General features: G+C 44.9%; 4 protein-coding genes across 4 annotated transcripts; all 4 read left to right on the top strand.

Annotated features, from left to right (window-relative positions):
• Positions 1 to 16,646: 16,646 nt before the first annotated feature.
• LOC309830019 (keratin, type II cytoskeletal 5) lies at positions 16,647 to 22,778 on the top strand (the record flags this gene model as incomplete). The annotated part of the gene is made up of 9 exons (XM_082666295.1): positions 16,647 to 17,207; positions 17,792 to 18,006; positions 18,766 to 18,826; positions 18,937 to 19,032; positions 20,108 to 20,272; positions 20,637 to 20,762; positions 21,011 to 21,231; positions 22,008 to 22,039; positions 22,501 to 22,778. 9 exons carry the CDS (start codon positions 16,647 to 16,649, stop codon positions 22,776 to 22,778), a joined length of 1,755 nt encoding a protein of 584 aa, XP_082522421.1.
• Positions 22,779 to 44,417: 21,639 nt separating this feature from the next.
• KRT6A (keratin 6A) lies at positions 44,418 to 49,366 on the top strand (the record flags this gene model as incomplete). The annotated part of the gene is made up of 9 exons (XM_082666293.1): positions 44,418 to 44,957; positions 45,922 to 46,136; positions 46,480 to 46,540; positions 46,685 to 46,780; positions 46,905 to 47,069; positions 47,548 to 47,673; positions 48,498 to 48,718; positions 48,938 to 48,972; positions 49,086 to 49,366. 9 exons carry the CDS (start codon positions 44,418 to 44,420, stop codon positions 49,364 to 49,366), a joined length of 1,740 nt encoding a protein of 579 aa, XP_082522419.1.
• Positions 49,367 to 57,631: 8,265 nt separating this feature from the next.
• Positions 57,632 to 62,584, top strand: LOC309830020 (keratin, type II cytoskeletal 6A-like; the record flags this gene model as incomplete). Its single annotated transcript, XM_082666296.1, has 9 exons — positions 57,632 to 58,171; positions 59,139 to 59,353; positions 59,697 to 59,757; positions 59,902 to 59,997; positions 60,122 to 60,286; positions 60,765 to 60,890; positions 61,716 to 61,936; positions 62,156 to 62,190; positions 62,304 to 62,584. 9 exons carry the CDS (start codon positions 57,632 to 57,634, stop codon positions 62,582 to 62,584), a joined length of 1,740 nt encoding a protein of 579 aa, XP_082522422.1.
• A 5,621-nt stretch (positions 62,585 to 68,205) lies between these two features.
• Positions 68,206 to 71,500, top strand: LOC309829898 (keratin, type II cytoskeletal 6A-like; the record flags this gene model as incomplete). The annotated part of the gene is given in 5 exon segments (XM_082666165.1): positions 68,206 to 68,736; positions 69,920 to 70,090; positions 70,094 to 70,134; positions 70,756 to 70,894; positions 71,399 to 71,500. Coding segments are annotated over 5 exon segments (984 nt in total).
• Positions 71,501 to 71,810: the final 310 nt, after the last annotated feature.

Below are 71,810 nucleotides of genomic sequence, written 5' to 3'. Positions count from 1 at the left end.
AAATGCTTTCAATTGATTTTTGTTAAGTTCTTACATCTATCACCAGCCTGTGGTTACAACTGACAAACAAGTATAACTCTGACAGGAACGTTAGTTCATATTTTCATGCTAATGATTAAGACGAAAGTGAAACAATGAAGATGGTAGTTAGAGCTTCCCTTTTTCCTCAGTGATGTGAGTGACTTCATGGCTGAATCAGGTAACAGCTTATGAATCCTGGAAGATTATTTGGTCACTTTTTTTTTTTTTTTTTTGCTGTCCACAATGTAATGGCTACAGACAGGACACACTTTTAAGTTTAATCTGCATAACATTTTCACCATCACTTCATTAAATCTAGGCCAGAGCTGTCCAACAGAAGTGTAATGTAAGCCGGACATACAATTTAAAATTTTCTAGTAGCCACACTAAAAAAAAAAAACAACAACTGAAATTCATTCTAATAATGTACTACACTTAACCCAATATATACAAAATATTATCATTTCAACGTGTAACCAATATAAGCATGATTAATGATATATTTTACATGCTTTTTTCATACTAAGTCTTCAAATTCCAATATGTATTTTACATTTACAGCATGTCTAACTTTGGACCTCCCACATTTCAAGCGCTTAATAGCCACATGGGGCTAGCGGCAACCGTGATAGATAGTGTAGCTCTAGACAACCAACAAAACAGTAAAATATATACATATATACATGTATGTGTATACACATGTATGTGCACACATGTATACACATATATGTATGTGTATATAGAATCATTTTATTGTACACCTAAAACTAATATAATGTTATACGTCACTTATATCTCAATTTAAAAAATACAAAAAGAAAAAAAAGAAAAACAGTAAATTAAGCTCTGATTTGCAGTGTTTGGTGATTCCTTTGGTATAGATGCTCCCATAGTGGTGGTTTCAAGCTACCAACACGATGTCACTGATCTCAGGGTTGCAGAAATGTGCAAGGGCCCATCATTGTGTGGTATTTCCACCCTACAGAGTCCATAGATGCAAATAACCTCAAGAGCTTAGAGAACAGTAAAATAGGAAGTTATCAGTTTTAAACGTTTCTTACCTTTGCGTTTGATTTAATTAATTGTAAGTTGATATAATTTAATTTGAATTGTGGCTATGTTTAAAAACCAGCTCACAAAATTCTTGAAAATTTATCAATTGGCTATTGTAAGCCAGCAGAACTGGGTCCAGCACTACACTAGTCAGAGATCAGAACAAAAGGAGCTTTCAAATGAGACATATGGGTTTGGGGCAGGGATCAAAATGGGACTTTTCTCTGTTAAACTAAACAGACATTTATTGGTTATTTTTATGTGTCAGTTTGTCTGGGCCATAAAGTGCCCATACATTTGGTCAAACATTATTCCAGGTGTTTCTGTGGGGATGCTTCTAGATGAGATTTACATTTGAACCTTTTTGTAGGTTGAGTGAAGCAGTTTGCTCTTCCCACTGTAGGTGGGCCTCATCCAATCAGCTGAAGACCAAAACAGAAGCAAAGTGCTGAGTAAGAAGCAAATTTGCCAACTTGAATATGTGAGCTGGGACATTGGTCTTCTCCTTAGGACTGGAATTTACATTGTTAGTTTTCCTGGTTCTTAGACCTTCAAACACAGACTGGAACTACACCACTGGCTCACCTGGGTCTCCAGCTTGGCCACTGTAGGTCTTGGGACTTCTCAGCCTCCCTATTCATGCGAGCTAATGCCATATATATATATAGATATAAATATAGATATATATATTATATATATATAGAGAGAGAGAGAGAGCGAGAGAGAGCGAGAGAGAGAGAGAGCTGGTGCAGGGCAGGAGTGGAGGTAGGGAATAGAATGAATACAATATGATTCTGGCCCTCAGAGGTCTTGTGATCTAAGGGAGGCATAGAGACCTATAGAAGCAATAATAAGTGCAAGTTATAAGGGTGGCCCTGAGGGTTGTGGACCCAGAGGCGAAGAGGTAAAAAGACATTTGACTCTGTCTCTAGGTCACTGCCTCATTTTGCTCTGTTTCCTTGTCTGTTAAATCAGAGGGTTGGGCTGAGTGAATGGCCAGGTTCCCTTCCAGCTTTCAAGGTGGGTCTTCTCGCAGGATGAGTTGGGGGCGGTGGCCCCCTGGATGAAGTGGCACTTGAGCTAGCCTTGACAAATGCTGTTCTCAATGCATAGAGATGAAGAATATGGGAATCCTAGGCGTCAGAAACAGTGAAGGCAAAAGTAGAGGGGCAGGAACAGAAATGACATTTTGGGAAGAAGATGAGTGCCCCCGTGTGAACGCAGAATAAGGATGGAAGAGCAAAGAGGGTAAGTACCAGAGTTTTAGGGGTGGAAGCGTTCTTAGAGTTTATCCAGAGAGCTACTAGATGAGGAAACCGAGGCTTAGAGAGGTTAACTAACTTGCTCAAGGTCACACAACTAGCAGGTGGGAAAATCAGATCCAAGTGACTCGATATACATAAGGATATACATAATTAACACATGCATGTCCAAACTCACATATTTATATAATTATCCTGCTTAGCTACTTATTTCCACATGTTTGAGTGTAGGATAATCATTGATGAAAACAAACCTAAATTCTTTCACTCTGTATAAAGATGCTTGGGTCCAGGATTCTCAAAAAGGCATCTTCAGAAAAGGGCATGGAAAATGGGGAGAATACTATAAAATGCCTAAGCAAAAACAGTGAAAACATCTGATAAAATAATTAGCTTATACTAGCCTCTGAGAGATGGCCCAGGCATTTGGACACCCCAGCTTTGCATCTGCTATTGTTGGGGGAGACCCCAGCAGCTTCCCTCTGTTTCCCAATCCTTAGCCCAGGGACCTTGACGGATCAAGCTGAATACAGTCAGCAACATCTGCCATCTGGAGATCTCTTGAGAGCCCCAGGCACCCCCCCAGGCAGCCCCCAGTCACCCCCAGACACCCCCCAGGCACCCGCAGGCACCCCCCCAGGCACCCCCAGGCACCCAGGTAACCCCCATCTCCTCCACACACTGAGTCAAAGACTTGATTTCCAAAATGTCTCCAGCATGGTGGCCCAGGACCTGGCAGAGATGGTCTCAACCCTACTGAGATGTCCAGGCTTTGGGTCCCCAACAGGCTAACCGACCAGCCTCAAATGGAGTATTCTTGGACTGCTCAAAGTTCCAGGTCAGAATTGTGGCAGCAGAGAGCACTCCCAGCTCCTGACTGCAGCCTGCCCCTTTCCCTTCCTAGCCCTGGCTCTGCCCTCACTGCAAAGACCCCATGTAAACCCCAGCCTACATCTCCAAACTCCAGATACAACCCACAAGCAGCCTGGAGGAGTGCCCACCAGCAAGGCAGTCTGTGCACTGAGGAAGGCCCTGGGAGGAGGCCTGCACAGGCCTGGATGTGGGCTGGGGGTATGGGACAGGGAATTCTGAGGTCTTAGTTACTTAAACTGGTCTAGAAGGGGAGCGTGGCTTCAGATGAACTTGTCCCTGTGGCCCTGCACACTCCTTGCTTTGTGGGGAGAGGGTCGCTGGGAGGGGCCACAGCAGGGCCCGCTAAAGTGGGGTCCAGGGCAAGAGCCCTTTGTGCCCAAGTATAAGGTGCTCCTGGACGTAGGACTTACATTTGGGACACTGACTGGAGCAGAACTAAGCACCAAGGTCAAGCTCTGGGTGTCGAAGGCCAAGAGGATGAAGTAGGGGTGCTGAGCCCATCAAGGAGATGAGAAATAAGTACAGAGAGAACATCAGAAGGTAAGAATAATGATAATAGCTATTGTCTCTTGAGGGTTTCCCATGTGCCAGATGATGAGCTAGGTTCTTTAAGGATATTTCCTTATTCAATCCTCATCAGCAACTCCATTAGCATCCCTATTTTATATAAATAAAGAAACTTAGGACTGGAGAGACTATGAATTGTGGTTAGAAGGGTCACCAGCCAGAAGTGGCCCCTGTACTCTCTCCTACCCTGATGGGGTACAGTGTGCTGGAGAGGGGTGACAGGAAATTCACTGTCCTCATCTTGTGTCTGCTCCAGGGCCTGGCTCCGTCTCCAGGACGGAGTATTGGGAGAGGTGTTCCAGAGCAGTAGGGGACTCTGTGTGGGACCAATGATATGGATCTGGGAGGGTAAAGGGTAAGGCTGCAGCAAACACTGTGGACTGGGCAGGACCGCCAGACATGGTCAAGTCCATGCAAGGCTCCTAATGCCCACGTGATGAGGCCACACTTAGGGGGTGGCCAGTGTGGTCATGGTCGTGAACCTAGTGCCCTGGGGAGGTGGCAGATGCCTCGAGGTGAGCAGCTTTTTAGGAATTTCTCCCTGAGGCCAGAGGGAGTGCTTCTCAGCATCTCTCTACCTGTCTCAGGTGGGGATGGACTCAGGAGCCTCCGCCACCTCCCTCTTCCCTGAAACACACCTGGGCCAAACTGCCCACAGCTCCGGTTGTTTTGACTGCCTGGTTGGAATCTGCTGCTTGCTACACTCACCCTCTTGCCCTCTAATTTGCCTTTCTAAGTGCTCATTTGTGGTTTCCAGACACTCAGTGGTATCATTACAGAAATGGACTCTCTACCTCCCTGACTCTGGGTCAGGTGTACCTGTTGGCCCAGGTTCACAGCTGGATGTTCTGAGAATATAAAGCAGCCCAGGTTATCGCCCCGGCCCCCATCTCTCCTAAGTGCCCCCGAGGGGGCTCCTTGCTTGGCGAGAGTTGAGGCCCAGGAGCAGAGAGCAAGACCTGGCTATATGGCTGGAGAATGGACAAAGGTAGCCAGGAAACGGAGGGGAGGGTCTATTTCTGTTCCAAAGAAGAGACGGTTAGCAGCTAGCACTGCTGGCACACAAAATCATTTCTGGCCGTTTTGTAGTTCTGGCCTTATTTTGATGTGTATTAGAAGAGATGTCACTCAGTAGTTAACAAAGTTGCCTTATAAAATAAATATATTAGGCAATCCAGTTTAAAGAAAAAATATTAAAGAAAATAACAGTATAACCAGTATAACCAGTTTGGAGACGTGGGCAAAATCCTGACGGCGGCACTTGAATGACTATAGTTTGGGAAACACTTAAGGAGTAGTATCCATATTAGAGAGGAGCAGACAGGCACAGGCTGGAGAGGCCAGAAATCCCAGCCCGGGGCTGGGTTGGCTAAGGGGGCTGTAGCCAGATCCTGAGGCGGTAAGAAGAGCAGGGTCAGGCAGGCTGCCGCAGTGTAGACAGCTTGGGAGATAACCGGATTATTCTCCCTGGGAGTCAGTGTCCTCCAAGTCAGAGAAAGAGGGTGACTGTGAAATGTCCCCCAATACAAAAAAATTTCACCAAAGGGAAAGAGGAATTGATCTCTTGCGTAGTTCATAGTGCAGAGCAGGATGCTGGAAGGAGGCTGATCTCAGCTCACAGTGAGGAAGAACTCTCTTCTAATGAGACAGGTCTGAAATGGGCTGGTGGATTGGCGGAGAAGACAGCCCCCTCACCGACCTCCAGTGCAGGTGGGAAAGGGCGCCCTCTCTGGTCCCTCCTGGCAAGTTCAGTGTGACCCTCCAACGAGGGAAGGCGGGAGGGACATAACTAAGGTTCTCAGAGGCAGGCTGAGGACAGGGTGGGCCGGGTGGCTCCTTGGCCACGTTCCCTGGTGCCTGAGGGGAGATGCTTAATAGGCCAGATAAAGGCCAGTTCTGATTGCTGGGAGCAGATGAAGGAGAACAGGGAGAGGGACACTCTGAAACCTGATAGAATGGGCTCCCTCCCTCAGCCCTCAGGAGATTTTTGGATGCAGACCCTGCATCAGACACATCAGGATTCCTGTCCATGGAAAACAACCACAGCCAGGATCTGAGAGCGTCCGCTTGAAGAATGTGGCCAACATGCCACCCGGCCTGAGGCCCAGCTGGAATTGGGTACCTGAGCAAGGCAGGTAACTGATGGTGCTGGAGGCCTTTGAAGGTGCCTGCCCAGCTGACTCAGCAGATGGGGCCCAATTTGGTACCATGGACCCAACGTTTGGGTGTTGGGATATACATGCTGCATCACTTTCTTCAGGGAGCAAACCCAAGACAACACCTACTTTCCTCCTTCCACTGCCATTGGGGCTGCCCCCAGCCATGGAGGAGCCGTAGCCCAGCTGCTCAGTTATCTGCAGGGACACGGTGGGGGACACAGGCCGTGGGTATCCTCACGAGGGTGTAGGTCAAGGGGAGGGCACAATTCCCGAGTAGCCAGAGCTACTTTAGCTTGTGTTCCCAGCTGAGGTCGTTATGAGATAGACCTATCGGGCACACCCTGGTTCTCCTCCAGGACTAGACCTCTGTCCTAATTCTATCACAAAGGTGCTCTCTGTCCTCGCCAACCAGGAGGGCTGTGAGGCTTTGGGCAGATGGGCAGAGTCCATGCCATTTGAAGAAATCCCTCTGGGGACTGTCTGGGGAAAGGGTGGGGCTAGTGTCCACAGCCTCCCACTCAAGGAGCTGGAACACTGGGAAATGTCAGCATCTGTCCATCAGGCCAACGTCCTCAGGAAGACGGTGATCATGGTGTCATCTTCTAGGGCAGACACATTTTTTACCAGCTGGCAGAGACCCTTTCCCTACGAACTGCCATCTTCCCTTTCTTGGCCTCACCAACATGAAGACCAGGAGCTGGCAGGTGATGGGGGGAGAACCCAAGGTGGACAAAGGCAGCAACGGGCAAAGTTAACTGGCCAGGAAGGGAGCCACTGAGCTGCTGAGAGACCAATCCTCTTAAAAAGACAGGACAGACCCTGGCAAGGTGGGGTGATCTTCACCAAGCAGCCTGTGCTCACTCCAAGAGGCCAGGTCCCAGGGTGGCTCGCTCTCATCAAATAGGAAGCAAAGACTGGGCCTGTTCCAGCCCGAGTTCTCCCTGCCCTCAGCCAGCGGGTGAGCTCCTGTGCCAGTCAGTCCGCACCGGGCACTGGCCCTGCTGAGTCCTGGGCAAGGGGATGTGGACAGGTTGGAGGGAAGGTCAGTACTGAGGAAGGTGGGCTTAGGGACCCAATCCATACTGAACTCCAAGCTGAGAGCAGTGGATGAAATGCATACAGATCCTGGGGCAGAAAAACAAACATCCAAGCAGAGGACTCCCAGCAGATGGTGAGTGTAGCCTATTCGCTGTTGCCCCATAAACCTAGTCCAGCTCCCGGTGGTACAAGTTGTGGGATGGATGAGTAAATGAGGTGACAGGTGAGCCTGGGCAGTGGGCAGATTTTGGAGGGGAGCTGTGAGGAACAGAATTCAGGGAGAAGGAGGGGCAGGCAGGGCTGGGTGGAGAAGGCAAGGAAGACATCTTGAAGTGGGTGGAGGGTAACCTGCATGTGGAGGATGCAGGGTGGATTTCCTTGGTCAAAGCGGAATCTGGATAGCATGGTGTATTTATTTTCTGTTGCTACTGTAACAAATTACCAAAACCACAAATTTATTATCTCATAGTTCTAGAGATCAGAGTCTGAAATGAGTGTCCCTGGGCTAAAATCAGGGTGCCGGCGGGGCTACATGTCTTCTGGAGGTTCTAGAGGAGAATCTGTTTGCTTGCCTTTTCCACCTTCCAGAGGCCACCCACATTCCTTGGTTCACAGCCCCTCTCCTCCCTTCTTCAGAGTTGGCAATGGTAGTCAAGTTCTCACTTGACATCACTCTGACCTCCTCCCCCTCCTGTCTCCTTCCCCCACATTTAAGGGCCTTTGGGCTTACATTGGACCCACCTAGATAATCTAGGATAGTGTCCCAAATTTTTAGGTCAGCTGACTAACAGCCTTAATTCCTTCTGCACCTTAATTTCCCTTTTCCATGTAAAATACCATACTCACAGGTTCTGGGGATTAGGGCATGGACATCTTTGGGTGCCATGGTTCTGCCTACCATAGATGGTAGGAGGGATGGTGAGTAGGGGGACCCAGAGGAATGTGGAGGTGAGTTTAAGGCCAGTAAGAAGCTATTTTATGTTCTTGAGAAAAAGAGGACCGCGCTTCTCAGAGAGACTGGGGCTAACCTACATTCACGGGGTTATCATGAGATCATTTTCCAGTGTCAGAACAATGGAGCCACGTTCTGTCTGAGGGCTTGCAGACCATAACGTGTTACTGTTCTCTGCTGAGGGCAGTGTGCCAACCTGCAGGGGACCTTGGCTGGTGCCAGAGTGAGGGGGCCCAGCCCTCGGGGATGCCCAGGTCAGCTGGAGGCTGTCCAAGAGGCTGGATAGGTCATGACATTCTGGCTGTGAGACATGGAGAGCTGCTGAGTGTCTCTCCAACTCTGAATGGTGAGACTGCCCCTTCCTGGGAGGCCTGGAGGGTGAGGAGACCAATGGGTGGGACAAGTCATTCGGGTAAACTCTGGAACCGGTTGGGACTCCTGGGATGCTGAGGAGGGAAGCGGGGCATGTGGGGGCAGGGGGAGGGTCAACGTGAAAGGAGCTTTTGTTCACTCCTTGGCTCATACACTGCCTGGGAAGTGATGGATCAGTGGAGAACACTCAGGCCTGTAGATCCAGACAGTTGGGAAGTTCCATCTTGCTGGGGCATTGTGGTGTTGATGGCTCTAATGGTGTCTTCAGAATTTTCTTACGGGTCGGACTTAGAGTTTAGGAGCTGTGATCGAGTTAGAGAGAGGCAATTGTATGGCAACCTTGGTCTCAGAGCTAGTTTGCCCGGGAGCACACTGTTTTCATTTAGGTGGTATGTTCTTTTAAAGAGGCTTTGGTGTATGGGCTGCTGATGGAGATCAGGAGTGTTCTGGGCTGCTCAAGGTCCCCTGGACACCACCACTCGTGTGCTGGTTAAGAACACGGGCTCTAGGACCAGCCAGACCTGGGCTCAACTCTCAGGTGTGACACTTATTAGCTGTGTGACCTTAGATAAGACACATTTCCTTTCTGAGGTTCAGAAAATGGGGATAATGATGCTTGATTGTCTATCGGTAACATGAGTAGCAAATATGACAATGTATGTTAAGTCTTAGCTCAATGTCAGGCACAGAGCAAGCCTCCAATGGTCATTTATTTCAAAGAGAGGCTAGAAGAAATCAGGCCTAGTGTCACCCAAAGAAATAAGGCCACCTGTCTGAATGAAATGGGGTTCATTTCTTTTCTGAGTGGGGCAGCCTCACGCAAGGAGTTGGTGTAATACTTGTGAGGCCACTGGCTAGCTCGGCCCATCCCAAAGGATTACAAATGGCAAATGAACATCAGGCTGGGTCATCCCATTTCATCCTTTCCTGTTCATGGCCTCTGCTCATTCAGAGCAAAGTTCTGTGGGGCCCGGTCGGGGAGTCTTGGCCACAGGGACCTTGGAGGATGGGAGAGACAAGACATAGAAGAAAAACTGAAGGTTGAACTAAGGCACCAGTCCACACATGAGGTTGTTAGACACGTCTGGACCTTTGGAAGAGACTACCCCAAAGGCACCTGAACCTTTGCTTTGTGTCTGGTGCTAGGGAAGTGGGCAGAGGAACAGCAGTAGGCCAAGCTTCACTCCCAGGAACATTGTATAGAGTGACCCCAATTCACTGGAACCTTGCCCCAGGGTCCCAGCTGCTTCACCACAGGTTCTGACAGTTCAGAGAGGGGAAGGGTCTCCCCAGGGATACATTCCCCTATCTCCACTCAAGGCTAGAGCTTCTTCTCCCTAAGGGTTGCTGGAAGACGCCGAGAACACTGACTGCCGGGTGGCATCTAAGGCCCTCTGTGTTTACTGCCCTTACAGGTTGACTGGAGACCAGAGCTGCAGCTAAAGGCCTCCTCTTCAGGGTCAAGTCAGGGTCACGGGCCAACAACTTGAGTATCCACAATGGTGAAGACAAGCGCTCTTGGAGCCACACTTACCTGGATTCCTATCTAGGCTCTGTCACTGGCCATCTACTTAACCTCTCTGAGCCTCAGTTTTCTCATCTGTAAAATAGGGATAATGAATAATAGGCCCATCTCCTGGGGTTGTAAGGATTAAATGAATTGATACATCCAGAGCCATGCCTGGCACACAGTCAGTGCTCTATAAGTGTGGCTGTTGTTATTGCCTTTTATCAAACACAGAACACATCCTGGGCACTGACCCAACCCATATATTGAGCTGTTTGGGGATCATGGAAAGTTCAGAGTTTCAGAGAGGTACCCCATCTAGCAATCGTCAGACATGTCTCCCCCATTTGGAAGAGACTGTCTGAGAAAACATCTGGGTCTTTGCTTCATGTCTGTGGGACGTCAGGACAGAGAGAGAGATAGAGAAACACAGAGACAGAGAGACAGAGACGGAGCCAGCACTCAGCTGGCTGCTCCTCTTAGCATGAAAGCAGGGGAGCAGGTAGGTCCTGGGGTGTGGGTGTGGATGGGTCCCTCTGGCTGGGGAGCTGAACAGCCATGGGAACCCAAGGATGGGTGAGTGGAATTGGGACCCCTTGGAACTGTTTCAGAGGATACGATTTGACTAGAGCCAGCAGAGAGCACTGCGGGGCTCTGAACCCTGGCAAACAGAGTGAGGTGTGAATTCTCACTCAGTGGGAGTAGGAGGTGGGGAGAGGGGCAGGGCAGAAAGTGGTTTCCATCAACAACTCCTCTTCCCATCTTTGGTCAGCGTCACAGCCTCTGGGACCTAGAGGCCTGGCACAGGCGAGGGCCCTGGGGAAGGGCCCTGGTGCTGACTTTGGCTGAGGCTGGTCTCGCCCTGAGTCTGGTCTTGCCCGGGAAAGACCGGCTCAGCGTCAGAAGCTGTCAGGGCTCTGGATGGAGGTGAGGTGGGAAGCAGTAAATTTGCATCATCCATAAGTGGCCTCATACACACAGGGCTCCTTCCACACTGGCCTGGGGAAGTGATTCTCTGAAGGGGGCCGACACACGCATCCTCGAGTGAGACACGTGTGGGCTCTTGCTAGGGTGCAGGCGAGGCAGCGCAGGGCAATGGCAGCACGTGGGACGGGCCCTGGCTTTGTCCTGGCTCTGACAGCAGCTTGCTGGGGGATTTGGGGTTAGGTCTTCCCTCTCTGAACTCAGCTTCCTCCTCTGGGAATGGGTTCCTGGTGGACACCTGGGCATGGATGGGCAGGGGGAGAGTGAAGGTAGGAATCAGAGTCAGAAGATTCACATAAGCAAGTATGGCCAAGGCTTGCCTGGAATGGCTTGTGGGAGCTGAGTTTTCCTGAAACCAAGTCAGGCAGGATTCCCTAAGCACACCTTGGCATGACCACCCCCCGTCACCAGGAGAGTGGTGTGGGTAAATCATCCTACTCCTGGCAGGACCCAGGCCTGTCCTCAGACCCTGCATCTCCCCCCGGGCCTGTCTTGTTCATGGCTGTACCCCGACTGTGGCTCAGTGCGTGGCACCCCACAACTGCTCAAAACACACGTGCTGGAAGAAGAAGTGATCAGATGATTGGTACACGTGTTCCCGTGCTCTTTCTTTTCTCAGGTGCCTTTGATGCTGTGTCTCTCTTGGAAAAACTAACCTGGTTCCATGAGCCCTGGACAGTGCCTGGTGGTCCCCAGTGGATGAGGGATGAGGCCAGCGGTCTGTGTACCTGGGGGATGTGCAGGAGCTGAGAGCACGTGCAGAGGGTGCAGCTAGGCTGGGAAGGCGACCATTTGCTTCTGGGACTGTCCAAACTCCAGGTGTGTTTCAGAAACCAGCCCTGGGAGGGATAACATCTCCAGCCTCTGCACTGTCGTCTCTTTCTTTTCTTCCCTATCGTATCATCATTGTCTACACTGAATCATGTCCCAGTGATTGGACCTCACCACCTGGGAGATGGAAACAAGCCTCGGTCCCCGCACCTTGCCCTACCTCGTCTGGATGAGGAAGTGGTACACCAGACACATACTCCAGGAGGGCAGCTCCCATGTCTACCTTCATCTCCTCATCCCTGGATGAGAAGTCACTAGTATGCTGGGGGTAGAGAAAGTACAGGAAGGAAAGAAAAAAAAAAAAACATGGGGGAGGTTAGGGATGTAAAAAAGTTTCCCGGCATGCCTCTGACCCTATAAGGATAGAAGCCTGGTATAAATGAATCATGTCCCTGCCTCTTCATTGTAGAGAAAGTCTGCGAATTCCTGGAGTACCAGCCATGCCCACACCCACGTGTAAGGAAAAAAGAAAAGGCCAAGAAAATGGTAAAAGCCCTTCTTTGCAATTTTAGATTCACAGATGTGGAGTTTGTAGGACAGGGCCTGGTATATGGTAAGTCCTATATGAGTGTTTATTAAAAGAAAAATAAAACCACCCTCCATGAGAAAGCAAAGCACAGAGGTTTTTGCTGTATGTTCCTTTTTTTAGTCCCTCTGACTAATTAAAGTGTTTGTTGATATCCAGTCCACAGTTTCAATCAACTGAGGGAGACTTTCAAAGACTTTGCTATGCCTTTGGCAAAATACCCTTCCGCTGAGGAAAGAACATTCCCCAGACTTGCAGGGACCTGTTGGAGGGAGGCTGAGAGCTCTGCTCTGTGGTTCTCGCACCACCAGTGCCAATCTCCAGCTCAGTCTGAGGGGTGGGGGCCAAGGCTGCTCCCCACAGCCCCCTACATGTTGGCCTCACCCTTCCAGTCAACCCCAGCCAGCTTGAAATTACCATTCCAGCCCCCACGGCCTCCTCCAACGAGCCCAGACCCCTTTCCTGCTGCGTCTCCCAGCCCCAGTGGGGGAAGCTGTGTTGAAAGCTGGGCTTTGTGTCTGGGACCCCAGTAATTCAAGGGCTAGATTAGGACCAAGACATGGCCTGGGGTGGGGGGTGGGCACGGGCTTTTGTACCTCTGCTGGGACCCACGATTTGTGTGAAGCCCTTGCACAAGAGAAGTCAACTCCAAAGGCCCCCTTGTCACCATGACCCAGATAATGGCAGCAGGGGACCCCTCCAAAGCCACTCCAAAGCCAAGACATAGTGGTTCCTTTACTTGTGGACATGTGCATTTCTACCCAGGTCTCTTCTCAGATGTGAGAGTCCTAGAGAGGCAGGTGGTACTTGCATCGACAAGGCAGCCTCTGCCAGATGTGGCTACATGAAGGAAGGGTGGTGGATCCTGCTCTCCCATCCGCAAAGGGGCCCGACTCCTCTCTGCCCCTGCAGTTCTGAGAATCCAGCATCTGAGATAAAAGCTGGGACACAGAGTTCCCTCTGGCTTTGGGTGGAGGTAGGAGAATTCTTCCCTCAATTCCTCCCTGAGGCTAGGGCTTTGTGAGGAGCTGCGAGGGCTGGCTCTGGGCTCCGTCCCCCATTCTGCTGGATCTGGCTCCGTAGCTAACCATCATCCAATGAATAGGTGACTCATGCCCCAACTATTGCTCCCCACTGTCTGTGCTGAACAAGCATGGGGTAGAAGGTCCGCAAAGACAGGGACAGTGCAGCTTTCTTTCTCTCCTGGAGGGGGACGTAGCTGCTGGGGCTGAGGGCTGGGGGAGAGGAATGAAGGGAAGTCCAAGGGATGAAGAGTCATGAACTCTGTCCTCAGAGGGTGCCCAGGCTAAAGGGGACAAGAGATCTGCTCTCTGGACTGGAAGCCAGGGACAGCAGCAGGTGGACAGGACCCTGGGACTTGGCATGGGGCTGGGGAGGGCCTCCCACAAAGACCTAGGGAAGGGAGATGACCTTATTCTGTCAGTTCAAGTCGAAACTGTTTGCTGAGCCCCATCAGTGTGTGCGGCTGGGCTGAGGGTGCGGCAAGGCGAGCCAGGTGTACTCCCTAACCTGGGGGAGTCTACTGTCTGGGGAAACCTAGAGGGCATGTGCCAAACCATCTCCCGTTAAATATGTCCATTCCATCGTCTTCTATGAAAGGCACACATATAGCGCTGGGGGATCCGTGGAGGGAGCTCTAGGCTGGGATCACAGGATTTGCCTAATCCTCGTCCCACGGTCACCTGGACCAATCCTACTCCCTGCCTGGTCTGTGAGGTGCGTCCCTGTGAACAAATGCTGCCCGTGTTCTACGTTCGCACACCTTATGAGGGAGGACAAGGCAGTTGCCCCTGTCCCCCTCTGACACGAAGACCAGCAGGGACAGCTGCTGCAGCTCCTTCAGTCCTGCACTTGCCTCTTGCTGATGAGGAAAATGATGCCTGGAGAAGCTAATTAACGTGTCCTGCCAAGCCTTGGTAACTCTCTCTGTGAGAATGCCTGGCAGAAAAGCTCGGCAAGCTCTGTGTAATCTCTCTTTTCCTGCCACGGTGAAATTCCAGGCTGGGGTGGGACTCTCCCACACCGTAGTGGTGCTGGGGCCTGGTTCCCCAGGGGAGCATCGCCACTATTTGTAGCCATCCGGGTCTGGCATTGTGGGAGGGGCTGCCCTGCCTGCTTGGGGGAGAGTTCCCACAGAGAGAGATGCTTTTCCCCGAGTGAGGAATCCAAATACTCCCAGCCACAGTGACTTGTCCCTGGCATCTGATCTGAGCTTGGCACACTCCAGCCACCCTCAGGCTGGCCAGAACGCATTCCTGTTCCACCGAGTCCTGCTCCTTCCTGAGAGGAGGAGGAATGGGGAGAAGCAAATGTTCTGGTGTCTTAGGAGGGTGGGGCTTCCCAAGGGCAGTGGAGACTAGATCCAGGATGTGTGTGTGTTGGTGTGGGTGGGCAGCGGGGGGACATACCCTGACAGTGACCTTCCATTGGAGAAAGAGGACTCGTGCTAGGAGTCCCCAGATCTGTTCTGTCAGGGGCTGAGAGTCTACCCATACGTCTCAGGGCCCCCAAGACACTCACGTCTGTTCTCTGAGAGGCAAGAAAGTGTTAAATTGACAAGCTCAGTAAAATGCATCTTTGAGTATCTCAGGAATCCTTCAGGGAGGGAGGCAACCAAACCTCACTGCCCAAGACCTGTAAGGCCAGCTCTGGCCATTGACCTGTCTGCCTGGATTTGCTCGTCCACTGCTTTCTCACCACAGCCTCTGATGAGCAATCACCTCTCGGCTGGTCTCCAGCGGCTCCGAGTCATTTTTCCATAGCCAGGGCTGCCTTGTGGCAAGCTGCAGGCCCCGACTAGGGATTCCTAAGCCACGGCTGGGTCCTCACTCCTTTACCCTTGAGGACGTACCTCCTTAGCCTCAAGGTTTCAAACCCACCCTCACCCTACCCCTTCCTCCAGCCCCAGCCCTGGGGTGCCCCCCGGCCCTGCCCACAGCTCTTAATGGCCGAGGCACTGCCTGAGAGTCCTGCTTCTGTTCTGGGGATGAAGAGATGTGAGCCCGCTCAGGTCTGCAGCCAAAAAGACGGGGTGTGATCTAAGACAGACACTTATAGAACCCAACCAGACCACTTGTCCTCCGTCTGGTACCATATAGCCGATCCGGACGAGCTTTGAAGAGGGGTCTTCCTGGGAGGTGGGACATGGGGGCTTTCTAAGACAACTTTAGCAGACTGTTAGGCCAGCTCTCTGGTCGCCCAAACCTGCCCCTTCTAGTCTCTCTGGCAGGACGATCCATAGATTTAGAATTCCTTTTCCATTCTCCAGGCCCTGAAGGAGGGTTCGGGCTGAAGCTCAAGAAAGCCCAGCAATTCCCGTTGCTTGGAACAGGGTGGTTCACTGGTTTAACAGAGCAGCCAACTCTCAACATGTTCCTAATGAGAATAGAAGCTCCTGTAGGTATGTGTTTGTGGTGGCCTTCAGCCTGTACCAACAGATACGATGACTCATTTCTTCCCTAGTGGAATCACTGAGGGCTTGCTGGGACACACCTGGGGTTCTGGGGAGCCGGCAGAGGAACTCCCCATGAAGAGAGACGTGACTGCCAGGCAGAGTCTCAGGACTTCGCAGGGAGGGCTATTGATTGCATGGGACACCTGGGTTTACTTAAACCCACAGGGTCCTGGCCAGGACAAAGAGCAAGGGAAAAGTTCAATGCCACAGAAAAGGCTGAATTAGGAGGCGTTGTGGAGGGATGGGTCTGCCCGTGCAGAGAACAAAGTGGGACAGACCTGGGGCTGGGGGTCTCCCACATACTCTGTTTCTGGAGCTTGGGGCTTGGGGAGTCTTTCTGGCCCGAACCTTGCAGGAGAGTCTGCCCAGTGGGCTCTGGGATAACTGCCTCCTCAAGGAAAGGAAATTTTGCAGTAGAGGACCGGAGTCAATTTTCCCCTCTGGCACAGAGCTGAGATATCAGGCCACACTTGGCTTTCCAAGGGCTGAAATCCCTGAAACAACCTCTCATTGGGGGAGTAAGCAAAGCAGACCACTGCCAGTGGGGGACTCGCTCTGTACCCCTAGTCTCCTGTTCATGGACAGTGTACACCATGCTGGGATGCTTGACATCCCTGGTCCTGGAAGGATCCTTCAGGACATTGGCCAAATGCCCCGTTGCTTCTTTGGGCTACTCACAGCCCTGGGCTCCCACAGTGAAGAGAGGTTTGCTGCCAAGACATCTGGGCTGCAAGGCAAGTTTATCCCTACCTGAGCAGAGCCTGCCAGGAAGAAAGTGTTTGCACCCCACACCGCTGTGCAGGTGTGCCGGTGAGCTCACAGCTGCCCTTCAGGCATGCCCAGCCCACTTAATCATTCACAGCTCAACAACTCTCTCGCCCAGCCCAGGTCTAGAGGATAAAAGGGTGGCTTGCCGCTCCTGGCCAACAGAGCCACCTTCTGCGTGCTCTCCTGCTCTGTTCTTTCTCTGCAGCACCTCCAGACCGCTAGTGCCCACTACTCTTGCTCCACTAGGAACAAGCCATCATGTCTCGCCAGTCGAGTGTGTCCTTCCGGAGCGGGGGCAACCGTAGCTTCAGCACCGCCTCTGCCATCACCCCGTCTGTCTCCCGCACCAGTTTCACCTCCGTGTCCCGGTCCGGGGGTGGGGGTGGAGGTGGCGGCTTTGGCAGGGTCAGCCTTGGGGGTGCTTACGGCACGGGCGGCTATGGCAGCCGGAGCCTCTACAACCTGGGGGGCTCCAAGAGGATCTCCATCAGCAGTAGCGGTGGTGGCTTCAGGAACCGAGGTTGTGCCACCGGTGCCGGAGGCGGCTATGGCTTTGGAGGTGGAGCTGGGGGTGGATTTGGTTTTGGCGGTGGAGCTGGTGGTGGCTTTGGGCTCAGTGGTGGAGCTGGCTTTGGTGGGGGATATGGGGGCTCTGGCTTCTCCGTCTGCCCCCCTGGAGGCATCCAAGAGGTCACCATCAACCAGAGTCTCCTGACTCCCCTCAACCTGCAAATCGACCCCAACATCCAGCGGGTCAGGACCGAGGAGCGGGAGCAGATCAAGACCCTCAACAACAGGTTCGCCTCCTTCATCGACAAGGTGAGCCATGATTTTTTGTGAAAAACCGCTATGAGTGTGGAATAAGTGCCAAAGAAAGTGGAAAGAGGGGCAATTTCCTGACTTTGTGCAAATATCTTCATAGTTTGCAGTTATGTTTTTCTCTTTGTTTCTGTGTCCTGGATTTGTGGCCTGCTTTCTTAATTAGACTGGCAGCTTGGAAGAGAAGGTCTTAATTCTTCCCCTTCAGAGATAAACACACAAGGGATCCTTGCTTACTGTTGGGCAGAGATATAGTCTGTGCTCCAGGTAACAGGGCTGATTGCACAGAAAGGTGGATGAATTCATTGGGCAGCAGCCCGAGTGCTTTTGCAGTCACCCCTACACCAGGCCACTCTCTGCCCAGCCGTGCCCAGTGCTATCTGTGCCCTGGAGAAGTGTCCTGTCTCCCCTAGAAGAGTGAGTTTAGATGCTTCACTCTGGACCTGCCCTCTGGGGCCCAGGTACAAGCACTGCCCATCATGGGAAGGTTTAGGGGGACAGAATGAGATGGGAGGAAAACTGGGAAATTGATCACTGAAACATGAAATCCAAGTTTGTCCATCTTCGAAATCCGTCCCCTCCAGGTGCGGTTCCTGGAGCAGCAGAACAAGGTCCTGGAAACCAAGTGGGCTCTGCTGCAGGAGCAGAGCACCAAGACCGTGAGGCAGAACCTGGAGCCTTTGTTTGAGCAGTACACCAACAATCTCAGGAGACAGCTGGATGGTATCCTGGGGGAGAGAGGCCGCCTGGACTCAGAGCTGAGAAACATGCAGGACTTGGTGGAAGACTTCAAGAACAAGTGAGTTGGGGTGGAGTGGAGACAAGGGCGGGTCTTGGCACCAGATGTACTTTATAACCAGACTACTGCTTATGCCTTTCCCAAGGGGTGAAAACATATACCTTCCATGGACACCTAAAGTACTGGAAAAAATCCAGGTCGGTGTTTAGAAAGTTCTAGCTGCAAGCTCAGTCTCTCTGCAAGGCACTTAGCCTCCAGCCAGAGTAACAAACTCAGCACCCTTGGTACCACCTAGTGGAAAAAGCAGTCATGTAATCCTTACTTTATGGGGCTTTTCTCCCCAATACACTCCAAGTACACAGCATTGGCTTTTTGATGGATTCCCCCCAAAGCAGGAACTGATGACGTAACCTAGTTTGGTGGCTCAAAGTATTTCTTTAGTCCTTATGAACCAGCAGCTGGGTTGCTAATATTTTGGTTTTTTTCAAAGGCTATGAAAGCTGAAAAAAAAAAGCATTAGAGAAATTGACTAGATGTGGAGTTGTAGAGAAACAGCATAGCTTTTCTACAGGAATGTTCTTGAAGCAACTGAATTATAGCAATAAAAGAATAGTTATCTGCTAGGCAATTATAGAGAAAACAGTACCCTAATGGGTAAGGACCTTGCCCAAAGACTCATGCTCCCACTGTCCCTCTCTCTCTGCCTATATGATGTGAGAAGCCCCTTTTGGCGGGAAAGCAGGCTCACAGTTGACTTTATGCAGTACAGACCCCAGGCCTCATCCTCTGATAAGCACTTCTCATCCTTTTTATCACCAGGTATGAAGATGAAATCAACAAGCGTACCACCGCTGAGAATGAGTTTGTGATGCTGAAGAAGGTATGTGGGTAGCAGCGAAACTGTTGCCTGTGGTTATGCTCACTTAAGGTATTGTTCATTTAAGTCAGGGCGGAAATGGGGTGCAGTGCCAACTATCCCTGTTTCTCTAGGATGTGGATGCCGCCTACATGAACAAGGTGGAACTAGAGGCCAAGGTCGAGGCACTGATGGATGAGATCAACTTCTTGAAGATGTTCTTTGAGGCAGTAAGAAATGCCCCCTATTTGGGACCCAGAGAGATGGTCACAGGGATTAGGGTCTCCAGGGTTAAGTGACTTTCAGTGGTTCGTAAGCTATGGGCACATTTTTGTCTTTCCTACTCCTTTAGTACTATTCACATTACTTAGTAAAGCCAATTCTTTTTTTTTAAGTCAAATTTAAAGCAAAAGAACTCTTCAGTAATCATTTTGCAGAGTGAGATTTAGAATGAGTTATTAGAGCCCCAGGTATACCTTTCCCAGCCACCTGCCCTTTCTGGAGTATCATTCCATCTTTGTTTACTCCCAGCATGACAGACCACACAACTAGATTCTTTTTTTTTCTTTCTTTCTTTTTTAACATCTTTATTGGAGTGTAATTGCTTTACATTGTTGAGTTAGTTGCTGCTGTATAACAAAGTAAATCAGCTATACGTATACATATATCCCCATATCCCATCCCTCTTGTGCCTCCCTCCCACCCTCCCTATCCCTCCCCTCTAGGTGGACACAAAGCACCGAGCTGATCTCCCTGTGCTATGCGGCTGCTTCCCACTAGCTATCTATTTTACATTTGGTAGTGTATATAAGTCCATGCCACTCTCTCACTTCGTCCCAGCTGACCCCTCCCCCTCCCCGTGTCCGCAAGTCCATTCTCCACGTCTGCATCTTTATTCCCGTCCTGCCCCTAGGTTCTTCAGAACCATTTTTTTTAGATTCCGTACATCTGTGTTAGCATACCATATTTGTTTTTCTCTTTCTGACTTACTCCACTCTGTATGACAGTCTCTAAGTCCATCCACCTCACTACAAATAACTCAATTTTGTTTAAAATAAGTTATGACCTAAGAAGATTCAAGTCTGAGAGGTTACACGGTAGGGGTTTCTTGATGTCCAGAGTTGTTAAATTAAACAAAAATAGATTTAGTAGTGACTTGGATTATTTCTTAACTGACCTAAGTTTTTTACGTAGGTGGTTATTCTTATCTTTCTCAAGTCGACATAGTACAATGAGTAGAAGATTAGAATGGACCTGTTATTAAATAACATGGACTCACATGACTAACTTGAAATCTCCCTGCAGGAGCTGTCCCAGATACAGACGCACATCTCAGACACGTCTGTGGTCCTGTCCATGGACAACAACCGCTGCCTGGACCTGGACAGCATCATCGCCGAGGTCAAGGCCCAGTACGAGGAGATCGCCAACCGCAGCCGCACAGAAGCCGAGTCCTGGTACCAGACCAAGGTGGGTGCTGTGGCGAATGTGCAAGTGTGTCCTAAGCGAGGGACGGACACGTGTCTAGGATTCCAGGCCATGACCAAATGCTAAGGATGTGGCTCCTGAGATTGGCTGAGGCCTACTGGGAGGAGTTATGGGAACAGTCATGCATGCATTTGCCACAAAAATTCAAGAACATTAAAGAGAATCTCACTGAGTTTCACACCAGTGTCTCTAGAAAAGCAAAGGCAAAAGCAAGTTATTGAAGACCAGCCCCGGGCACCCAGTAACTACACCACTTGCCACCTCTTGGTAGCTCCCACCTGTGAACCTGGGAAAGTGTTTCCATCCTCATATAAATGGACTCTTTCCTCTTTTCTGGTGGCATCAGTACGAGGAGCTGCAGCTGACTGCGGGCCGGCATGGCGACGATCTCCGCAACACCAAGCAAGAGATCTCCGAGATGAACAGGATGATCCAGAGGATGAGATCCGATATTGACAACGTCAAGAAGCAGGTAGGGAAAGAAGGCAGAGAAGGAGCCTGAGCTTTGAAAGGGAGACCTATTTTGTCTTAGTTTATGTTTTCTAAGTATACACACACATACACACACAGAACTGGAGCAAGGACCAGCATTTCAATATTCCACCATCCACCATGAGACCGGGACAAATGTGCTGGTTTCTCTCTGGTCTCTCAGAAAGAGACACTTGAGGCCCAGCTCAACCTCTAAAGTGTCCCTACTCTTCCTTCCTTCCTCTCTAGTGTTCCAACCTGCAGAACGCCGTCGCCGATGCAGAGCAGCGTGGGGAGCTGGCCCTCAAGGACGCCAGGAACAAGCTGTCCGGGCTGGAGGACGCCCTGCAGAAGGCCAAGCAGGACATGGCACGGCTACTGAAGGACTACCAGGAGCTCATGAACACCAAGCTGGCCCTGGACGTGGAGATCGCCACCTACAGGAAGCTGCTGGAGGGCGAGGAGTGCAGGTGCGTGACACGGCTGACATCACGAGCACACGATGGCCTCACATTTGATAAAATGGAGCTGCTTCTTCACTGCAGGGTGTCAAACACACACACAGGTGGCCACTCTCTTGTGCATGATGCTTATCCATCATTAATCAATGATCCAATCCAATCCAATCTGACACCTGGGCATACAGCTGACCTACACAATGTGACCTCAACTCACTTTCTGACCCTATTCCCACCACCAGTATTCTTGAATGCTGCCTCTCCTTCAAACAACCAAGCAACCCAGCAAATGTCTTCCCCATTCTTCAAGTGCTTCTTCCTTCAGGAAGCCTTTCATGATTACTCCATCTGAGTTAAATTCACCTGCCTTTGGATTCTCAAACTACTTGGGTTTTCTTCAATCTTCTGACACTGCCCACCACCTACGTCCTGTCTGAAGTATTTCTGTCCGGGCCAAGTCTTCTCACAGAATGTAAGCTCCTACAAGGCAAAAACTGCTTCCTACGTATTCACAGTTCCCACAGCCTCTTCCTCACGTTTTCCATATAATGGGTAGAGGACAGTGTGAATTATAAGCTTCCTTTGATAACCTGTTTCTAGATCAAGACCTCTTCCTTGGGAAGTCCCTCCAGAGAACTGTCTCTTTCTCTAATTTAAGCAGTTTTTCTGGCATGCGGTCTCCTTGCTCAGAAAACAAGTTCTAAACATGACTATGGGAGTTATCCATGCAGACTAATGCTGTCTTTGGGGGGAGTTTTTAACTCTTATTTCAATTTTTCCCCTTTTAGACTGAGTGAAGGAATTGGACCAGTCAACATCTGTAAGTAACTTTGAACAGGCATTAACAATGACGACAATATGGGGTACTTGACGCCAACTCAGAATCCTGCTATTTCTAGATGCCAGACACTCCCATCCCCAAAATGGTTATTTAATACACTTAGTGAGAAGCAGGTGGTGGAGGAGAAAGAACACAGTTTGAGACAGGAAGCAACGGGGCTCATTTCTTATCTCCTAAAGAGCAGGCCCTGTATCTCACCTGTCTTGGACCCTGTTCCCCTGCCTTGCCCTGACCCCCATCCCCTGATGACTTAGCACTGTCCCTTGCCTACTGTGTTCACCAGCTTTCTGTTAGGGATCTTCACTAAATGACTTAGCTCATCTGCTACTCTGTAAAAGGGGCCAAGTACAGTGCCGACACCAGCAGGATCAAATAAGTTAGATGCCTAGGCTCTAATCTGGCCGACTGGTCTCACCAGGTTCTCCCTCCTTTCTCCACAGCTTTTGTCACGAACACCGTCTCCTCTGCCTACGGCGGTGGCGGCAGCTTTGGCAGCGGCCTTGGCGGTGGTCTTGGCGGCGGCCTTGGCGGAGGCAGCAGCGGCTTCTACTCCAGCAGCAGCGGGGGCGCCGGCCTAGGCAGTGGGCTCGGTGCGGGGGGCTCCAGCTTCAGTGCGGGCAGTGGCCGAAGCCTGGGCTTTGGCAGTGGCGGGGGCAGCAGCTCCAATGTCAAGTTTGTCTCCACCACCTCCTCCTCCCGGAAGAGCTTCAAGAGCTAAGAGCCTGCAGCAGGTCACTATCTCCCAAGTGCAGAAGCCAGCCATGGCAACAGCCTCTTCTAGGTGGTGGTCCCAGCCAAGTTTTCTCTTTTTCTGGAGTCTAGTCGACCAAGTCTATCGCAGACCCACATTCTTTGGTTCATGAAAAGCCCAACCTCCAGTCTCTAGCCTTCTGTGTCCTGATTCTATGCTCTGCTTGCAGTTAGCCTTTGGATCTCTACAGCCTGGTCCTGGGTGACAGAAGAATCCAATGTTTTCCAGTATCAAAACCATCAAAACAGAGTCCCTACCCCAATTCCATCTGGCCTATCTCCAGAGTGTGTTCAATAAAATGCTTTTATAATATAAGCTGTTGGGAAGAATTGTTTTTTCAAGATCTACAGCCAACCTAGAGAACCCCTGCGGGTCCATCTGTCCAGGTGTGATTTGTTCCTTTGATGATTCACAGGGAGACAGAATGGCCTTGGAGGGAAAGTAGTCCTCGTGGGTGGTCTAGAGACTCCAGGAGGCATGAGAGGTGGATGCTAAATCCTCTAGAATGAAGCAGTCTCTAGAGGGCGTGAAGGGTAGGGTTCTTTGTTTCCCAGTTTGGACAGATTATAGAGCTGTTTGTTGGAGGGGGGCCCCAGTGAAGGGGGGCCAACTTGCAAGTAACGACATAATGTGCTTAAGTCAAATTTGTAAATAGGAATATGTTGCCTCAAAACCCCACAAAGGCCTAAAAGATATTGGGCCTGTTCTAATAATGTGGGTGCTGAGAGTGTCAATAGCTTATAGTTTCTTAACAGAGTCAGGGATGAAGTAGCCCTCGGATTAGCAAATAATTTCAAGAATTTAACGGAGGTGACCGGAACTTGCACTATGTGTTGGACAATGGCCCATCCTCTTTTTCTGAACTTCTTTGTGAGTCTTTGTTGGTCCTGAATGGGTATGTTTAATGAATCTTTTTGAAGAGGGACTTATCAATGCAATATCATACCTATGCTCCTGGGGAAAGTCAGATGCATTTAAGATCTTTCCTGCAAAGACTGTGTGTGATGGCAGGGCTGTTGAGGTACCTCACCAGCGTCTGGGTAGAGGTGGATTGTGCCCCTTCCGAGGTGAAAGCAAACTGTGATGGAGAGGCTGTTGCAATGGCTACTGAACAGAACATTATTAGCCAAATCCACAAGAGCAAAATATTTACCAGTTGCTGATTGAACAGAGTCAGCGATTTCAATCATATTGGATAGTGAGCCTTAACGGGAGTGACCATGGCATTAGGGTTGTGGTAATCCACTGCCAGGCACCTTTATTCTTTCCAAGTTTAAAAGTAGGCCAAATTGAGTTGTTGAATGGAGAAACAGTGGGCATAATCACCCCTTCTCTAAATATATTCCCTTTAATGGGTTTGACCTTTGAAGGCCCTGTTTTCATTTACATTGGGACATATTAACAATTTTAACTGGAGGAAGGTCCATGGAGTCCCATTGTGACAAGTCAATTTGTTAGTGTCAAGGATTTAATTTAATTTTAGTTTTGTTACTCACTGGATCAGTGTCCATGACCACTGTGAGATATACTGGCGGCGGGGGGGGGCAATGAATAGTATGCTCATGTGAAATTTAGGCAAGTCAGTAGTTCTGCTAATTAAGGTAAGGCATACTTGTTTGTTTTCTCTTTTGTGTTCAGTAACTCCCTCAAGATTACAGGGGGTACCTTGTTTAAATTTAGTGAGATCCCCAGTATAATATGAGCTCCAGTATGGATTAAGGCCATGAAGATTTGCCAATTGGTGTATTTCAGCAGACATTAAAGTTAATTCAGAACCTATGCAGTAGAGGTGCAAAGCCAATCCATACCCCTTTATATTTTTTTTATGTATAAATTCTTTCAGTAAATTTTGGATTTTCAATTGCATCGAATTGTGTTTAAGTTTCTTTTGTTTCCTCCCCCTGTTTCCAGGTTTCTTTCTTTTCTTGCTGCCTCACTCTGGTTCTCTCTCTCTATTTCTTCTTCCTTCCTCCCTTCTTTCCTTCCTTCCTTCCTTCCTTCCTCCCTCCCTCCCTCCCTTCTTTCCTCCCTTCCTCCCTCCCTCCTTTCCTTCCTTCCTCCCTCCCTCCCTCCCTTCTTTCCTCCCTTCCTCCCTCCCTCCTTTCCTTCCTTCCTCCCTCCCTCCCTCTCCCATGCCCCCTCTCTTTTCTAGGATTACTAGAATTACTTATGAGAGAGGAATTCTTGCTACTCTGCTCATATGTATAAATTTCTTCCTCCAGAAGGCCTCAAATCAGTATCATCAGGGTTTAAGGCCTCCCCCACAGAAATAGTTGAATTAACTCCTTAGTTGTGCCACAAGGGTGCCCTATGTGTCTTCCCCTATAACACTGAAGAAGAGGATCTCTTTTTGGCAACAGAGGCATAGGCAGCAGCAGCAGAAAAGCATTTTGTAGGGTTCTCATACACTATCTGCCTTTAAGAGTGTGACCTCAGTATGCTACAGAATGACTGCTTTTCCTCTCAATGAGTGATCACCCGATAGGACCATATATTGCACAGGTTGTAGTCTTTCCCCTGAGAACTTCATAGAATGGGAGCCAACACCTGCTTAAGACACACACCAATCTTCACAGGGTAACAGTCATTCCCTTGATCTTGGCGTTGGTCATTATTTATGGAGGAATCAAGAAACACAATTCAATACGAGACACACAGATAAGTCTGCGCCAAAACACATGACACTTTAAGGAGGGCTCCAATCCCATAACTGTCTCCAAATGACAAGGATTGAAACTTCTGACATAGATCAGTTAAGTCTATAACAGAGGCCTTGGTAGAACTCAATAAATGTGGCACAAAGCAGCACAGCTCAAGTGCAAGCTTGACAGCAGGCAGCAACACAACTCAAAGAGCTCACTAGCCAGAAAGCAGTGGCTCAAAGTGCATATTGCCATGCTGAAAGCTAAAACAAGAAAAGAAAGATCCCTGTGGTAGCAGTCATCATCCAGACATCCTGCTCACAGAACCAATTATTGTGAACACCCTCACTCAAAATGTGGTTCCACTATTGAGACTGATGACTCCACACACACACACCAAGATGGTATGAAAATGATATTATTCACATAACAGAGCTCTCTGGAAAGAGTAGGGGAGGCCTCCCACGCTGGTCCACATATGGCTTGAAAGAGACTGGAGTGGGTTTATTACGGTGGTTAGGGGTTGGGCCAGGCCGAGGATTCCCGCACATGGTCTGAAGTTCCCACTAGTCATGAATGGGGCGGGGATCACCCAGGCTTTCTAATCAGATGGGGAAGGAAGAGGGGTGGGGATTAGAAGCTGTCAACTGTCAAGCATCATTACAGTAAGAGTGCTTTAATATCCAAAAATTTCAATCACATAATATGCAAATTTACAGAATAAAAAGAGAGGAGTCAAATGGTCATCTCTCCCTCCAAATAGACAGGAAATATTATACTTAATAGTGAATGATAAAAAATTTCCATTGAGATCAGAAAGAAAAGAAAAACCATATCACCACAATTATTCAACATTATACTGGAGCTTTAGCCAGTGCAAGTCAAGACAAAAAAATAAATATCTTTTTTTTTTCACACACACACACTGTATTTTATTTTTACAAGAGATAAACTGACACCAAGCATTGTAAATGGATGACCACAACAAAAGCAACAATGATTGCAATTACCAAACACAAAGCACACTCATACTATGTCATAATATTGACATTCAGTCCAGTAATCCTCCACTGTAACAGCTCCTTTACTTTGCAGTGAAAATTGATTTGTATATTTTTTGCCTCTGAGTCCTTGTGGGATTTTTTTTTTATTCAAACAGGAAGTCACAAAAACTATAATCATCCTCATCAGTTCACTCAGTCCCATGTAATTAATTTTTTTATCTTGATTTTTGTTAGCACTTTTATGAATTCATCAGTTTTCCATTAGAGTTCTGAAAATGCTTATTCATTCAGTTCAAGCAGTATAGTCAGTTACCAGAAACCTGTACTCATCAGAGTCTTTTCCATAAATTCCTTGAAGATGAAATCCTTTTATAGAAACATTTTTGCAAAAGCATCAGAGTACACCCAGAACTGTCTGTAAATGACAAAAGACTTAAAAATGACCACGGTTAAATATTTGATGAAAGTTCATAATAATGCAATTGACAAGGAAATTTAGTTATTTCTGAGATATACATTTTAAAGTAATAACTAGAATTATGACATAACATTACACCAGAACATATAAGATTTTTAGAAATTTCATGTAATGTCTGAAACATTTATATTAACATATTTCCATACAAATAACCCAAAGAAAGATTAGTATTAGTTGGGTTTTTTTGTTTGTTTGTTGTTTATACTGCAGGTTCTTATTAGTCATCAATTTTATACACATCAGTGTATACATGTCAATCCCAATCGCCCAATTCAGCACACCGCCATCCCCACCCCACTGAGGTTTTCCCCCCTTGGTGTCCATACGTTTATTCTCTATATCCGTGTCTCAACTTCTGCCCTGCAAACTGGCTCATCTGTACCATTTTTCTAGGTTCCACATACATGCGTTAATATACGATATTTGTTTTTTCTCTTTCTGACTTACTTCACTCTGTATGACAGTCTCTAGATCCATCCACATCTCAACAATGACTCAATTTCGTTCCTTTTTATGGCTGAGTAATATTCCATTGTATATATGTACCACATCTTCTTTATCCATTCGTCTGTCAATGGGCATTTAGGTTGCTTCCATGACCTGGCTATTGTAAATAGTGCTGCAATGAACATTTGGGTGCATGTGTCTTTTTGAATTACGGTTTTCTCTGGGTATATGCCCAGTAGTGGGATTGCTGGATCATATGGTAATTCTATTTTTAGTTTTTTAAGGAACCTCCATACTGTTCTCCATAGTGGCTGTATCAATTTACATTCCCACCAAGAGTGCAAGAGGGTTCCCTTTTCTCCACACCCTCTCCAGCATTTGTTGTTTGTAGATTTTCTGAAGGAAATAAATATCTTAAGGATTAGAAAGAAAGAAAACCACAATTACTCATGTATGACATAATTCTGTATGTAGAAAATCAAAAGAGTCTCCTAACTATTAGAACTAATAAGTGAATTTATTAAGGTCACTAGAAAATAAATATAAAAATTAATTGTATTTCTATATACCTGCAAGAAACAATTAGAAAATGAAATTTTAAAGATACCATTTTCAGTAGCATCAAAAATATCTGATATCTAGGAATAAACGTAGTCAAAGATATGCAATACTTATACACAGAAAACTACAAAAGTTTATTGAAAATGTAAAGAAACTTAATAAACAGGTATGTATATACTATCTTCATGGATTGGAAAACAATAATGTAAATATGTCAATTTCCTCCAATTGAACTATGGATTCAAAGCAATTTCAATCAAATTTCATTTGGTATTTTATGAAAATTTATAAACCTATTCTAAAATTTGTATGGAAATGAAAAAGATCTAAAATAATCAAAACAATCCTGAAAAAGAAGAATAAAATTCTTATAGTTCCAGATACTGAGAATTATTAGAAAGATATAGTAATTAAGAGATTGCAATATTGAGGAAATGACTGAAAAATGGACCAATGGAACTACATACAGAAACTGGAAACAAACCACACGTAGACTCACTAGATTTACAACAGTGGGGTCCTTGAAGTGCAATAGGGAAAGGATGGCTTTGCACAATAAATGATGCAAGATCAGTTAACTCTCCATATGGGAAAAAATGTATCGAGTCCTAATTCAAAACATTCACAAATATCAGTTTCAGCTGTATGATAGTTCTATATGTGAAAGGTAAAATAATGTATTTAGAAGAAAATAGAATATATCATTATGACCTGAGGATAGGCAAAATATCTTAAACATCATAAAAAAACTGCTTCCCTTAAAAAACAATAAACTTCTTTCCATAAGACACAAAGAGAACAAAACAGCAAGCCACAACCCAGGAAAATACATACTACAATGCTACATGATCCATCGATGGTTGAATCCATGGATGCAGAACTGCAAATACAGAGGGCCAACTGTAAAGTTACACACAAATTTTCAACTGCATGGGGGTTTGATACCCCTAACCCCTGCATCATTCAAGGATCAACTGTATTGTAAGATTCTAAACTGCTGCGGTTTTGTCAGAACCTAATCAACCTGGGGGAAGAGAATGCCTGACTCCAGCTTCCTCTAGCCAGCCTGTCCCACCTAAGGGGTGAAAAAAAAACCCTGAGAAGCACATGTGGAGTTCACAGCCCCGGGGCACAAGTTCAAAAAAAACCAGGACCTAATCATGGGACTACAGAATGCTTTCTTTCCCCCACACCTTACCACCACATCACCAAAGGCCTATTTAAATAGCACAGTTTCTTTCATCCAGTACATCATGGTTGACTTTCAACAAAAATTTACAAGGCATACTAAAAGGCAAAAAAAAAGAAAAGAAGTTTGAAGAGACACAACAAGCAAGCACAAGAACCAGACTCAGATATGGCAGGAACATTGGAATTATCAGACCAGGAATTTAAAATAACTATGACTAATATGCTAAAGGCACCAGTGGGAAAAAAGACAGTATGCAAGAACAGATGGATAATGTTAGCAGAGAGATAGAAATTCTAAGAAAGAATAAAAATAAACACTAGAGATCAAAAACCCTATAACAGAAGTGATGAATGCCTTTGATAGTTTCATTAGTAGATGGGGCATGGCTGAGGAAAGATTATCTGAACTTGAGGATATGTCAATAGAAACTTCCAAAATTGAAAAGCAAAGAGAAAAAAAAAAAAAACAGAACAGAATATCCAAGAACTCTGGAATAACTATAAAAGGTATAACCCATGTGCTGTGCAGTGGGAATACCAGAAGAAGGAGAAAAAAGACAGAAACAGAAATAATATTGGAGGCATTAATGACTGAAAATTTCTCCAAATTATTGTCAGACACCAAACTACAGATCCAAGTTCAGATAACACCAAGCAGGATAAGTGACAAAACAGAACCACAAAAAACAAGCAAACAAAAAGACACCTAGGCATATTCAAACTGCAAAAAAAATCAAAGATAAAGAAAAAAATCTTGAAAAAATATTTGAGGAAAAAACAGCTTACCTACAAAGGATACCTTTGATTTCTTCTCAGAAACAATGCAAGCAGGATGAGAGTGGAATGACATATTTAAAACATTGAAAGGAAATCAAAACACCAACCCAGAATTCTGTACTCTGCAAAACTATCATTCAAAAGTGAAAGAGAGGGCTTCCCTGGTGGCGCAGTGGTTGAGAGACTGCTTGCCGATGCAGGGGACATGGGTTCGTGCCCCGGTCCGGGAAGATCCCACATGCTGTGGAGCAGCTAGGCCTGTGAGCCATGGCCGCTGAGCCTGCGCATCCAGAACCTGTGCTCTGCAACGGGAGAGGCCACAACAGTGAGAGGCCCGCATACCAAAAACAAAAAACAAAACTACCAAAGGTAGAAAAAAAGTGGAAAACAAAAATAAGAACAAGGGCAATGACTAGAAAACTGTAATAAAAATGGTATTGATTGAACTATATTGATGATCACTTTACACAACAATGATCTAAGTATATCAATTAAAAGACAGATTAACAGAATGGATCAAAACAAAAGACCCAGCTATAGGTTGTCTACAATAAACCCACTTATATAAAGACATATATAGGTTAAAAGAAAAGTGATGGAGAAAGATATACCATGTTAACACTAACTGAAATAAAGTTGGAGTAGTTGTATTAATTTCAGAAAGAGTAGACTTCAGAGCAAGGAAAATTATCAGGGATAAAGAGGGGCATTACCTAATGATAAAGGGATCAATACTCCAAGAAGATATAACAATCTTTAACATGTACATACCTATAACAGAGTACCAAAATACATCACACAAAAAGTGATAGAATGGTACAGAGAAATAGATGGTTACTATTATAATTGGAAACTTCAACCCTTCTCTATTAGTGATGGGCAAATCTAGCAGACAGAAACTCAATAAGGACATAGTTGAACTCAACAGCATCATGAATTACATGGATATAATTGACATCTATAGAATACTTCATCCAACAATAGCAGAATACACATTCTTCTAAAGCTTACATGGAACACTCATCAGGGTAGAAAGAATGAAATTGTACAATCCATGTTCCCAGACCAAAAACAGAAATAAATCAGAAATGAATAACAGAAAGATAGCCAAAAAATCTTTTTAAAATGAGGAGACTAAACAACAAACTTCTAAATAACACATGAGTCAAAGAAGAAATCTCAGGAGAAATTTTAAACTATTTTGAACTAAATGAAAATTAAAGTATAACAACTTAATTTTGTGGGATGCAGCAAAAGCAGTGCTTAGAAAGAAATTTATAGCACTGAACACATATATTAAAAAGAAGAAAAGTCTAAAATCAATAATCCAAGTGTTCATCTTTGGAAACTAGAAAAAGAGGAACAAAATACATCCAAAATAAGTAGAAGAAAAGAAATAATAAACAGAATTCAATGAAGTTAAAATAAGAAATTAATAGAAAAAAATTAATGAAACCCAAAACTGGTTCTTTGAAATGATCAATAAGATCAATAAGCCTCTAGCCTAGTTAACTAAGAAAAAAAAGAGAAAAAACACAAATTACTAATATCAAAACCAAGGAGTGGACATCACTATAGATCCCATGGACATTAAAGAAATAACAAAGGAATACTCTGAACAACTCTGTGTCCACCAAGTTGATAACCTGAACGAAATGGACCAATTTCTTGAGAGACGCAATCTGCCAAAATTCACACAAGAAGAAACAGACCATCTCAATAAGCCTATATCTATCTAAAAATTGAATTAAGAATTAATAACCTTCCAAAACAAATAGCATCAGACTCAGATGGTTTCTGAGCCTGATGAAACTCAGAAAGTTTTTCACTGGTGAAAAACTTAAGGAAGAAATTGTACCAATTCTATACAATTTCTTCTGGAAGACAGAATCAGAGAAAATATTTTCTCATTCTACAAGGCCAGCATTGCCTTAATACCAAAATCAAAGACATTATAAGAAAAGAAAACTATAGTCCAATATCTTTCATGAACTTAGATGCAAAAATTCTCAATAAAATATCAGCAAATCAAATCTGACAATGTATAAAAAGATCAAGTAGGATTTATTCCAGGTATATGAAGCTGGTTCAGCATCCAGAAATCAATTAATATAATCCATCACATCAACAGACTATAGAAGAAAAATCACAAGATTATATCAATAGATGCAGAAAATGTATTTGACAGAATCCAACACCATTCATGATAAAAACTCTCAGCAAGCTAGGAATAGAGGGGAACTTCCTCAACCTGACAAAAAAATCTACAAACAACCTACAGCTAACATCATATTCAGTGGTGAGAAAATAGAAGCTTTCCCACTAAGATCAGGAACAGGGCAAAGATGTTCCCTCTCACCACTCCATTTCAGCATTGTACTGGAATTCCCAGTTAATGCATTAAGACAGGAAAAGGAAATAAAGGTGTACAGATTGGGAAGAAAGAATTAGACTATCTTTGTTCACAGATGACTTGATTGTTTATGTAGAAAATCCAAAAGAATTGATAAAAAATACTCCTAGAACTAATAAGCAATTACAGCAAGGTTTTAGGATACAAAGTTAATATATAAAATTTGATTGCTTTGCTTATACCAGCAATGAACAAGTGGAATTTGAAATTAAAAACCCAACACTATTTACATTATTATTCTCCAAAATGAAATATAATACTTAGATATAAATCTAACTAAATATGTAGAAGATCTATATGAGGAAAACACTAAAACTCTCATGAACAAAATCAAAGAACTAAATAAATAAAGGGCTATTACATGTTCATGGACAGAAGGACTCAATATTGTCAAGATGTCAGTTCTTCCCAACTTAATCTTTAGATTCAATGCAATCCCAATCAAAATTATAGCAAGTTATTTGGTGGATATCAAAAAACTGTTTCTAAAGTTTATATGAAGGCAAAAGAACCAGAATAACCAACACATTATTGAAGGACAACAAAGTTGGAGGATTGACACTACACAGTCTCAAGACTTACTATGTTATGGTAATCAAGACAGTATGGTATTGTTGAAAGAATAGACAAATAGGTCAATGGAACAGAATAGAGAGCCTAGAAGTAGACCCACACAAAAATAGCCAACTGGTCTTTGACAAAGGAACAAAGGCAATACAATGGAGAAAAGATAATCTTTTTAAATAAATGGTGCTAGCACAACAGGACATCCACATACAATAAATTAATATAAACGCAGACATTACACCCTTCCCAAAAATTAACTCAAAATGCATCCTAGACCTACATGTAAAATGCAAAACCGTAAAACTCCTAGAAGATAATATAGGAGAAAATCTAGATGACCTTAAGTCTGGTAATGACTTGGATACAACACCAAGAGCATGAGTCATGAAAGACATAATTAATAACTCGGACTTCATTAAAATTAAAAACTTCTGCTTTGCAAAAGACACTGTCAAAAAATGGTAAGTCAAGCCACAAACTGGGAGAAAATATTGGGAAAAGACATATCCAATAAAAAGACTGTTATCTGAAATAAAAAGAGCTCTTAAAACTCAACAATAAGAAAACTAACAACCTAATTAGAAAATAGGCTAAAGATCTTAACAGATACTTCACCAAATAAGATATACAGATGGTAAATAAGTGTATGAAAAAAATGCCTACATCATATTTTATTAGGGAAATGTAAGTTAAAACAATGAGACACCACTACACACCTACCAGAATGGTGAAAATCCAAAACTCTGAGAACACCAAATCCTGACAAGGATGTAGAACAACAATAACTCTCATTCATTGCTAGTGGAGTGCAAAATGATACAGCAACGTAGGAGACAGTTTGGGCGTTTCTTATAAAACTAAGCATACTCTTACCATACACTCCAGCAATTGCACTCATTAGTATTTGTTCAAATGAGCTGAAATTTATGTCCACACAAAAACCTGTACACGAGTTTCACTAGGTCCCATTTGTTTATTTTTGTTTTTATTTCCATTACTCTAGGAGGTGGATCAAAAAAGATCTTGCTGTGATTTATGTCAAAGAGTGTTCTTCCTATGTTTTCCTCTAAGAGTTTTATAGTGTCCAGTCTTACGTTTAGGTCTCTAATCCACTTTGAGTTTATTTTTGTGTATGGTGTTAGGGAGTGTTCTAATCATTCTTTTACATGTAGCGGTCCAGTTTTCCCAGCACCACTAATTGAAGAGACTCTCTTTTCTCCATTGTATATCCTTGCCTCCTTTGTCATAGGCTAGTTGATCATAGGTACGTGGGTCTATCTCTGGGCTTTCTATCCTGTTCCATTGATCTATATTTCTGTTTTTGTGCCAGTACCATGTTGTCTTGATTACTGTAGCTTTATAGTATAGTCTGAAGTCAGGGAGCCTGATTCCTCCAGCTCCATTTTTTCCCTCAAGACTGCTTTGGCTATCCGGGGTCTTTTGTGTCTCCATACAAATTTTAAGATTTTTTTGTTCTAGTTCTGTAAAAAATGCCACTGGTAATTTGATAGGGATTGCATTGAATCTGTAGATTGCTTTGGGTAGTAGAGTCATTTTCACAATATTGATTCTTCCAATCCAAGAACATGGTATATCTCTCCATCTATTTGTGTCATCTTTAATTTCTTTCATCAGTGTCTTATAGTTTTCTGCATACAGGTCTTTTGTCTCCCTAGGTAGGTTTATTCCTAGGTATTTTATTCTTTCTGTTGCAATGGTAATGGGAGTGTTTCCTTAATTTCTCTTTCAGATTTTTCATCATTAGTGTATAGGAACGCAAGAGATTTCTGTGCATTAATTTTGTATCCTGCAACTTTACCAAATTCATTGATCAGCTCTAGTAGTTTTCTGGTGGCATCTTTAGGATTCTCTATATATAGTATCATGTAATCTGCAAACGGTGACAGTTTTACTTCTTCTTTTCCAATTTGTATTCTGTATATTTCTTTTTCTTCTCTGATTGCCGTGGCTAGGACTTCCAAAACTATGTTGAATAATAGTGGCGAGAGTGGACATCCTTGTCTTGTTCCTGATCTTAGAGGAAATGCTTTCAGTTTTTCACCACTGAGAATGATGTTTGCTGTGGGTTTGTCATATATGGCCTTTATTATGTTGAGGTAGGGTCCCTCTATGCCCACTTTCTGGAGAGTTTTTTTTTATCATAAATGGTGCTGAATTTTGTCAAAAGTTTTTTCTGCATCTATTGAGATGATCATATGGTTTTTATTCTTCAATTTGTTAATATGGTGTATCACATTGATTGCTTTGTGTATAATGAAGAATCCTTGCATCCCTAAGATAAACCCCACTTGATCATGGTGTACGATCCTTTTAATGTGTTGTTGGATTCTGTTTGCTAGTATTTTGTTGAGGATTTTTGCATATATATTCATCAGTGATATTGGTCTGTAATTTTCCTTTTTTGTAGTATCTTTGTCTGGTTTTGGTATCAGGGTGAAGGTGGCCTCATAGAATGAGTTTGGGAGTGTTCCTTCCTCTGCAATTTTTTGGAAGAGTTTGAGAAGGATGGGTGTTAGCTCTTCTCTAAATGTTTGATAGAATTCACCTGTGAAGTCGTCTGATCCTGGACTTTTGTTTGTTGGAAGATTTTTAATCACAGTTTCAATTTAATTACTTGTGATTGGTCTGTTCATATTTTCTATTTCTTCCTGGTTCAGTCTTAGAAGGCTATATCTTTCTAAGAATTTGTCCATTTCTTCCAGGTTGTCCATTTTATTGGCATAGAGTTGTTTGTAGTAGTCTCTTAGGATGCTTTGTATTTCTGCAGTGTCAGTTGTAATCTCTCCTTTTCATTTCTAACTTTATTGATTTGAGTCCTCTCCCTCTTTTTCTTGATGAGTTTGGCTAATGGTTTATCAATTTAGTTTATCTTCTTAAAGAACCAGCTTTCAGTTTTATTCATCTTTGTTATTGTTTTCTTTGTTTCTATTTCTTTTATTTCTGCTCTTATCTTTATGATTTCTTTCCTTCTGGTAACTTTGGGTTTTGTTTTTTCTTCTTTCTCTAGTTCCTTTAAGTGTAAGATTAGATTGTTTATTTGAGATTTTTCTTGTTTTTTGAGGTAGGCTTGTTTTGCTATAAAATTCCCTCTTAGAATGGCTTTTGCTGCATCCCATAGGTTTTGGATCGTCGTGTTTTCATTTTCATTTGTCTCTAGGTATTTTTTGATTTCCTCTTTGATTTCTTCAGTGATCTCTTGGTTATTTAGTAACATATTGTTTAGCCTCCATGTGTTTGTGCTTTTTCATGCTTTTTTCCCTGTAATTGATTTATAATCTCATAGCATTGAGACAAAAATAAACAAATGGAACCTAATGAAACTTAAAAGCTTTTGCAAAGCAAAGGAAACTACAAACAAGATGAAAAGACAACCCTCAGAATGGGAGAAAATATTTGCAAATGAATCAATGGATGAAGGATTAATCTCCCAAATATATAAATGGTTCATGCAGCTGAATATTAAAAAAACAAACAACCCAATCCAAAAATGAGCAGAAGACCTAAATAGACATTTCTCCAAAGAAGACATACAGATGGCCAAGAAACACATGAAAAGCTGCTCAATATCACTAATTATTAGAGAAATGCAAATCAAAACTACAATGAGGTATCACCTCACACCAGTTAGAATGGGCATCATCAGAAAATCTACAAACAACAAATGCTGGAGAGGGTGTGGAGAAAAGGGAACCCTCTTGCACTGTTGGTGGGAATGTAAATTGATACAGCCACTATGGAGAACAGTATGGAAGTTCCTTAGAAAACTAAAAATAGAATTACCATATGACCCAGCAATCCCACTACTGGGCATACACCCAGAGAAAACCATAATTCAAAAAGACACATGCACCCCAATATTCATTGCAGCACTATTAGGTCATGGAAGCAACCTAAATGCCCATCAACAGACAAATGGATAAAGGAGATGTGGTACATATATACAATGGAATATTACTCAGCCATAGAAAGAAACAAAATTGGGTCATTTGTAGAGATGTGGATGAATCTAGAGACTGTCATACAGAGTGAAGTAAGTCAGAAAGAAGAACAAGTATCGTATATTAACGCATATATGTGGAACCTAGAAAAATGGTACAGATGTACCGGTTTGCAGGGCAGAAATTAAGACACAGATGTAGAGAACAAACGTATGGACACCAAGCGGGGAAAATGGCGGGGGGGGGGGGGAGATGGCAGTGTGATGAATTGGAAGATTGGGATTGACATATATACACTGATGTGTATAAAATTGATAATGAATAAGAACCTGCTGTATAAAAAAATAAATAAAAAAACAAACAAAAAAACCCAAAAACCTGTACATGATGTTTATAGCAGTATAGATTGATCGACTGTAGAAACTGTACCACTCTGATGTGGGATGTTGATAGTGGGGAAGGGTATGTGTGTGAGGGGGCAGGGAGTATATGGGAACTCTTTACATCATGCTCAATTTTGTTGTGAACCTAAAACTGCTCTAAAAATTAAAGTCTAATGTTAAAAAATGATTCAACCATTTTAGAAAACTGATGTACATTTACTCATCTGTGTGTGTATGTGTGTGTGTGAGAGAGAGAGAGAAGAATGGAATTTTCTATGGCTCTGGTTATATACACATAAGATTTGCCTGGCTGGGCTGGCTGTACATTTACTCTTGATGCAGCAGTTACATTCCTAGGTACTTATTTAAGGAAAATGAAGCATATGTCAACACAAGGACTCACAAGTATGCTCATAACTGTTTAATGGAAGGTAACCCCAAACTGGAAATATTTTAGGAACCGACGAGTCAGAATGGGTAAAGAAACTGTGGTTTATTCATACAATGGTACAGTACTCAGCCATAAAAAAGAATGAACTATCAATATTCACAACCAACTGGATGAATCTCAAAAACATTTTGCTGACTGAAAAAACCACACACACACAAATATATACATATATATTTATAAATATGTAAGTAAATGCTGTGTGATTCCAGTTATATAAAATTCTAAAATAAATTAATTCAAGGTGGAAAAATCAAAACAGTGATTGCTTTAGCCAGTGGGATTAAAGGGAAAGGGCACAGAGGAATTTTCTGGAGGAATGGAAGTGCTCTATGTCTTGATATTGTGTGGATACAGAAGTGAGCAAATTTGTCAAAATTAATTGAACACCACACTTAAGATCTGTGCATTTCACTGTATATAAACTATACCTCAATAAACACAAAAATTTTTAAGAGAAAGAATATTTCATGTTTCAAGTTTCTAAAGTGGAAACAGGAAAGAAAAAAGTAACTCAGGAATGGAATCTAGATTAGCCAAATAAACTGTTTCTGCCACAGGGTCCAAACTTTTCTAGCCATCTTGAATGTTCTTCTGGGCCTATCGGAAAAATTCAAGCTATTTTCTGGAAGTGGCTGAGGGAAGGGCAGAGGAAAATCGGAAAGAAGCTAAATGTAGCAGATCCAACCTGAGGTCTCCTTTGCAATGTTAGTTCCACAGACTTGTGCCAGAGTATCAATGATCTGTTACTAATTCCAACCCTAGGTTTAAAGTAAGATTATAAAGGATTAACAAATGGAAGTAGCCATTGAATGCCAAGAAATCTCAGAGGAGACAGTTGGAGGCATGTTTGCTCTCTAGGACATTCAGATGGTTTTGAGATGAATTTTTTTGGGGGTAGGAATTACTCCAAATCATCCTGAATTGGTGGGGAGAATTACCCAGTACATTCATAATTAACCAATATTTCCCCTTTACTGAAATAAAGGGAGTTTAACCAGAAGGCAGATGTAGGAAGACATCATCCCATAAAGTGCATCTTTTCTAATCACTCATGTTATTTAAGTCAGATACTTCGTGTATCTTATTAAAATGTTGGAGAATTTTCACCCAACTATACTTTTTTTTAATGACACAGTATAGAGAGGTGGACCCTGCAGAGGTGAGGAGGTGAAAACCAGAAGCTCAAAGAGGAGGCAGACATAAGAAGGGAGGCAAGGATGTGAGGGAGGCAGTGGAGAGAGAAAGAAACCAGTCCACTGGTAACTCTTCTTGGGCACTTCCTTGGTCTCCCCTGGAGCCCTGGCTTGGCTCTCTTCAACCTCTGTTCCTACCGAGAACTGAGGACATATGACGAAGGAGGCTCTGGCCCCTTGTCCTCTTCCCCATGCTCTTTTTTGCTGCTCATCCCAGGCATGCTCCACACTAGCCCTGGGGTTCAACTTGTTTTTCCCCATCCTCACATCTTCTCTAAAACACTTCTCACCTCCTGCATCACTCTTGCTTCAGAGCATTAAAATGCCTCACTCACGAGATACCAGTTGCTCCTCCTCCTCCAACTAGTTTCCCCACATCAATTAGGAAAGCCAAAGGTTGTCCCCTTCATCCAAATATGCCTTCAGTCCCAGCCCAATGATGCACTTATCAGCGACTTATACTTTCAAGTGCACCTACCTACCCAATACCAGTATGTACAGGGCGAGTCAGAAAGAAATGAACATTTCCAAACATGTATTACTCAGTAACTAGTTTTTATAAGAAGAGGTACCAAAATCAGTTGAAGGGAAAAATCAGAGATTTTTTTCTATAACTGTACAAACACTCAATTTTTGTTCCTCAAGGTACATGACATGCTTCAATTCTGTAGGCTAATAATTGCACCAATTCATCCCAGACCCTTTGTTGAATATTACTTTTGATAGTTGAAATGGCAGCCACAATGTTTCCCTTCATCTCCTCCAGGCTATGAGGAAGACGTGGGACAAACACAAGGTTCTTGACTTATATCCCCTAGAAGTCACATGGAGTGACATCTGGGGACTTCGGACTGTAGTTCCAGAGGTCAATACTTTGAACCGAGCATCTCACTGAGCCCCGTGGAAGGTGTTCTTTCCACGACCTCTGGACCCCACGATCGATTTAAGGTAGAGCCCCATCCTGCTGGAAGACAGAGTTGTCAGAAACTACCTGCAGCTGTGAATAAAGCCACGCAGGTATCATATCCAGATATGCGACCCCATCACTGTGCTCTCTGCCAAAAATGGGTAGACTCTGTGTGTGAAAATTGAGAAATACAAGGGAAGCTCTACTGTTTAGTGCATACTACATGTTTATATACAGCATGGTTACTAAGTAATACAATTTTGAAAGTTTCAATACTTTCTGAACCACTCTGTATATCATAGAAGGCTGCACTTTCCACTCCAACTTTTGGTGCTGAGACAGGCTGGGACCTGGGTCCTGGGACCCTTTGCTGCAGTGCTTGCACCTGGGCAAGCATCTCCTTGAACAACAAAATACAAAGAAACTTATAAGGGACTAAAAATAACTGTATATGTGCAGTTGGGGCAAATTATGGACAACAAGATACAAAAAGACCGAACAAACCCAACTGCCACTTCTGAAGAGCTGGGAGCAAAAGCAGGGTACTGCGCATGCCCCCTGCACACAACACCACCAAAAGGGTGGCCAAATCACCTAAGCCACCCCTCCAGCCCGACCCCTGGGCACACCCCTACCCTCACCCTATATAAGGAACAAGCTCGCTCCTGAGCTAGCAAGGAAATACGTTACTTGTTCTCACTCCCCGCTGCTGCAGTAAGGGTCCCAATAAAGCCTTGCCTGAATTTCTTGTCTGACCTCTGATCAATTTCTATTGATTAAGGAGGCTAAGAACCCTGGTCGGTGACAGTGCTACTGTCTCCATCCTTTACATGTGTGGTTGCAGGTGTTTCTCTTTCAATGGGTGCTCCCCAGGGACAAGACTGGGTCTGTGGGATTCCCTCTGAACAGCATCATTCTGCTCTGGGGCTTGCAGGGTTAGGCACTTAGTCTTAAGCTTTTGACGGAATGTGACAATGGCCTATTCCTCATTCTCATCTGCCAGCTCCACCCAGGGAGACAGAAAGACAAGGCAAATCCTCCTGAGGCAGACTTTCCATGGGCTCAGCCTTCAGGGGATCCCTCCTGCCTTCCTCCATGCTGGGAAAAATGCAAGGAGTATGGTTTAATCCTTGGGCCCTAGAACAAAGGCCTTCCTCATTCCATGGCCATGAGAGACAACACCAGCCTGGATGGAGCCTCTCCCAGCAGAGAGTAGAGGCTGGGTTCAGCAGCCTGCTGAGGAGGAGGCTGGCTGTTGCTGGAGTTACTCACGCAGCTTTGCTTCAGTTTCTCTCACATAGTTGCTTGGCTTATCATTCTTTGTTTTAATCTTATTATGAAGGTCCGGCTTCCCCACCTTTCTCCTCTGGGAAAATATAACTCCCCTGTGCTCCACCATAGGACATGATTCAGGATCACTGGGAAGATTTCACGTGAGAAGTCAATTCTCTAACCATCCAGTGGGTCCCCACTGCCTATGAACATAACCCTCTCCTGGGCGCTAAAACAGGGGAAGAGGGCAGAGTACTGCATTCCAGAGGAGGGTAGAAGTACAGCTTAGTCCAGGGAGGCAGTCTAAAAATGGGTTAGGGAACACGGCACACTTCCCACACCCAGACAAAGAAAGATAGAGAAAATCAAGGGCAAATGAACCACTTGCCCTTGACCTTTTAAGGGTAGTGGGACTTGAAAAGAGTGGACAGAAATGGATCAGCCGCAGGGTCCCTCCTCCCTGACTCCCCCTCCACTCTCTCAGGAGCCCTCATCATCTCTCATGAGCCCTGTCAGTGGACATGACTCAGTGTCAGGGTCCCTGGAATTGGTTCCTAGAACAGCATTCCCTGGCAGGTGGTGATATATATATGAATGACTTATAAATCTACCAATAGGAGAAATACTTGTGTCAGGAAATGAAACAAACATGATACTTTACATTGCTGATGCTATCTGGTGCACATGCCAAATCTCACATTGGATCATATGTTGAAGTGAAATCATCCTCTGATAGGCTAAATGGTTGAATGTGAGGCTCCTGCTGCAATTGAATTATATACATCATTGGAGGATGAGTCTGCTCCCACCCTGGAAAAGATATACAATTAGTACTAAAAGAGGAAGTGATCTGATCACCTGTGCTGTTTGACAGAAGCCTGTCCCCGTGTGCACAGCCCAGAGGACAGATAAGGACCCGGAAGAGGGTTACAGCAGAGAACCTGACTCCGCAAGAGGGAGAGGGCAGCCTGCCAGGCTCTCTCCTAGGACTTGGATGCTGCCTTCCTCTGACCACCGCTTTCTTCCAGCCCCTTGAGCAAGGAGCTGCTGCTGGAGAAAAACTCTTCCCTGCCTGCTGCTCTGAGTGCCAGCAAGCTTTCAAATCACCCTTCTGATCTCGTGCCTCTGCATGGCCTCCAGGAGCAAGGACAAACTTCTACCTGTGGCTTCTGGTCTCACTAATGTGGCACAAACCTGCAACACTGGTCGCATTTTCTCCCCACCCCTCCCAGACACATACAGTTTGTCCCTGTGTTCTGTTCTTGAAGCTTCTTGTGGGTCCCTGAACACACCAAGCTTCTTCATACTTCCATTATAATGATGATATTAGCTCATCTTCATTGAGAACTTATGTGCAGACACAGTGCTAAGACCTTTTACGTGAATTATTTCACGTAATCCTCACATCACTGTGAGATAGGTACTATTTTCATCCCCCAGTTTACAGCTCTAAAAATGAGTAATTTGCATAAAGACCACGGGAGCCTGTGAGCCTGAGCACTCTGTCTCCAGAGCCCTTGCTCTTAACCAGGGGTTGGCACATTTTTCTTTAAAGCGCCATCTAATAAATTTTTTAAGCTTTGCCAGTCATACACACTTCTGTTGCAACCATTACTCAACTTTGCCATTGCAATGTGAAAGCAGACACAGACATGGGACATTGACATAGACACAGGACATTGGACAAATGCATGTTGCTCCAACTTGACTTGCTAACCTTTCCTCCCCTCCTGGCCTCATCCATGCCAAGTCTAAAGAATCTATCCCAAGAGAGTAGCTCAGAACACCATGCCATGGAAAGGAAAGCTTCTTTCTCAGAATTGGGTGGAATCACATTTCTTAGTAAAGCATTGTGCAACCAGGGTGGAGGAAGGGGAGCTGCTTCCATTGTCTTGAGAAGGTACCTCTTTCCTGCCAGATGCTGAGTTAGCACTCCTTTGGGTAGGGAATGCCCTGCTCTCCTGGATGCTGTGCCTCCGTAACACTGGAGAGATTGAATTGCTTATAAAATAGTAACAAGAGCTTTTCTCAGGCTCATCTCAATAGGGGAGTTTGTCTTTCCTCCCTTGGTTGTCAATTAACCAGATATTCTCATAAATCACCATGCCTACAATTGCTCTCAATATTCCTCTTACTACTTAATGTATGGACTAAGAAATGAATCTCTTTCCCCATAAACCAAACACCATGCTCACTTGACAGCCTTCCCACCCTCTAAGAATGTGTCTGGGGATTTGAGATTTCAAGCACTGAGATTAGAAATATAAATTTGGAATTTACTTGTGACATCATCACACTTATAAAGGCACATTTTTATGATTCACTGCTTCTATATGCCCCTCAACTTTCTGTGCACACCACATTAAGATATATAATTCTTGATTCATAAGAAAGGTCAGAATCTATGGGCATCAAAATGCAGTGAATTCCCTTAATGATTTTTGTCCTACTCATTTTGGCTTCTTTAAATTAAACTCTAAGTTAACATTCCAAAAAACCAGAGAAAAAGGTGTCTATGAATTTCATTTGGTTAAAAAAAATGTACAGGGTCATCAGCTCAATGGGAAAACAAACACTAGGGAGGGAGGTGCAGGCATGGGTAGAAATCACAAGAAGTCAGATCTCTGGGCAGGGTGGGCTTGGGAGATCTCTTATCCTATTATGAAACGGCCAATTCCACACAGGATAGAGATGCTCTTATGCTGTAAAAACTCAGCTCCTTTGTCCCTCTTGCCCTTCAAAGGAGGGTCATGTCCCCAAAATAGCCCCCATTCCCAGGCCAGGCCACCAGAAAAGCATCCAGGAGCTCCAGAAGGACAGGTGCAAACATGGCGGAAAAACACCACAAGCCACTTCTTGCTCAGGCCACAGGGCAAATGCCTATTAGCTCTCAGAGGCAGTCCAACTTGATGGGAAGGGTGGTGCTGGTGGAAGAGAAAAACTGTGTGGGAAAGGGGCAAACAGAACAGTGTCTGAGTAAGCAGAAGGAGGGGACAATTATCACAGATCAACTCCTTGCCTCCTTTGTTTGAGAACATGACTAACTCATGACTTCAGTGAATTTACATCCAGACTTATTGTGTTGTGATCAAGTCAAGGCTAGAAGCCAGGAGAATTTCTCCACGAGTAAAGGATGCAAAAGAAGCAACATTCATACTTCATACCTTCATAGTGCCTCGGGGTGATCTCACTCTTTGTAAAGCCCAGCCTCCCCAACCTACAGGCTCACCTTCCAGCACTGAGCCCAGCCCATTTTCCCCATATATAAGCCACTGCTGGGAACCTCATCTCACCGATCTGCTCCTCTCAGCTCTACCCTCCACCTCTCACGCCCTCCTCAGCCTCTTCGACTTCAGGAATCATGACTTCCAGATCCACCGTGAGAAGCCAAAGTGGCAGCCGCCGTGTCTTCAGTGCCGGCTCAGCCAGAGTCCCTGGGGTCAACCGCTCTGGCTTCAGCAGCATGTCCGTGTGCCGCTCCAGGGGCAGTGGAGGCTTCACTGGAGTGGGTGGAGGAGCTAGCTTTGGCAGCCGCAGCCTCTATGGCATAGGGGGCTCCAAGAGGATCTCCCTCGGAGGGGGCAGCTGTGCCTTCGGTGGTGGATATGGCGGCAGAGCTGGAGGCGGCCTTGGTTTTGGATGTGGAGACGGGAGTGGATTTGGTTTCGGCAGTGGAGCTGGTGGTGGCATTGGGCTCGGTGGTGGAGCTGGCTTTAGTGGTGGCTATGGGGGCTCTGGCTTCTCCATCTGCCCCCCTGGAGGCATCCAAGAGGTCACCATCAACCAGAGTCTCCTGACTCCCCTCAACCTGCAAATCGACCCCACCATCCAGCGAATCAAAACTGAGGAGCGGGAGCAGATCAAGACCCTCAACAACAGGTTCGCCTCCTTCATCGACAAGGTGAGCCGGGAGCACCTGCCCTCCACTGGGATTTCAGAGTCCCCAGTCGAGAGACGCAACCAATGTCCTACCAGGGGGAGTCTCGGGAGAGAGGGAGGAGGGGACTCGGGCTAGCTCTCCACTGGGATGCAGGACAGGCTCCATGTGGGCCACAGGTAGAAGGTGATAAAAATCACTTACAGCTACTGATCCCTTAAATGTCTTCATTCCTGTCTGGGAAGCATTCTCCACTCTTGATAACCCTCAAGCAAAGGAAAGGAACTGAGAGAATGGAACGAGTTAGCTTGATCTTCTGAAGGGTCTAAGAAATTAAAAAGGGAATTACAGTGGAAACAGCACTTGAGCCTTAGCTGGGGTGGCGGCGGGGAAGGAAAGAAGATAAAAAACCAAAGGAAATTACAGGAAAAAAAGACTCAGAAACATGTATATGTGCATAGAAATACTTAACTTGTAGAACCAGATCATGAGCATTAAGGGAGCTTGTTTTAGAGGGACTCATACACTAGATGGGAAAGAAGATTAAATCCAATCATCAATAGGGTTGGAATTTAACCATTAGATTCTAAACATTTGACATCCCTTTAACTGAGATACACTCTATAAAATAACTCTGCGCAATATACGAGAGAAATACTATTTTAAAGTACATTTGTGATTGTGCTTATCAAGAGGAAGAAAAGAAATGTTGAAAGTCACTGACTGACAGGCTCCGTAATTGAGAAGAGGGACTATCTGATAGCTCCCTGGGGAAACTTGGCCAGTGAGATCTGTGTGGTGTGAAGGAAAACAGTCAGGGGAGCAGAGCTGTCAGCCTGAGCCTCTGTACGTGCTCTGGAGTAGCCCAGCACCATGGGGACCATCAGATCTGCTTGGGGACAGTCAACTCACCTCTCTTCCTTCCTTCCTTCCTTCCTTCCTTCCTTCTTTCCTTTGTTGGACAAATAACCATCTTGTCTTTCTCCAGGTCCGATTCCTGGAGCAGCAGAACAAGGTCCTGGAAACCAAGTGGGCCCTGCTGCAGGAGCAGGGCACCAAGACCGTGAGGCAGAGCCTGGAGCCTTATTTCGAGCAGTACATCAACAATCTCAGGAGACAGCTGGACTGCCTTGTCTCAGAGAGAAGCCGTCTGGACTCAGAGCTCAGGGGGATGCAGGACACGGTAGAGGACTTCAAGAAGAAGTGAGTTACAGGAGAGAAAAGGGCTCAGTTTCCTGAAGCCCACGCTTCAAGTCTATTAGATGACCAGGTCCAAATGATGGCATGATTCTTAGTAAAACGTGTCCATGGAAATGAAACCACAATTCTTGCCTAAACACAAACCCCAAAGAACAAAAGGGCCATACAGGTGGATGGGGAGAGTAAAGATGTAAACAATTTAGGGACCACAGAATTCATCTTTTAGGCTTACTGGCAGGAAAGTTCCATTTGGATATATCCATTGTGGGAAGTTGGGATCCCAGGCTGCCTTTTCTGTATCATCTTCACCACTGACTCAATTAGGTTTTACCCTTTCTAATTCCAGATATGAAGATGAAATCAACAAGCGCACGTCAGCAGAGAATGAATTTGTGAATCTAAAGAAGGTGAGATGAGTAAGATCAGGGGTTCATGTTTCTTTGCCGACGGAGAGGACTCTGAGAAAAGAATAATCAGCGAGACTAAAGGAGGAGCAGACTGGGAAGGAGGGCTTGGCTCATCTGATCCCAAGTTTTTGGCTTCTTCCCTAGGATGTGGATGTTGCTTACATGACTAAGGTTGATCTACAAGCCAAGGCAGACGCTCTCATAGATGAGATCAACTTCCTCAGAGCCCTCTATGAAGCAGTAAGCATCTTTCCACACTGTTTTATTGACTCTAAAGAGATTTGCAAAGGATGGAAAATCTTAGGCTTGGGTACCTCTGTAAATGTCATGGGAAAAGAGGATCTGACGATCTCATGTTCTGCAGGAACTGGCTCAGATGCAAACCCACGTGTCAGATACTTCTGTCGTCCTCTCCATGGACAACAACCGCACCCTGGACCTGGACAGCATCATTGCTGAAGTCAAAGCCCAATATGAGGAGATCGCTCGCAGGAGCCGGGAGGAGGCTGAGTCCTGGTACAAGTGCAAGGTGAGCAGTGAGGGGGAAGCTGTTGAAGAATCCCTGTACCTCCCCCCTGAAGACCAGCAAGGCTTCCCGAGACTTCACTCAGGAAATCTACATCTAGGAAGCGGGGGTCCACTCAAAGAACGTGTACCCTGAACCAACAGAGTAGATCTTTACAGTATTTATGTCCAAGTCTAGTAAGTCAAGTAACCTAAATGTAGGACAAAAGCTACCATAGATAAAGGCCAAGGGATCTTTGCTTTAGCTTCACCCTGATGCTGGTTCTCAGAAACAGTACAGAGGATATTCTGGTCCTGAAGAGAACGAGACAGTCAGTGGTCCTACCAAGGGTGGTGTGTGATGGGCGTACAGTGTCCATGACCTTGTAACACCAATTTTCTTAAAACGCCTTGTGGAGAAACCATTAGTTTCGATTTGTGAAAACCTTGATTAGTGTCCTGTGAAGCCCATGAACACCATCCTCTCTCCCTCTGGTTTACAGTACGAGGAGCTGCAGAGTTCAGCGTGCAGATATGGGGACGACCTGCGCACCACCAAACAGGAGATCGCTGAGATCAACCGCATGATCCAGAGGCTGAGATCTGAGATCGACCACGTCAAGAAGCAGGTATGGTGGGGACCATGGAGGAGAAAAGCATCCTTTCCTTCCTAGACCACCAGGGATCATCAACCACCATGTAGGGAATTCCTGGGCACTGAGGGAACAGCAGGGAGGGGAGGACATGTACTTCCTCCTTTAGTGAGTTCCCACAGTTTGGAGAGATGGATCCCAACCCAAGAGCAGGAAACAAATGCATGACAGGACCAATCCCGACTGGTCGACAGTACAAAGGTACAGTCTTGAGGCACTGAAGTGAGATTCAATAAGAGGAATGATTGATTTAGGAACTCAAGACAGTAGTTGGCAAAGAAAAGTTCAGGCCAGAAAGTGTGAGGAAGAGTGCTGCAAATATGCTCAGATTTGATGTAAAAAGAAGCTGAGTAAAGACACAAGACAAATGAGGGTTTTCCAAAAATGTGAAGTGGAAGGAAGGCAAGGTCACAACAGTTTAAAGTGAAATCATCTCCTCACTGTGGGTGTCTGTGGTTTTGTGTGAGTTAGCGTGCACGCATATGCACTTACCCAAACTGTCAACATTCAGAAGAAGCCAGTGGGTCCATTTCTTCCAATGTCCCCTGGTCTTGGGTCTGCTGTAGTATCTTCCAGCACTCACCACCTCCATCTTCATTAGGGTGGTTAACACAGAGACGCATAGGGAGCTCCTAGCCTAGTTCAGGGTTGCAGAATGGAAAAAGACTGGACAAAAAGAATCAAACCTCCTTTTCCATGGAATCTGGGCTCTAGAGCTCTTCCTCACTGGGAAAGAAGAACCATGGTTCATCTCCTCAGGAGTCCACATTGCAGGTTCATCTGCCCATCTTCCCCTCTAGTGCACCAGCCTGCAATCCGCCATCGCCGATGCAGAGCAGCGTGGGGAGCTGGCCCTCAGGGATGCCAAGAACAAGCTGGCCGAGCTGGAGAACGCCCTGCAGAAGGCCAAGCAGGACATGGCGCAGCTACTGAAGGACTACCAGGAGCTCATGAATGTCAAGCTGGCCCTGGACGTGGAGATCGCCACCTACAGGAAGCTGCTGGAGGGCGAGGAGTGCAGGTGAGTAACTCACACAACCTCCTCAAACATCTGGGTCCATCTCCAAGGTGTCCAGCCAGTGAGCACCACTGGAAGGCACTCTAGTCGTGGCCATAATGCCACTCCCAGAAAACCACGTAGAAGGCACGTTCCCCATGGGCTCTCCTCACGCCAAAGCTTCCCACGCTGGTCCAGCTCTGGCTCTGAGGTCTCATAATGGCTGTGTCTCCTCTCTCCTAGGCTGTATGGGGAAGGCGCTGGACAAGTCAACATCTGTAAGTACCTTCACTTGCCTCCCTCCCTTGCCCTTGTGCTCTTCTGACTGGACTCTGTGTGGCAGAGTGAGCTCACCATGTCTTGTCATGGTCTTGTCCCCTTGCCTCTCCAGCCGTGGTACAGTCCACCACCTCCATTGGCTATGGCGGTGCTGGCGGTGCTGGCGGTGTCAGCAGCGGCTACGGCATGGGCGGAGGCGGTGTCAGCAGCGGCTACGGCATGGGCGGAGGCAGTGGCTACTCCTACGGCAGTGGTCTCAGCGTTGGAGGTGGCTTCAGTTCCAGCAGTGGCAGAGCAATAGGTGGTGGCCTCAGCTCCTCCGGGGGCAGCAGTTCCACTGTCAAATTCAGCACCACCACCTCCTCCTCCGGCAGGAAGGGCTACAGGCCTTGAACACCTGCCATGGGCTCGTGGTCCCACAGCATCTCAGGCTCCCTCTCTGGCTTCACTGCCCTTTCCTCCAGTTGCTTCCTCTCTCCTGCTTCTTTCTTCTCTTACTCCTTGAGTTAGAACTGAAGTTGCTGAGTGCCCTCATGTCCTCTCTGCCACACCTGCTGCATCTGAGCTTCCATTGCTCACCATCGGAAGGTCCCTGTCTGGGTCCTACTCCAGAACAGGGCAATCCCCCTAGCTTTCCACTGGCCCAGTATGTCCCATCTCACAGGTGTTGTGTTCCTCCCTTGCAGTGATCATGAAAGCACAAGTGACTAGTTCTATGATGTACGGGGGTCTGTATCCCTGTGATGCTTCCTCTGCTCTTTGCTCACTTGTATTGCTAAATAAAGCAGATTTGTACTATAATGCATGGTTTCATATTGCCTTGCTTTGTTACCAATGGTTCTTGTGGTTTTCATCGTGCAAATGCCTTTTCAGGAATGAAGCATACTCCCAATTGCCATGTGCGTCGCCCCCCTCCTTTAGAGAATTTGACAAACAGCAACTTAGCATCTGGTTGCTCAGGAGTCCTCCAAGAAGAGTTTGGCAATTGAAGCGGGAGGGATCAGGTCCATCATCATAGTAAAGTCTGTTTTCACTGCCCTTACCAGGTGCCAGCAGATTAGTTTCTCTGACTTGGTCTCTAACTGTCTACCTCCTCCTGCCCCAGTGGATACCCATACTCCCCAGAGAATCATATTACAGTCCAAGTAGATCAGGACATTGACTAGAGAGTAAGATATTTGATTTATACTTAGAAATGCCTCATGACCAAGAGACTTGCCTGACAACATGTATCAGGAATAATCTAAATGTACATACTTCTGAAATGAAATTATGCTTCTAGCAATGTGTCCTGAGGAAATAGTACAAATGCAGAAAGCTGTACTTCATGACTGTCAATCCCAATAATCCTTTCAACAGGGAAAAATTGGAAACACTGGGCAAATTCAGGATCCAAAGACTCAGACACAAAGCACAGGTGTTGATTTTTTGAAGTGTGGAGTCAAAATAAGAATGGAAATGCGTTCTTCCTTACCACATAATCCTCTCACAGAGACTCAAAGAAGTAGGGTCCTTGCAGCTCCAAAGAGATAGCCCTGCATCCTCTCTCAGCTGTGCCCTGGCTTCCTTTGACTTTTACAAATGGGTAATGGAAAACTCAGGATACAGTGCAAGGTTGGTCTGTCAACATTTTCCTGAGGGCCAGTCACTTTTTCCAGTCTCTGTTCTGTCCATGTCCCTAATCCCAGGCTTTTTCTCTGGAGAATTCTGCCTTATACTATTAGGAATGAAAGTTCCCTTGTTAGGAGTCAAGGAGAAATGACTGATTCTACGAATGGGGTGGAATATATACATAAGATGATCCTGCAGCATCTTTCAGTGCCAAGAAGTAAAGAAATAATCAAAAAGACTCTGTAAGAGCTCCTAATAGACAAATTGGAAAAACTTGAGCCATAAATAAATAGATAAATAAATAATGTACTGGATTATAACCCAAATTATGAAATAATTATTCATGGTCCCCACTGACGTGAATAAGTGATTGACTAAATTGATTAATAAGGGATGATTGACAGCTCTTAGGCAGAAGAATTTCATTTAGTTACATAGGTGCTCCCCAATCAAGGAAGGAGTGAAGAACTGCTCCCCCCTAAGTGTGGGCTGTGCACAATGATTTCCTTGCAAAGAGCACAGTCTAAAAATGGGGGAAAAGAGTAACTTTACTGTCAAGAAATTAATCAAACACTTCCTCAGCCAGGTGATCAAGGGTAACACCGACAGTAGTAAGTCTGGTTCATAGCAAGTACCCTGGATATGATGCAATGAGAAGGGCACACGTCATCTCTGTGGTCTTCCTCCCAAACACCATAACTCCAGTCTATTCATGAGACAACATCAGACAAAGCCCAGTTGTGGACATCTGCAAAACACCTGGGCAGAGTTCCCCAAAACTTTCAAGGTCATTAAGACAAGGAAAACCTGACAAACCGTGTTAGCCAAGAAGGAGACACAATGACTAAATGGAAAGTGGTACCATGGATGATACCCTAGAAGAGAAAAAAGAATATTGGGCAAAAGGTAAGGAAATCCAAATGAAGTATAGATTAGTTAATAATAATATATTTATATTGTTTCCTTAATTGTGATAAATATAACTAAAGTGAGGTATTAATAATAGGGGGAATGAATGTATATTGTATACAGACCTCTTTGTCCTATCTTCACATTTTTTTGTAAATCTAAAACTATTCTGAAATTAAAAGTTTATTATGAAAAACGCTTAAAGTGTGGGGCTCAAAGTAACATCTGTATTTTTCACTAGACTAATTTTGTACACAAAATTATGAAACAAGTAAGGGAGAGAAAGAGACAGAATCACAAAGGAACACAAAGACGGTTGCAGGGCCACAGATACAGAGAAATCATTGAAGAACTAATGCTAAAACAATAATGTTCATCATCTCAAGCTAGCGTTAACTCTAGTAAACTGTCTTTCTTTTACGTTGTGTACTTTCTAAATTTTTTGATGTTGAACATGTGTCATTTCAGAAGAGAAAATGTGTTCCCCACAATGTCATTGTATGACATCTGAGATTAAACGTGATTACACTTTTTTGTACTAAGGAAGGAAAGATTCAGTTTCTAGATTAAGGTCCCTGAGATTAAAACATTCAGATTGATTTCCTTTGCTCACTGAGGACTGAATAAGAGGAAACGTATTTCTTTTGCAACAGCAAAGACGTGTTTTTGAGTCAAGGAAGGACTCGGCAGTTCTGATGGTCCTTAGATACTGGATTTGACTCCTAAGGAGGCTAGCCAATTGCCTCCTCCTGTATGGAGCCCATGTACCTGGAAAATATAGGAAATACATTTTTAAAATAACAACCTCCAATAGAAAAACATTTTCCAGTTAGAGGCTGTATCCAAAGTTCACCTTACCTGAATCTTCTGTGATTCAGAATGATCAGTTGTGAGCCATACCACGTGGATTCTAGCTGCATTGGCTAGAATCGCCAGTACAGCCCAGTGCATGGAATCCCAGCTCACGGTGGGGGCATGAGGTGCAGAACAGCCAGAGGAGGGAATGTTTCTACAGGTGCTGAGAGAAGGCTGCTCTTCTCTGCCCTGTTCCATGCTCCCAGAGTCATCCATACAGAATCCCTTGCTAGCTAACTCTTCATTGTACTTGGCCTTGAGAAAAGCTGACAGTAGATCCCAGAATGGGAGGAGAAAAGGGTTGAGGAGTTCTTCTCTAACAGCAGCTGGATTCCTTTAACCATGAGTTTTGCTGGGCAGTGCCTTCTCCTCAATGCTCTTACTTCCTGGGCTCCAGGGGTGTCCCTTTAGCACTAGAAAGTGAATGGCAGAGGAAAATCATCCTCTTGAGGTCTGGGAGGCCGATCCCCTCAGATGTGCCATTTTCCCTAACATTCTTACTGTCCCCAACCTCCTCATGCACCTATAGAATCCCCTTCTTTAACCCCACTGCCATCTGTATCTGTACTCCCTCCCTTAAGAAATTCCTCTCCATCAAATGCAATAATGGAAGACCTTTCCTTCCTGCTTCTGTTTGAAACTGCAAGCCTAGAATTTATCTGGATTCTTATGAAGGTTTTCCTTCATCCCGCCTTTCTATCTCTCCATTCCTCTTGCCTAAACTGATTTTCTTCATAGCACTTTCAGGGTGTAGCCTCAAAGAAATCAGAAACTGCATTTAATAGACCTCTTTTTGGTAATAGTATTTGTACTGTTATTTTGACACTATCATAGGTTTGTTGTAGGATAAAGCAAATAAGTAATATGTCATTCAGAGCTCAGCTTTTCAGAGTGAGTAAAATAAATACAGGTATAAAATCATCCTGTATTCTATTTAAATGGAAATATCAGTATAAACTTCTGATGTGAGTACTTTTTAATTATATTTTTACATTTTTCTTAGCTCTATCCATTGAAAAGTCTTCAAAGCAAGAATAACCCAGTAACAATGAACACCCATAGCATGCAAGTTTTAGCTTGTGAATATCATTTCTCAATAAAAGGTACCAGAGCTACTCACAAAAATGGCTGATTCCATGTCTGTTGCAAGATAAGTACAAGGTAGCCTTGAGACATCTCCTCCCTGTCAACAAGGGAGCTTTCAAAGTCCAATGCGTTTCTGTCAAAAGGACACAGAAGCCAATCTGAGGAGCTTCCATTGGCCTGAAATGGACAGTTTAAGCACCAGAAGGATTAATGCCTGCAATGGACTCAAACATATCAAATATATTTTTTGAACTGTAAATTTATAATTATACAAACCCCAAAAAACAAACAAACAAAAAATAACTTTCTTTATTACATTTGGAAATTGCTGGGGTCCCAACCCACTATTCTAAAATTGCAAAATAAAGAAAAAAAAGCACTTATTCTGCCTTTCCTGTATCAATTAACTACATATTAGGTTACCTAAAAAGGAAACAATGACAATTCCTTCCTTATAGATGACTCCCAGGTGATAAATGCAGAGGCAGGACGTTAAATTAATAAGTTACCAGTTTGCAACCCCTCATGAAATGTCAATCTGGGAATTGATCAATGAATATTAAAATATTACATGACAAATTTATTGGACACTTTTTCAGGGAGGGTTAAGACTGGAACTATAGATATACCTGGATCAGTCTTCACATCACTAAATTGAACAACTTGTGTTATATGCCTCATGATCTGATGCAACATGGGGCACACAGCACCAGCTGGGACATAATCTTGCCTGAAACAATGGAACTAAATCTAATCAACTCTAATATAACTAGTACCTAGGAAAAACCGGCGTTACAAGTTACGTGGCACCAACAGAAACAACGAGCCAAATCCAGAACGCAGACGTTCTAGAGAAAAAAAACAATTTCTCCACAAATCAGTGGTATATAAAAGAAAACAATGGAATCTATTACAGAATGAAAGAAGCTTAAGAGAACCAACAGTCTAATGCAATATGTGAATCTAGTTAGGCTGTTGCTTCAAGCAAACCAGCATAAAAAGACATCTTTGAGATTATCAGAGAAGTATGAACATAAATGAGTATTAGGTTTCATTAAGAAGTGACTGTTGCTCATGATTGATATAAAACTGTTGTACAGTTAGATTTAAAAGTCCTTAAGAACTTAGACATGCGTGCAAATATTGACAAGTGAAATGACTTAATGTCTTAATTTCCTTGAAGATACATCAACAGAAGTAGAAGATTTCAATATAAGAAGTAATGGAATTAGATGAGACATGCTGAGAAATATGGACAAGTGTTTAATCTGGGGGATTGGTACATGGTGGTTTACATACTATTCTCTTTCATTGTATCTGTTGGGCTTTCAATGATGCAAACTGTGATTAAGCAATAAAGGAGGTTCTTCCACTGAGGAGAACACAAATATATTTTGGGATTAAATTTCTGATTATGGTAAATATGATGGCTTGTAGAAAACTTTCAGGTGACTCTTATCATGGCTCAGGGAAGGGAGAGGCCCTGAGCACAATGATGTCTTCATTGAATCCAATAGTTTCCATGCAGCATGAGAAAGGAAAATTAATATTTTGAATTTCAATTATTGCTTAATATTTTAAATGCTATATGTATTTTAAATATAAATATATGAATGGGAGACTTCTGAATGTAGCCTAATGGAGGAAAGGGAGGCATTTCCCCTTCTCAGATATTATCTTAAAACAAACAAGGAGAACAAAAATGTAAAAGTAATCTCCACACTCAATCCCCAAAAGGAAAACATCTTAAAGTCCTTCAATCAAAAAAAAATAAAAATAGAAAACTCTTCTCACAGAAAGAAAGAAATCAAACACAGTTATTGGGAAACTGAGAGAGAAGATGCCCTCAGTGCAGATCTCAGAAAATCCAGTGAAGAACACTCTTGAGAGCATACAAATCAAAACTAAACAATGTGGTAACCACAGAGGGACAGCACACAAAGTTAACCCTGAGGTTTTCCTACTGCCAGGCACTGCTGACTCATGTAACTCCTACTGTATGAATGTGAAGAACATGTCCTCGGGTGCAAATCCAAGAATCGCTGGTTTGCAACAGTCAGAAGTGGGTGTGTGTGTTCCAGGGAGGACCCATTTGCCATGAAGTTTCAAGACCCAGTGAAGGCAGGGTTGAGTAAGTGATCAGAGGCAAGGCCTATTGGCAACAGGTTGTCGGGGAAGCAAAGAAGACTGAGACTGAACTGCGAGCCATGCTGCAGCCATCTTCCTTGGCTTCGTCTAATTAAAATTAAAAGAATTATTCACACAGCCTGTGCCATAATGAGAATTCCTGTTAGCCTGGTTGCAGCCTGGCCCCTCCTCCCAGAATGCTGTCTGCAAAAGACAGGTCCAGAAGGAGCTCGCTTCTTTCAAAGATGAGCCCTTGTTAGAAAGGAACAATTCCAGGCCCCACGAAGGATACTTTACATTGAAACAGAAAAACAAAAGTCACTTAGAAAACACTCCACAGAAAAAAGTGACAAAAATTATTACCGAAAGGGCAATGAAATAAACACCACGGTGAAATAAGAGAACAAAGGGGCAGTAGAATGACAAATAAAAGATTAAAATATGAGTTGATAGAGCTCAGAAAAGGAGCAGAGAAGAAAGATAAAGCCACAATAGAAATGAAGACCAAGCTGAAAGCAGCATAAGACGTTGCTGATGCACAGCAATGGACCACAGGTAAAGGTGGAGAAAACAGCCTGTAGAAAATAGCATGAGAACCGAGTGAAAACATAGATATGGGAGACAAAGTACATATACCATGAGTGCAACTTCAAAAGAAAATATATATGTGTGTTTCATATATATATGTATGTATATATTCAATATATATACTCGCATGCATCACACATACCCAAGGAAAAACACAGAAACATATCTAAGTGACGTGACTACAAGGGTACACAGGGAAGTGGCAACACTGCTTTGTCTTCCTAGACAGGAGTGGGGAATGATCTTGAGCATGTAATTTTTTCCTTAACCATGTATTACTTGTTTAATTTTTCAGTTAATAGGTAGGTGTGTAAATATCAATATTCAGTATATAAATAGGCATTCTATGACATCTGTGTCTGTAATGTTTAAATAGATAGCTTATTAAGCTTCTAGTTTGAACTGTCAGTTTACAGGATACACAAAGGACACGAGATCATGGTAAATAAGACAACATGACTATGCAAATGCACAGGACAAATAACCTGTTTTTTATTTTTTTCACAAATAAACTGCAAGTGGAAAAGCAGAGGAGGATTTAAGGACTTAAATGATTTTACAGATGTATTACTTTAAAGACATATCACCGAAATACAAAATGTATGGAACTTATTAGAATCCTGATTTGGACAACCCAAACATAAAATATAAATAACACAAACAGATTTAGTTCAAGATTGAATAGATACTCCTTAATGTTAATGAATACATAAATATTAAGGATATATAAATGGTATTTGGTTATGTATTTAAAAAGCACCTCATTTACAAAATAAATGTTGAATTCTATACTAAAGAAATGATATGACCTCTGGGATTTGCTTTTGAATATTTTAAGATTGATAGGGAATTGGGTGGGAGTATAGAAAAAATAAGACTGACCATGAGTTAATACTTTGTATAAAATCCAGTGATAGATATACAGAGGCCCATTATATTGTAAATCTACATATCTACCTGTGGGAAATTTTTAATGAAAGCAACAAAAAGTCATGTTTAACTTCGGTAATCAGTGAAAACACTAATAATTATAGGTAAGGGATAAGCAATAGATTATCTTGATCTCCAGTATTTCTGCCTTGTGGGTGAAACACCAAGGCAGAGGAGCCTCAGTACATTTCACACACGAGCATAACATGGAGAACCTCTGTGTGAGTCAGTGACTAACTCCCAGCTAAGTGAATTCAGACTAGTCTTGTTGTACTGAGAGCAGTCAAAGCTGGAGGCAGGAGAAATTTTCCCTGACTAAAGGAAATCTAAAATGCGGTCTTCAGATTTCATAACTTTTCTAATAAACCACATGTGATCTCACTCTTTGTAAAGCCCAGCCTCCCCAACCTGCAGGCTCACCTTCCAGCACTGAGCCCAGCCCATTTTCCCCATATATAAGCCACTGCTGGGAACCTCGTCTCACCGATCTGCTCCTCTCAGCTCTACCCTCCACCTCTCACGCCCTCCTCAGCCTCTTCGACTTCAGGAATCATGACTTCCAGATCCACCGTGAGAAGCCAAAGTGGCAGCCGCCGTGTCTTCAGTGCCGGCTCAGCCAGAGTCCCTGGGGTCAACCGCTCTGGCTTCAGCAGCATGTCCGTGTGCCGCTCCAGGGGCAGTGGAGGCTTCACTGGAGTGGGTGGAGGAGCTAGCTTTGGCAGCCGCAGCCTCTATGGCATAGGGAGCTCCAAGAGGATCTCCCTCGGAGGGGGCAGCTGTGCCCTCGGTGGCGGATATGGCAGCAGAGCTGGAAGCGGCCTTGCCTTTGGAGTTGGAGTCGGGAGTGGATTTGGTTTCGGCAGTGGAGCTGGTGGTGGCATTGGGCTCGGTGGTGGAGCTGGCTTTAGTGGTGGCTATGGGGGCTCTGGCTTCTCCATCTGCCCCCCTGGAGGCATCCAAGAGGTCACCATCAACCAGAGTCTCCTGACTCCCCTCAACCTGCAAATCGACCCCACCATCCAGCGAATCAAGACTGAGGAGCGGGAGCAGATCAAGACCCTCAACAACAGGTTCGCCTCCTTCATCGACAAGGTGAGCCGGGAGCACCTGCCCTCCACTGGGATTTCAGAGTCCCCAGTCGAGAGACGCAACCAATGTCCTACCAGGGGGAGTCTCGGGAGAGAGGGAGGAGGGGACTCGGGCTAGCTCTCCACTGGGATGCAGGACAGGCTCCATGTGGGCCACAGGTAGAAGGTGATAAAAATCATTTACAGCTACTGATCCCTTAAATGTCTTCATTCCTGCCTGGGAAGCATTCTCCACTCTTGATAACCCTCAAGCAAAGGAAAGGAACTGAGAGAATGGAACGAGTTAGCTTGATCTTCTGAAGGGTCTAAGAAATTAAAAGGGAATTACAGTGGAAACAGCACTTGAGCCTTAGCTGGGGTGGCGGCGGGGAAGGAAAGAAGATAAAAAACCAAAGGAAATTACAGGAAAAAAAGACTCAGAAACATGTATATGTGCATAGAAATACTTAACTTGTAGAACCAGATCATGAGCATTAAGGGAGCTTGTTTTAGAGGGACTCATACACTAGATGGGAAAGAAGATTAAATCCAATCATCAATAGGGTTGGAATTTAACCATTAGATTCTAAACATTTGACATCCCTTTAACTGAGATACACTCTATAAAATAACTCTGCGCAATATACGAGAGAAATACTATTTTAAAGTGCATTTGTGATTGTGCTTATCAAGAGGAAGAAAAGAAATGTTGAAAGTCACTGACTGACAGGCTCCGTAATTGAGAAGAGGGACTATCTGATAGCTCCCTGGGGAAACTTGGCCAGTGAGATCTGTGTGGTGTGAAGGAAAACAGTCAGGGGAGCAGAGCTGTCAGCCTGAGCCTCTGTACATGCTCTGGAGTAGCCCAGCACCATGGGGACCATCAGATCTGCTTGGGGACAGTCAACTCACCTCTCTTCCTTCCTTCCTTCCTTCCTTCCTTCCTTCCTTCTTTCCTTTGTTGGACAAATAACCATCTTGTCTTTCTCCAGGTCCGATTCCTGGAGCAGCAGAACAAGGTCCTGGAAACCAAGTGGGCCCTGCTGCAGGAGCAGGGCACCAAGACCGTGAGGCAGAGCCTGGAGCCTTTGTTCGAGCAGTACATCAACAATCTCAGGGGACAGCTGGACTACCTTGTCTCAGAGAGAAGCCGCCTGGACTCAGAGCTCAGGGGGATGCAGGACACGGTAGAGGACTTCAAGAAGAAGTGAGTTACAGGAGAGAAAAGGGCTCAGTTTCCTGAAGCCCACGCTTCAAGTCTATTAGATGACCAGGTCCAAATGATGGCATGATTCTTAGTAAAACGTGTCCATGGAAATGAAACCACAATTCTTGCCTAAACACAAACCCCGAAGAACAAAATGGCCATACAGGTGGATGGGGAGAGTAGAGATGTAAACAATTTAGGGACCACAGAATTCATCTTTTAGGCTTACTGGCAGGAAAGTTCCATTTGGATATATCCATTGTGGGAAGTTGGGATCCCAGGCTGCCTTTTCTGTATCATCTTCACCACTGACTCAATTAGGTTTTACCCTTTCTAATTCCAGATATGAAGATGAAATCAACAAGCGCACATCAGCAGAGAATGAATTTGTGAATCTAAAGAAGGTGAGATGAGTAAGATCAGGGGTTCATGTTTCTTTGCCGAAGGAGAGGACTCTGAGAAAAGAATAATCAGCGAGACTAAAGGAGGAGCAGACTGGGAAGGAGGGCTTGGCTCATCTGATCCCAAGTTTTTGGCTTCTTCCCTAGGATGTGGATGTTGCTTACATGACTAAGGTTGATCTACAAGCCAATGCAGACGCTCTCATAGATGAGATCAACTTCCTCAGAGCCCTCTATGAAGCAGTAAGCATCTTTCCACACTGTTTTATTGACTCTAAAGAGATTTGCAAAGGATGGAAAATCTTAGGCTTGGGTACCTCTGTAAATGTCATGGGAAAAGAGGATCTGACGATCTCATGTTCTGCAGGAACTGGCTCAGATGCAAACCCACGTGTCAGATACTTCTGTCGTCCTCTCCATGGACAACAACCGCACCCTGGACCTGGACAGCATCATCGCTGAAGTCAAAGCCCAATATGAGGAGATCGCTCGCAGGAGCCGGGAGGAGGCTGAGTCCTGGTACAAGTGCAAGGTGAGCAGTGAGGGGGAAGCTGTTGAAGAATCCCTGTACCTCCCCCCGGAAGACCAGCAAGGCTTCCCGAGACTTCACTCGGGAAATCTACATCTAGGAAGCGGGGGTCCACTCAAAGAACGTGTACCCTGAACCAACAGAGTAGATCTTTACAGTATTTATGTCCAAGTCTAGTAAGTCAAGTAACCTAAATGTAGGACAAAAGCTACCATAGATAAAGGCCAAGGGATCTTTGCTTTAGCTTCACCCTGATGCTGGTTCTCAGAAACAGTACAGAGGATGTTCTGGTCCTGAAGAGAACCAGGCAGTCAGTGGTCCTACCAAGGGTGGTGTGTGATGGGTGTACAGTGTCCATGACCTTGTAACACCAATTTTCTTAAAACGCCTTGTGGAGAAACCATTAGTTTCGATTTGTGAAAACCTTGATTAGTGTCCTGTGAAGCCCATGAACACCATCCTCTCTCCCTCTGGTTTACAGTACGAGGAGCTGCAGAGTTCAGCGTGCAGATATGGGGACGACCTGTGCAACACCAAACAGGAGATCGCTGAGATCAACCGCATGATCCAGAGGCTGAGATCTGAGATTGAACATGTCAAGAAGCAGGTATGGTGGGGACCATGGAGGAGAAAAGCATCCTTTCCTTCCTAGACCACCAGGGATCATCAACCACCATGTAGGGAACTCCTGGGCACTGAGGGAACAGCAGGGAGGGGAGGACATGTACTTCCTCCCTTAGTGAGTTCCCACAGTTTGGAGAGATGGATCCCAACCCAAGAGCAGGAAACAAATGCATGACAGGACCAATCCCGACTGGTCGACAGTACAAAGGTACAGTCTTGAGGCACTGAAGTGAGATTCAATAAGAGGAATGATTGATTTAGGAACTCAAGACAGTAGTTGGCAAAGAAAAGTTCAGGCCAGAAAGTGTGAGGAAGAGTGCTGCAAATATGCTCAGATTCGATGTGAAAAAGAAGCTGAGTAAAGACACAGGACAAATGAGGGTTTTCCAAAAATGTGAAGTGGAAGGAAGGCAAGGTCGCAGCTGTTTAAAGTGAAATCATCTCCTCACTGTGGGTGTCTGTGGTTTTGTGTGAGTTAGCGTGCACCCACATGCACTTACCCAAACTGTCAATATTCAGAAGAAGCCAGTGGGTCCATTTCTTCCAATGTCCCCTGGTCTTGGGTCTGCTGTAGTATCTTCCAGCACTCACCACCTCCATCTTCATTAGGGTGGTTAACACAGAGGCGTATAGGGAGCTCCTAGCCTAGTTCAGGGTTGCAGAATGGAAAAAGACTGGACAAAAAGAATCAAACCTCCTTTTCCATGGAATCTGGGCTCTAGAGCTCTTCCTCACTGGGAAAGAAGAACCATGGTTCATCTCCTCAGGAGTCCACATTGCAGGTTCATCTGCCCATCTTCCCCTCTAGTGCACCAGCCTGCAATCCGCCATCGCCGATGCAGAGCAGCGTGGGGAGCTGGCCCTCAGGGATGCCAAGAACAAGCTGGCCGAGCTGGAGAACGCCCTGCAGAAGGCCAAGCAGGACATGGCGCAGCTACTGAAGGACTACCAGGAGCTCATGAATGTCAAGCTGGCCCTGGACGTGGAGATCGCCACCTACAGGAAGCTGCTGGAGGGCGAGGAGTGCAGGTGAGTAACTCACACAACCTCCTCAAACATCTGGGTCCATCTCCAAGGTGTCCAGCCAGTGAGCACCACTGGAAGGCACTCTAGTCGTGGCCATAATGCCACTCCCAGAAAACCACGTAGAAGGCACGTTCCCCATGGGCTCTCCTCACGCCAAAGCTTCCCACGCTGGTCCAGCTCTGGCTCTGAGGTCTCATAATGGCTGTGTCTCCTCTCTCCTAGGCTGTATGGGGAAGGCGCTGGACAAGTCAACATCTGTAAGTACCTTCACTTGCCTCCCTCCCTTGCCCTTGTGCTCTTCTGACTGGACTCTGTGTGGCAGAGTGAGCTCACCATGTCTTGTCATGGCCTTGTCCCCTTGCCTCTCCAGCCGTGGTACAGTCCACCACCTCCAGTGGCTATGGCGGTGCTGGCGGTGCTGGCGGTGTCAGCAGCGGCTACGGCATGGGCGGAGGCGGTGTCAGCAGCGGCTACGGCATGGGCGGAGGCAGTGGCTACTCCTACGGCAGTGGTCTCAGCGTTGGAGGTGGCTTCAGTTCCAGCAGTGGCAGAGCAATAGGTGGTGGCCTCAGCTCCTCCGGGGGCAGCAGTTCCACCGTCAAATTCAGCACCACCACCTCCTCCTCCGGCAGGAAGGGCTACAGGCCTTGAACACCTGCCACGGGCTCGTGGTCCCACAGCGTCTCAGGCTCCCTCTCCGGCTTCACTGCCCTTTCCTCCAGTTGCTTCCTCTCTCCTGCTTCTTTCTTCTCTTACTCCTTGAGTTAGAACTGAAGTTGCTGAGTGCCCTCATGTCCTCTCTGCCACACCTGCTGCATCTGAGCTTCCATTGCTCACCATCGGAAGGTCCCTGTCTGGGTCCTACTCCAGAACAGGACAATCCCCCTAGCTTTCCACTGGCCCAGTATGTCCCATCTCACAGGTGTTGTGTTCCTCCCTTGCAGTGATCATGAAAGCACAAGTGACTAGTTCTATGATGTACGGGGGTCTGTATCCCTGTGATGCTTCCTCTGCTCTTTGCTCACTTGTATTGCTAAATAAAGCAGATTTGTACTATAATGCATGGTTTCATATTGCCTTGCTTTGTTACCAATGGTTCTTGCGGTTTTCATCGGGCAAATGCCTTTTCAGGAATGAAGCATACTCCCAATTGCCATGTGCGTCGCCCCCCTCGTTTAGAGAACTTCAACAAACAGCAGTTTGGCATCCTTATGCTCAGATTTCCTTCACAGATAAGATTTCATCTAAATGTTTGGCAAGTGTAATGGGAAGAATATGGTTCACCATATTGTATACTCTCCTTTTAATTGCCCATACCAAGAAGTAATGGTTGAGTTTCTCTTCCTTCTTCTCTAATATCACTCCAGCCATGCCCAAGGGATCAACTCTCAATGTCCAGTAGGGGAAAGATATTTCTGGTCTAACATAGCAAAATGACATTTAACAAGAGAGTAAGATGTTTGATTTTTATTTAGACTTAACTTCATGACCAACATACTTGCCTGACAAGGTGTATCAAGGGTAGTTAAAGTGGATATACTGCTGAGCTGAAATTCTATTTCTAGAAATGTATTCTGAAGAAATACTACAAATGCAGGAAGGAGTATGTACATGGATGTGAATCCCATCTTCCCAGCAGGGAAAATTAAAAGCAGGAGAGCTGGTCAAATCACCACCAAACTCAGATTCTGGTTTTTAAAGTGTGAAGGCAAAACGAGAATGGGAATATCTACCTTCTCACACCTTAAGACTCTTGCCGAGATGGATGAAGCTGAATCCTTCATCTCTCTGGTGTGCTCTGGCTACTGTGACTTCTCTGAATGGGTAATGAAAACTCAGGATATGGTGCAAGGCTCATCATTCACTAGTGCTGCCTTTTGTCCACACCATTCCCTATTTCCTCATGAGTGACCAGTATCTCCCTTGCCCCCAGGCTCTTTCAACACAAGCGAAAGTTTCTTGTATTCCATAATATAAAGAGGGTGAATCTGGATCCTTTTGTATCAGTATTCTGCTGTATTCACCTATAACCATTCCCCCAGCAAAGTGGACAGCCTCTCACATTGGTACCTCCTCACTTTGCCCAGAACTTCCCCAACAGCTGGTATGTGATGATTTGGTTCCAAAATCTAAGCCCACTTAGTATTTATATTATTATGTACCCGTGAGGAATAATGGAAAGAAAATACTGACCAGGAAATATATATAGAATATATCAATGAATAATAAACAGGTTGCAAAATAATATGTACACATGGATTTATCTTATTAAAATCTTATGGTACATGTGCTGATAGCGAAACGGCAGACTGTAAACCATCAAGCTCTCCTTTTGCCAAAGAAACATCAAAAAAACAACCAGAAGCTGTCTGAACAAACTTTGCAGGAGCTCTGGAAAACACTCAAGAGTTTACAGCAAACAAGCAAATGCCCAATCAAGAAAATCCACCTTCAAAACGATAGCAAAGCTTTGTGACAATTTTCCTAGCACTTGCCCTGCCCTATACCTGGTGTAGTTGTAGTCTTGAGAAAGCAGCAGCCTTATTCTAGAACTTTCCCCCACCCCTCTCCCACCCTCCAGTCCCCTCTCAAACCCATTTGCTCCTCTTGGTCACCCTCCACCACCCAGCACATGCATCTTGAACCAGAGAGCAGATGCAGATTATTTGCAAATTACTGTGCAAGTCTCTTCAAACACATCTGGGGCATTCCTGAAGAAATAATACAGGATTCTCACCTTTGTTCCACATAAATCCAAATGCAGGCAAGAGAAGCAGCAGGTACAGTTAGTAAAAACTGTAGGGCAGACTACAAACCCACAGAGGCCTGGGGCAAAAGACTACGGGAGAAGATATACAATAGACCCTCTGACCACCTAAGGTCTAGAGGCTAAGCTGGAGTGAGAGTCTGGGAAATGAGGACATTCAGGAGCAGCTGTGTATATGAGAGAATTTAGAAAACTGTGCCTAGGTCCAGACAAGACACCTGCTCAGAAAATTCTTGAGAAGGTCTTAAGCATTAACCTTGGGCTGATCTCTAGGTTCAGAGCAAGCCCCACTAAGTGGTGAAGGAGTATCCAGTCACAGGGAGAGTTGGTTGTTCTCAGTTTGTTATTTTGGCTTTTGGTTGTTGTTGTTTTTTTAGCTCCTGGTATACAAGAAAATCTTCATCAAGACAGTAGCTGAACACAAGCTATAGGAGCAGCCTGAAGTTGAGGTTTTACTGCATGCCAGGCACTGCTGACTCATTTAACACAACTAGGTCAATGTGAAGGACAGGTCCTCAGGTGCAAATCCAAGAATCCCTTGTTTGCAACAGTCAGAACTGGGAGTAGGACCTGAGGCAGGACCACATTAGTCATGATCTTTCTAGAAACTGGGAAGTAGAATTGAATAACAAATCAGAAACAAGGCCTATTGGCAACATTTTGTTAAAAAGAGGGACAAAAAGCAGAGAGAATGTGAATTTGTCACTCTGCAGTGATTTGTTGGGCAAGGTTTTTAAGGAATAAGAGAATTATTCGCACAGCCTGTTAACCTGAATATGGCCCCAGCTCACTCCCCAGAATACTTTCTGCAAATGACTGGTCTAGAAGGAGTTCACGTCATTCAAAGATGAGCACTAGTCAGAAAGGAACTGGTCCAGGACTCACTAAAGAGAATACACATTCAAAAATGAAATGAACAGGAAAAACAAAAGGCAGATAATGATCACTCATCAGAACAAAGTCACTATAAAATATTGCCAAAATAAAACAAACCCTCTACAAAATTAGAGAAGAAAAAGTATATAATGAGACAATAAGAGATAAGCCATTACTAACAGAAGTCAGATATAAGGCAGAGAGAAAAACAAAGCCAGCAGGGAAATGAAGGCCAAGTTGATGTCAGTACAAAGGACAATAGACGTGCTGAATGCACAACAAAGGGCGTATGGGAGAATATGGAGAAAAGAGAATCGGGGGTCATAGAGGGAGTTAACGAGGGGTTAAAGGAGGGTCAAGAGGATATATAGATAAAGAAGACAAAGTAGATTCAACACAAGAATAATTGAAACACCTAAAGGAGGAGTATACACACTCATACGCAAACTCATACACACAAATTGTCCCCCCCAAAGCACAGAAACATCTTCAATTAGGTGGCTGGGGATTTGCCCTGAAATTTATTTTGATAGACAAATGTGCACAATATAGGCATTTTTTAAATGTGTAAATATTGTATATGGGTATAAAGAATGAAATCTTGCCACTTGTGACAACATGGATGGATCTCTAGGGCATTATGTTAAGTGACATAAGTCAGACAGAGAAAGACAAGTACTGCAAAGTCTCTTATATGTGGAATCTACAAAAGAAATTTTCAAAAATTTAAAAACTAAGCTCATAGACACAGAGATCAGATTGATGGTTGCCAGAGGCGGGGGAAGGGATGGGAGTGGGAGAAATGGGTGAACTGTTTTCGTGAGGTTTTTTTTTAAGTTTAAATAAATTAAATTTTAAAAGCCCACAGAGATAAAACCACATACTATTAGAATGGCTAACAAAGTAATTGAGGATACCAAGGCAACAATATGGAGCAAACAGAACACTCATACACTGCTGTTGGAAACTCAAAATGTTGCAACCAGGGCTTCCCTGGTGGCGCAGTGGTTGAGAGTCCGCCTGCCGATGAAGGGGACATGAGTTCGTGCCCTGGTACGGGAAGATCCTACATGCCGTGGAGCAGCTGGGCCTGTGAGCCATGGCCACTGGGCCTGCGAGTCCGGAGACTGTGCTCCGCAACGGGAGAGGCCATAGCAGTGAGAGGCCCACATACTGCAAAAAAAAAAAAACCAAAAAAAACAGAAAAAAAATGATGCAACCACTCTGCAAATATATATATTTATGGATGTATATAATGTAATACTCAATATTATACACTTTCAACTACATCTACTTCTGGAAAATAAACTTATTATTCTTCCAGATTTAAGATTCCAGATTACAGGAATATAGAGGAGAGAGTAACATATGGAATGACATCAGAGGATGCAATCACAAAAGCCAAAGAATGGAAAACTCTACAGGACAGTTAACCTAGTTTATTTAACAAATAAATGGCCAAAAAGATGAACAGCTAAATGATGTAAAGGATGTATTATTTAAAGGATGTATCATCCAAATAAACATGTATGGACCTTATTTGGACACTGAATTAAATTATAAAAATAAGTAAGAATAAAGGGAAATTTGAATGTTCACTAAACTTAGTGATGTTAAAGAATTACTGTTAAATTTTTAAGATATAAAAATAGCATTTTGGGGACTTCCCTGGCAGTCTGGTGGTTGAGACTCTGCACTTCCAATGCAGGGGACTAGGGCTCCATCCTTTGTCGGGGAGAACTAGGATCCCACATGCCGTGCATTGTGGCCAAAAATAATAATAATAAAAATAAATGTTTAAAAAAATAAAATAAAGTAAAAAAAGCATTTTGGTCATTTTCTAAAGAGTCTGTTATTTAGACATAAATACTGAATTGAATATGAAATCATATGACCTTTCTTCTGGAATTTCCTTTCAAATAACTTAAGGTGGATGAAGAAAGTAGGTGGAGCTATGGATAAAATAAAGTCGGCCTTAAGATAATAATTGCAAAATCTGGGTGATGTGTATCCATCCTTAATAGACAAATAGGGGTCTATTATGTTGTTCTACTTTTCTATCTGTTCAGATTTTTATATACAGAAAAAACAAGTCAACTTTAACATATTTGTAATCATTAGGGAAATGGTAATCTTTCTATTAGGGCATAAGCAATAGATTGCTGTTAGATTTCTAAGTTCTCAGCTGTTACAAAAGATCAGATTGGAATTATGGATGAAATAAATCTGGCCTTGACATAATAATTGCAAAATTGGGATGATGGGCACGTTCATTCTGATACACAAGCAACCCATATTGAACCTTTGTTTGAGACAGTCTAACTCCCAGCCTCAGTGAATTGAGAATAGTCTTGTTGTATTGATATAAATCAAAGATCAAAGGCAGGAGAATTTTTCCCTGGCTAAAGGAAGCCAAAAAGCATTCTTCATACTTTATATCTTTTCTAATAACCCAGGTATGATCTCACTGTTTGTAAAGCCCAGTCCTTCCCAACCTGCAGGCTTACTTTCCAGCACTGAGCCAAGCGCATTCCTCCCTGTACACTGGCTGCTGGAAACCTATCTTATACTTTTCATCTCAGCTCTACCCTCCCCCTCTCACGCCCTCCCCTCTTCGACTTCAGGAACCATGACTTCCAACTCCACCGTGAGAAGCCAAGGAGGCAGCCGCCGTGTCTTCAGTGCCGGCTCAGCCAGAGTCCCTGGGGTCAACCGCTCTGGCTTCAGCAGCATGTCCGTGTCCCGCTCCAGGGGCAGTGGAGGCTTCACTGGAGTGGGTGCAGGAGCTAGCTTTGGCAGCCGCAGCCTCTATGGCATAGGGGGCTCCAAGAGGATCTCCCTTGGAGGGGGCAGCTGTGCCCTCGGTGGCGGATATGGCGGCAGAGCTGGAGGCGGCCTTGGCTTTGGAGGTGGAGCCGGGAGTGGATTTGGTTTCGGCAGTGGAGCTGGTGGTGGCTTTGGGCTCGGTGGTGGAGCTGGCTTTGGTGGTGGCTATGGCTCCCTCACCTGCCCCCCTGGAGGCATCCAAGAGGTCACCATCAACCAGAGTCTCCTGACTCCCCTCAACCTGCAAATCGACCCCACCATCCAGCGAATCAAGACTGAGGAGCGGGAGCAGATCAAGACCCTCAACAACAGGTTCGCCTCCTTCATCGACAAGGTGAGCCGGGAGCACCTGCCCTCCACTGGGATTTCAGAGTCCCCAGTCGAGAGACGCAACCAATGTCCTACCAGGGGGAGTCTCGGGAGAGAGGGAGGAGGGGACTCGGGCTAGCTCTACACTGGGATGCAGGACAGGCTCCATATGGACCACAGGCAAAAGGTGATGGAAATCATTTACAGCTACTGATCCCTTAAATGTCTTCATTCCTGCCTGGGAAGAATTCTCAACTCTTGATAACCCTGAAGCAAAGAAAAGGAAAAGAGAGAATGAAGTGGATTAACACTTACCACTAATGGGTCTACAATGGGATACAAAGAAAAGGCCAGTCACTACCTTCTCTGAGGTTCTGGCCTACCTTTCCAGCAGGAAGAAAAAAAATGAAAAACAAAGAGAAGAAAATAAAAGTGGAATTATTTTCCATCCAGGTGAGAAAAAGAAACATTTGAGATGTGCAAATATTTATAATTTGTTGGTTTTGTGTGTGTGTGTGTGTGTGTGTGATACGCGGGCCTCTCACTGCTGTGGCTTCTCCCGTTGCAGAGCACAGGCTCCGGACGCGCAGGTTCAGCGGCCATGGCTCACGTGCCTAGCCACTCCGCGGCATATGGGATCTTCCCGGACCAGGGCACGAACCCGTGTCCCCTGCATCGGCAGGCGGACTCTCAACCACTGCGCCACCAGGGAAGCCCCTATAATTTGTTTTTTAAAAAAAAAGTTATTCTAGAAACAGAGTACGACCATCTATCAAGAGTGTTTTAGAAGAGATATATGCACTAAATGGGAGTTTAGATTAGAATCTAATCATTAGATAACATTTAACATCCCTTTTATTTTAGAAAATAAAAGCTTTGTATAATACATCAGGTAAAAACTATTTTAAATTACATTTTTGATTCTGCTTCTCAAGAGAAAGAGAGGAAGTGATGAAAAAATCACTGATAGGCACAATAACTTATAGGGCAGGAACAGCTCAAAAGTCTATGGGGACATTTCATCAATGAGATCTGCCGGTTGAGAAGGAAGAATATCAGGGGAGCATACCGCCCAATCTGAGCCTCTGTATATTCCCTTAGTAGCCCAGCACCATGGACACCACCCCAGCCTACTTGGAAACCTGGTAATACAGACACTTGTTCCTTTCTTTCTATGTCTAGCAAACGACTCTCTTGCCTTCCTGCAGATGTGGTTCCTGGAGCAGCAGAACAAGGGCCTGGATACCAAGTGGACCCTCCTTCAGCAGCAGGGATCCAAGCCCATGAGGCTGACCCTGATGCCTACGTTTGAGCAGTACATCAACAACCTCAGGGGGTGGAAGGAATCTCTCCTCTTCTTTAGTGGCTTCCCGGATTCATAACTCAGACACATGCAGGATCTGGTGGAGGACTTCAAGAACAAGTGAGTTACAGGAGAGAAGTGAGCTCAGTTTTCTGAAAACCACACTTCAAGTCTACCGAGTGACTAGGTCCATTTGAGTACATCATTGCTTAGGAAAAATATCCAATGGAAATGAAAATTTCCATTGGCTTTCAAAATCCTTTGCTCACTGGCTCAAGCGTCTTTCAGCACTCTCTCTGGAAATGAAGAAGAAATCAATAGGCCTGCAACCGCACCGAATGAACCTGTAACACTGAAGGTGAGCTTAGCAATATTAGGTGTCCCCATTCCTTTGTCGAAGGCTGGAAGAGCCCACACATGGGAGGAGAAGATATTGGGTGGGCTGGGAGTAGGGGTCGGCTGACTCTGAGTTGTTCCTCCTTTCCCAGGACGAGGATGCTGCATGAATGAGGTTGAACTGCACACCAAGATAAATACCCTTAACGATCAAATTGATCACTTATATTCTTACTTTGAGATGGAGAGAACCTTACCCTGTTTGTTCATTGGTTTGTTCATTTTTCTACTTAAGAGTCTGAGTGGATGGAATGTTTGGGAGTTGGATCTCATAGATGTATCACTGGAAGCAGAGGTACTAACAATCCATATCTGGTAGGAGTGCTCTCAGATGCAATCCTACAGCTCAGACATTTCTGCGGTCCTCTCCGTGGACAACAACCATAATCTGGACCTGGACAGCACCATTTCTGAGGTCAAAGGCCTATATGGGGAGATTGCTCAAATGAGGCAGGCTGAGGCCAAGTTCTTACACCAGACCAAGGTGAGCAGTTGCCAGCAGCGGGAGAGAAATCCTGTGCCCGCGCCCCAGGTGGTTACACTCAGCTGCACCAGCCTACCGCAGTTTTTTGAGTGGAGTTTGAAATACAAAGACCCTGGATGATTTCATAGGAGGTCTGTCATTGCTCAGTTCATGTAGACAATTAAACAATTTACAATTGGGCCTATTGAATAAAAAGGAAAAAGAGTTTAATGACATTGCCCTACTGAGTTTTGCCTTCAACCTCTTCCTGATTGTGAAATCCCATAGATATCACTAAGAACATCACTAGTTTATTGAAAAACTAGGTGCTCAATGATCATACAGAACTATTCAGTTGTGCAGCAGCAAATAATCTTGTGCCATCTACTATTTCTAGAGATGTCGCATCGTTTGGTGTGAGTTTATTAGATGGCTGGGAATTGAAAGCCATTTTTGGCATGTGAAAGCCCATAAACACTGTATCTACCCCAATGCACACTGCTTCTCTATTTTTCTGGACTACAGTGTAAGGAGCTGCAGGTCAAGGTACATAGACAAAGGGATGACATGTATAACACCAAGCAGGAGACTGCTGAGCTCAACCACATGATCCAGAGACTGATCTGAGACAGACCATGGCCACATGCAGTCTACCATCTCTAGTGGCTATGGCAGTGTCAGTGGTATCAGCAGTAGCTTAGGCCTGGGCAGAGGCAATGGCTATTCCTACAGCAGTGGTCACAGCGTTGGAGGTGGCTTCAGTTCCGGCAGTGGCAGAGCCATAGTGGGTGGCCTCAGCTCCTCCAGGGACAGCAGTTCCACCGTCAAATAAACCACCACCTCCTCCTCCAGCAGGAAGAACTACAAGCACTGAAGTCCTCCTGTTGGTACTTGGTCCCACATTGTCTCAACCCCCCATCCAGCTGCATTGCCCTCT

The sequence above is a fragment of the Grampus griseus genome, assembly GCF_964374135.1.
Source record: "Grampus griseus genome assembly, chromosome: 11".
NCBI lineage: Eukaryota > Metazoa > Chordata > Mammalia > Artiodactyla > Delphinidae > Grampus > Grampus griseus.
The sequence above is the reverse complement of the archived record's forward strand: the minus strand, read 5'-3'. Positions and strand labels throughout refer to the sequence as shown.